The 61,444-nt window shown below is 49.6% G+C and overlaps 2 protein-coding genes across 2 annotated transcripts in view; both read left to right on the forward strand.

Annotated features, from left to right (window-relative positions):
* P2rx1 (purinergic receptor P2X 1) overlaps window positions 1–16,346 on the forward strand; it is a 17,253-nt gene extending 907 nt beyond the window's left edge. Inside the window, exons 2-12 of the mRNA XM_048365609.1 lie at window positions 8,676–8,823; window positions 9,047–9,118; window positions 9,478–9,547; window positions 9,827–9,923; window positions 10,185–10,265; window positions 10,507–10,648; window positions 14,068–14,195; window positions 14,562–14,652; window positions 14,981–15,046; window positions 15,409–15,510; window positions 15,621–16,346. Coding sequence (XP_048221566.1) covers window positions 8,676–8,823; window positions 9,047–9,118; window positions 9,478–9,547; window positions 9,827–9,923; window positions 10,185–10,265; window positions 10,507–10,648; window positions 14,068–14,195; window positions 14,562–14,652; window positions 14,981–15,046; window positions 15,409–15,510; window positions 15,621–15,686 — 1,063 coding nt within the window. The 3' untranslated portion in view covers window positions 15,687–16,346. The remainder of the gene's footprint in view (window positions 1–8,675; window positions 8,824–9,046; window positions 9,119–9,477; window positions 9,548–9,826; window positions 9,924–10,184; window positions 10,266–10,506; window positions 10,649–14,067; window positions 14,196–14,561; window positions 14,653–14,980; window positions 15,047–15,408; window positions 15,511–15,620) is intronic.
* A 4,006-nt stretch (window positions 16,347–20,352) lies between these two features.
* On the forward strand, window positions 20,353–57,276 carry Camkk1 (calcium/calmodulin dependent protein kinase kinase 1). Its single transcript, XM_048366285.1, has 16 exons — window positions 20,353–20,465; window positions 27,269–27,668; window positions 28,621–28,668; window positions 29,064–29,117; window positions 29,452–29,503; window positions 30,156–30,289; window positions 30,753–30,789; window positions 31,546–31,567; window positions 32,656–32,744; window positions 36,264–36,463; window positions 39,103–39,156; window positions 39,872–39,945; window positions 41,671–41,758; window positions 41,960–42,088; window positions 42,501–42,604; window positions 55,333–57,276. The coding sequence occupies exons 2-16, from the start codon at window positions 27,309–27,311 to the stop codon at window positions 55,403–55,405; spliced, it is 1,518 nt and encodes a 505-aa protein (XP_048222242.1). The 5' UTR covers window positions 20,353–20,465; window positions 27,269–27,308; the 3' UTR covers window positions 55,406–57,276.
* Window positions 57,277–61,444: the final 4,168 nt, after the last annotated feature.

Genomic DNA, 61,444 nt, shown 5'->3' on the forward strand with positions numbered 1-61,444 from the left:
TCACCAGGGTGCCTGTGTGTTCTTCCTAGAGCTCCAAGTCCAAGGCACACTATAACCAGTGATGTGGTTTCTGGGTGTGTCCCCGGGGCTGTCTGCATGTGTCCTCTGTCAGGAGTGTATGGGTAAGCTGGGTGCTGGTGGCTCACACCTGTAATCCTAACTACTCCAGAGGCTGATGTCTGAGGATCGTGGTTTTAAGGTAGCCTAAACTGAGAACAAGCAAAACACTAGAAGAGGGGGTGTGGCTCAAGTGGTAGAGCAGCCGCACTGAGTAGAGAAAAGCTAAGGGAGACTGCCTTGGCCTTGGCCTCAAGCCCCAACACCAGCACTGAAAAAGAATAGCAATCCAGTGTCTCGTGTGTGTCTCCTGCATGTGGTGCACCATGTAGCCCTGCGGAGGGCTCCTGGAGCCTTGGGGGACGGGGTGTGAGTGAGTCCCTACTGGGGACCACGGGGCACCTGACAATTCTGCCCCTCTGCTCTCCATGCTCCCATTTTTGCCATGATTCCAACTAGGGCTACTGAATGGAGCCCAAAGTGGACTGGCCAGGGGCCCAACAGTGAACACAGGCTCCTAGTTCCCCTCCTCAGAAGCCCGGTCTCTCAAGCAGCCTCCCCTCTTCCCAACCTGCCCAGCAAGTTGGCAAGCCAGGTAAGCTAAGGCCAGGACTCCTCGCCTGTCTTTTGGCCTTTGCTTTCCTGTGTTCATAAAGCAAGGAGAGCCTGGAATGAAGTATACCAAACACTAAATTCATAAACCAATTTGAAGGGTTGGGAGGTGGTGTGGCTCAAATGATAGAGTACCTGTCAAGTGAGCACAAAGCCTTCAGCTCAAACCCTGGTACTAATATTATGAGAGAGAGAGAGAGAGAGAGAGAGAGAGAGAGAGAGAGAGAGAGAGAGAGAGAGAGAGAGAAAAGAAGAAGAAGAAGAAGAAGAAGAAGAAGAAGAAGAAGAAGAAGAAGAAGAAGAAGAAGAAGAAGAAGGAAGGGTGGATGGATGGAAAGAAGGAAAGAAGGAAAGAAAGAGAAAAGGAAAGAAAAAAGGAAGAAAGGAAGGGAGAGAGAGGAAAAAGAGAGAGAAAAAAAAGGAAAGAAAGACAGACACCTGGGATGTTGTTTTAATTTGAAGGAAACTGAGTTCCGAAGAGGCGCAGTGTGACACAGATTGTATCACAAGTCAGTAGCAAAGCTTAACACTGACACCCCTCTGTTCTGCCTTTTCTTTTGGCAATGCTGGGGTTTGAACTTAGGCTCTTGTGCTTGCTAGGCTGGTAGTCTGCCACTTGAGTTACTCATCCAGTCCTGCTTTTATTATTTTCTGGTTTTTTTTCACGACACAATCTCTCAGATATTTCTGCCTAGACTGGCCTTGAATAATTCCACCCTCAGTCTCCTGAGTTGCTAGGATTACAGCCTAGGACACCAGCACCTGGCTGCTTTTGCCTTCTTTCTCACCATCATGGGATTCTGGGCACTTCCTAGTGGGCAGCAATGGCACAGGAGGGATCTAGATGTCCACCCTTGGCTTCCTTTCAGATGCCCCCAGGAGGAGAATTAATCCTTTACCCGCAGGCTGGCAGTCACTTGGAAAGCCAAGTAGGGTGCTGCCCGTGCCCTGGCAGGAGGGCTCCCTAGGCTGCTTCCAGCATCGTGGCTGAGAGCGGCACCAAGGCCCTCGTGTCGAGTTGTCAGAGCAGAAGGGGAAGCTTGGGGAAGCACGGAACCCATCCCTGCTAAGGGTGCGTCCCAGCTGCCCTTCAGCCTGAGCTGGACCTCAGGGACCTCAGGTCCTTTCCAGGGCCCGAGGCTCCCCACCCCCTCTTCCCTCTTTGTTCTCGACAGTCTGTCTCCCCGAGGCCCCGGGCTAAGGAGAGGCGAACCAAGATCTGAACCCGTTTCATAATTCCAAAGAAGTCTTTGAGATCCTGGAAAGGAAGTGAACTCAGAGAGGGTCACAGAAACAGCCAAGGCACACAGCCGAGTTGAAAAGGCGGAGTCTCTTGATGCTCCTGCCCAGGCTTCAGTGCCCATGATGATTGGAGCTAATGTTATCTCTGTCGCCCTCACCTGGCAAATCCTGGGTACTGCATTGGCAGGTAGAAGCCCCCAGCTGCAGATTGAGCCAGAAGAGACTGGTTTCCCAGGCCGGAGGGAAGGGGGTGGAAGGGGAATTTTGCTCTTTCCTGAGGACTGATGGGCTTTGCTCTGGAGCTTCCTTTTCCTCGATATCTATCTGAATGTCCAGTCCCATGAGTGTGGCAGAGCAGGCAGAGAGGACAGAGAGCTACAGTTTCCAGTCCCCAGATGGGGGATGCAGACAGAGTGGAATGGAGGGAAGGCTTCAGTTCAGATGAAGGAAGCCTTCTATCGGCTTAGGAAAGCAGAGAGAGAAAGACAGAGAGACAGAAAGGCTGAGGTGCCAAGAACTAGGATGGGTTCTGAGAAGGGAAACTGAGGCTGTGATCTCTATCAGCCACACTCCTCCTGTGGTAAGTGGAGGAAGTGAGAGGTGCTGGAGGCTGGTTTCTTTTGACTTCCTCTGGGAGGTGGCTGACTGTCACTGGAGATGTGTGAATAATGAACTATCACTGTGACCAAGTGAGCTTATGATATAGGTTTGTGCTGGGCCATGCTTCTGCCTTTGGGGCTCTGGTTAGGGGAAGAGATTGACAGCCTGGCTCCCCAAAGGTGTGGGTCAAGAACCTGATATGATGAGTGCTGTTTCTTAGGGACAGGGCTAGGGAAGTAACATTGTGGTAGAATCAGTCATGGCAAAAGCTGCCACTTGGGGAGGGGACTAGGGAGGTGACACTGTGGTAGAATCAGCCATGGCAAAAGCTGCCTCTTAGGGAGGGGACTAGGGAGGTGACACTGTGGTAAAGCCAGCCATGGCAAAAGCCTATGGCCCATAGCATGCTGAGGTCTCTGGACAATAGTCATCACTTGTCCTTGGCACTCATATGCAGAGCTCTGGAAATCATATTCAGAAATCGCTAGGGAATGTGGCTTAGGGGTAGAGTGTTTGCCTAAAATGCATGAAGCCCTGGGTTCCATTCCTCAGTACCATATGCACAGAAAAAGCCAGAAGTGGTGCTGTGGCTCAAGTTGGTAGGATGCTAGCCTTGAGCCCAGAGAGGCTCAAGGACAGTGCCGAGGCCTTGAGTTCAAGCCCCAGGACTGGCAATAAAGGAAAAAAATCGCTAAGTGGTCCTGGAATTCAATGATCGGGGTATCAGTTACTGCTGGAAGAAATACGTGCAGGGGCAGCTTCAGCAGATCTTCTTTATTCTGAGCATTGTGCCGCGGGAGCTGGTGGGACGCAGGTGAGCAGAGGGGCAGGGAAGAGCTGAGGATGCATTAGCCAGAGCTCCTTTGGCTTCCAGGACAAAGGACAAACCAAGCTGAATTTCAAAGGCCAACATTGGGTATGGACTCGGGCTTCAGGTCCGGCTGGGTCTCCAAGACTAAGGTACTGGGAGGCAAGCTCTGTAGAGATGTGAAGACTGAGTTTTGGCCCAGTTTGGGCTCCTAAGTGAAACAGCTCAGGATCCCTCTCCTCTTCTCAGCTCTGCTTTGCTTTTTAGAGGCAGTGTTCTCAGGCCTGTTTCCCATCCTTGTAGTGGCATTGTGGCCACCAACAGGCTGATGCCCTAGCTTTCCCAGCCCTGAGAACCAAGAGTACCTCCCTCCTCCGGAGTTCCAGCAAAAGCCTCAGGTCTAACTCATACTGGCTAGGGTTGGGCTGTGTATCCACCCCAGAACCAATCACTGTGGCCAAGGAAACGGAACACTCCACTTCGAGGAGTGTGGCTGAACACCCGGCTGGTCCAAACCTTCCTTTTGGAGAGCAAGGGGACAGGAAGAGCTAGTTCTGTAGGAGAAGGGTTCTGGTTGGCTCTGCTGAATTTTTGTTTGTCTAGTAGTTAGTACTTGCATAGAGCCTTATTTCTCATTCTATAATATCCACTTATTTATTTCTCTATTTTTTGGTCTTTTTTGTGTGTGGTACTGGGGATCAAACCCAAGACACTGAACTTGCTAGGCAGGCACTTTGCCACTGAGCTACATCTCAGCCTTCTCTATTGTTTTCTTTTTTAAAATATTGGTACTGGGGCTGGAGCTCAGGACCGTGCACATGCTAAGCACACTTCCTATCACTGAGCTATAATTCTAGCCTTCATTTATTTATTTATTTATTTGCCAGGGCTTCATGTATACGAGGCGAACACTCTTGCCACTAGGCCATATTCCCAGCCCCACAGCGCCACTTCTGGCCTTTTCTGTTTATGTGGTGCTGAGGAATCGAACCCAGGGCTTTGTGTATGCTAGGCAAGCACTCTACCACTAAGCCACATTCTCAGCCCCCTTTTTATTTTTGTTTTTACCATTAAAAAAAAAAACCCACAGGGCTGGGAATATGGCCTAGTGGCAAGAGTGTTCGCCTCGTATACATGAAGCCCTGGGTTCAATTCCCCAGCACCACATATACAGAAAATGGCCAGAAGTGGCACTGTGGCTCAAGTGGCAGAGTGCTAGCCTTGAGCAAAAAAAAAAAAAGAAGCCAGGGACAGTGCTCAGGCCCTGAGTTCAAGGCCCAGGACTGGCCAAAAAAAAAAAAAAACAAAACCCCACAATTCTGGCTTGTCATAGCAGTAGGTGTCTATAGTCCCAACATTCAAGAGACTGAAGCAGGAAAACTGCAAGTTCGACACCAACCTGGCCTATACAGTGAGACCTTGTTTCAAAAAAGAAGCAGAGCTACACACCTGTGATCCCAGCTTCGCAGGAGGCTGAGGTCTGAGGATCGCAGTTTGAAGCCAGCCCAGGCAGCAAAGTCCCTGAGATGCTTAGTTCCAATTAACCACCAGAAAACTGAAAGTGGTGCTATGGCTTAAAGTGGAGTTCTAACCTTGAGCAAAAGAGTTCAAAGACAGCACCTAGGACCCTAGTTCAAGCCGCACAACTGACAAAGATAAAAAAGGTAAGAAAAAGAAGAAGTAGAGCTGTTCCCTAAACCTAGCCACAACATACTGAGCTCCTCTTTCCCAGGGGACCATTGGAGAAGAGAGACCATGACAAGTAGAAAGATTAGGAAGAAATAGAAATGTGACACAGTGGTAGAGGTTCTATGTTCAATCCTCAATATCATCAAAAAAAAATGTTATCCAGGCACCAGTGGCTCACACCTATAATCCTAGCTACTCAGGAGGCAGAGATCTCAGGGTTTGAAACCAGTGCAGATAGGAAAGTCCATGAGACTCTTTTGTCAGTCGTGGGCCTATGAACTTTGGGCCTGGGTGCTGTCCCTGAGCTCTTCAGCTCAAGGTTAGTGCCCTACCACTTGAGCCAAAGCCCCACTTCCAGTTTTCTGGTGGTTAATTGGGAATAAGAATCTCACGAACATTCCTGCCCGGAGTGGCTTTGAACTGTGATCCTCAGCTCTCAGCCTCTTGAGTAGTTAGGAGGACAAGTGTGTGCCACCAGTGCCCAGCTAATCCATGAGACTCTTATCTCCAATTAATCACCAAAAACTATAAGTGAAGTAGAGCTGTGGCTCAAGTGGTAGAGTCCTAGCCTTTAGGAAGGAAAGAAAGGAAAACAAAACAAAAACCCAGGAACTGCGTTCAAGCCCTGAGTTCAAGCCCCAGAGCTGGCACACAAAAAATAAAAATGGCCTCTGCGCTGAACATGTACTAAGAAAAATGGAGGGGTGGGGAGGAAGAAGAAAAGGGGGAGGGGAGGAGGAAGGGAATAAGATTGTTTCTTTGTGGGGAGGAGCTCCCTAAGTCGCCCAAGTCCTTGACCTCTGAGCCCCTTCATGGCCCTCCTGGGGATGGCTGGCCAGGTCAAGGCAAGGCTTTGGAGTGACAGATTTGGTGCTGTAATTATACTATTATTACCAGACTGAGATTACTAATGCTAGATCTGACTTTTCCCTCTGACCTCCAAACTAGCAGCCTGAAGGCAGTCACAGCCCAGAAATATTGTTTTGGTCCCAGTGCACAGTCTGTGTGTGTTGGAGGTGGGGCAGTGCTGCTTGGTGTTGGGGGGCAGGGAACGTTCCCGGGAGACACACTGGTGCAGTGCTGCTTGGTGGACAAGGACTCACCCACTGCTTGACCTCTGAGATTGGGCAGGATGGGGGCAGTCTGTCATGCATCACATTTTCCATCTATGGTGTGATGTATTGGTATTGAGAAGAAAAAAAAATTGCCAGGGATGTCAGGAAGCTCAACTGGTTGTCCTGCAGCAGAGTTCTGAATATGGGCAGCTCTCCCTCCTATAAAGAAGTGGAGCAGGGGGCAGAAGCCTGCTTGCCAGTGGAAAGATGCCTGGGGCTGGGGGTGGGCATGCCCCTCTCTAACCAGGTTTCAACCCTGCAGCAGAATCAGAACTAACGTGTCTATATAGCCTATGTTCTGTGCCAGTCTCCACAGAGTGTTTTTTAGGCATTAACTTGTTTAACATAAGTGCGTGTGCACACACACGTGCGTGAGCCCATGCACCAATCCTGGCACTTAAACTCAGTGCCTGGGGACTGTCCCTGAGCTTTTTTGCTCAAGGCTAGCACTCTACCACTTGAGCCACAGCCCTATTTCTGGCTTCTTTTAGTGAATAAGAGTCTCAGGGACTTTCCTGCCTAGTCTGGCTTCAAACTCCGATCCTTAGATCTCAGCCTCCTGAGTAGCTAGGATTACAGGCTTGAGACACTGGTTCCTGGCTAAGAATTTTTAAATTCTTGTTTTATAGATGAGAAAGTAAGGGACAGAGGGACCAAATAACTCACCATAAATCACACAGCCAGGGAGAGATGGCACTAGGATTCAAAACCAGGTTATTAGATATTAGTGTTCAGAGTCAGAGCCTCATGCTCTGCTGCCTCAGGGGAAGGAGCAAAGAAAAGGAAGAAAAGTAGATGTGTGGCTCCAAAATATGTGGTACATATACACAATGGAATTTTACTCATCATTAGAAAGGATAAGCTCATGTTATTTGCAGGGAGATGGATGGACCTAGAACAAATCGCATTAAGTGAGGTAAGCATGTTTTGTTTTTGTTTTTTCCAAATGTGGAAGCTAGATCTATCATATAATGGGACATGATAGGTTATTTTTGTTTGTTTATTTGCCAGTGCTGGGGCTTGAATTCAGGGCCTGGGTACTATCCCTGAGGTGGTTTTTTGTTGTTGTTGTTGTTTTGTGGGTTTTTTGGGGCCAGTCCTGGGCCTTGGACTCAGGGCCTGAGCACTGTCCCTGGCTTCTTCCCGCTCAAGGCTAGCACTCTGCCACCTGAGCCACAGCGCCTCTTCTGGCCGTTTTCCATATATGTGGTGCTGGGGAATCCGAACCGAGAGCTTCATGTTAGGAGGCAAGCACTCTTGCCACTAGGCCATATTCCCAGCCCCTGAGGTGTTTTTTTGTTTTTTGTTTGTTTTTTTTTTGGTGTTTTTCTTTTTTGCTCAAGGCTAGCACTCTACCACTTGAGGCACAGCACCACTTCTGGCTTTTTCTGTTTACGTGGTGCTGGGGAATTGAACCCAGGGCTTCATGCCTGCTAGGCAAGCACTCTACCACTGAGCCACATTTCCAGCCTGACATGATAGGTTATACAGGACTCTGGCATTCACACAGTCATCCCAAAGGAGGCTACCAGTAGGGCAGGAACCTAAAGCCGTAACTGCCCTGAACATTTACAACAGTTTTATCAAAATGAATTCCAGGAAATGGAAACCTGGGTTATTTATGTTGTTGGTGGTGGTGGTAATGATGGTGGTGCTGTTTTCTTTTTCTTTGGGGGCATTTTTTGGGGGGAATCAAAGAGAAGTACAGAAGGGGTGGGAGGGAGAGTGAACAAATGCATTCATGGTATTCAGTATGCATTATGTGGAAAATGAACTCTGCAACTTGTGGGCAGGGATGGGAGGGGGAAACTAGGGGAAAGCAAAGGAACAAGTGGTGTTGTCCAAAACAGAAATGTAAGTATTGCCTGAATTATGAAGTTGTAACTGCTCTATGCACACCTTAATAACAACAATAAAATTATATTTTAAAAAGGAAGGAAGGGAGAGGGGCTGGGAATGTGACTTAGTGGTAGAGTGCTTGCCTGGCATGCATGAAGCCCTGGGTTTGATTCCCCAGTACCACATAAACAGAAAAAGCCAGAAGTGGCGCTGTGGCTCAAGTGGTAGAGTGCTAGCCTTGAGCAAAAAAAGAATCTCAGGGACAGTGCCCAGGCTCTGAGTTCATGCCTCAGGACTGGCAAGAAAATAAATAAAAAAAAATAAAAAAGGAAAGGAGGGAGGGAGGGAGGGAAGGAGGAAGGGAAGGAGACTTTGGCAAGAGGACTGGAGCCCAAGAGGCAGCACTGCAGGTCCCAGAAGCCCCTGCTGTTGGGACAGCATCTGGCAGGTAGGTGACTTTCAGTAGGGATGTCTCATCCCTGGAATTAGCGTCCACACAGGGCAAAGAAGGTGCAATTCTAGGCCTGGGCCAGCAGGGGGAAGGCCTGGTGTACTGTCTCCAATCAAACCTCTCACTCCTGGGCCTGGGAAGCAGAGAACACCCTTGAAGCTGGTGGTGATGATGGGGGAAGGCCATGACACATGCAGTGGGTCCCCGAAAGGGCAGAAGCCGTGGCCTGCCAGTTCCTGCCCAGACCCATAATTCTCCACAGGTGGGTGTTTGTCTTCGAGAAGGGCTACCAGACCTCAAGTGGCCTCATTAGCAGTGTGTCCGTGAAGCTTAAGGGCCTGGCAGTGACCCAGCTCCAGGGCCTGGGTCCCCAGGTCTGGGATGTGGCTGACTACGTCTTCCCAGCACAGGTGAGCTGACTGAGGGGTGGGCCTTCTCCCCACAGCCCTGGCTCCAGACTGGGAGGTCTCTGTTCTACCTCCTGTGGCTCTTTGGTCCTCGGTTTCCTTGGGAATCTGGTGCTATCATGCTATGTAACATAATGGGGCATGGAGCCTGCTGGGTGTCAGGAGGGCACCTGAAGCCTGTTGGGTAGTGTGCCGCCGTCCCAGCTTCCCCTGCCCCTCATTCCAGGGGGACAACTCCTTTGTGGTCATGACCAACTTCATTGTGACTCCCCAGCAGGCTCAAGGCTACTGCGCAGAGGTGAGGATGCTGGCCCTGCCTGGACCACTGGGGAAATAACAGGAAAGAGGGGGCCTGGGGGCATTGCAGGTGCAACAAGACAGCTTCTGCAGGGGTCCATGATAGAACGCTGAGCAGAGAACCACAAAATAACCATCAGCCATGGGTAGTGCTGAGACTTTTCCTGGCTCCGTGCTAGATAGGAGGCTGCATCTCAGTCCTCCTTCCCCCCACCTTCCTATGTGGGCATCATCGTGGTGCTGTGGGGACTAGGGACCAGCAGTCTGGGAGGGCACACTGGACAGACTTGAGACTGCCTCATGCCCTCCCTGGGGCCACATGGGTGGAAGGGCTTGGGGCCAGTACCTCTCCTCCCCCAGAATCCAGAAGGAGGCGTGTGCAAGGATGACAGCAACTGCACCCCTGGGAAGGCAGAAAGGAAGGCCCAAGGTAAGGTCAGCGTCCTCCTGGCACCAGTCTCCATGCCAGCAGGCCACACTCTGCCTCTCTCCATGCCAGGCTGTCTTTCACCAGGGCGTCTATCCCGTCTCTCCCTCCTACCATCCTGGATTTGCAAGCCAGCCCAGACCTTGATGTGTTTTCTTTCTCAGCTCTGTGTCCTTGTGGTCCCAGCATAGGACCTCCCATGTCCTGTAGGAGTACCTGGGAGGCCTGTGGTCTGGGTCCCCATCTTGGGGTGGGAACCCAGAGGCTACTCCTTTCCCACAGGCATCCGCACAGGCAAGTGTGTGGCCTTCAACGACACTGTGAGGACTTGTGAGATCTTTGGCTGGTGCCCTGTAGAGGTGGACGACAAGGTCCCACGGTAACTAACGCCTGTTCTTTCTGTGGGGATGGGGTCCCCAGATGGCACAGAGACATCTGGATATGGAAAGGTCCTGAGCTTGCTTCTCCCCACCCTACGCACACCCTACTGAGTGACCTAGGCCAGAGAGTCCCCTGGCTGAAGTCCTGTGAGGCCGCACAGCTTTGTGGTTGCAGAGCCCCAGGCCATTCCATGCCTGGCACTGTGGAGCACATGGGCACCCCTGGGGAGGGGTGGTGAGCAAGTGTGGTTCTCCCTCAGCCCTGCCCTTCTCCGAGAGGCCGAGAACTTCACCCTCTTCATCAAGAACAGCATCAGCTTTCCACGCTTCAAGGTCAACAGGTTTGTGGAGAAATGCTGGGAAGCATTTGGGCTGCTCTTGGACACTCCAGCTGCTCCCAACTCTTGCCATCTCCCTCATTCCTGCTGCTCTCGCTCTGTGGGCAGAAGCCTGGGTTGCACCCTGGGGATGGGCCGCTCACAGATCATTCTGGAGCTGGGGAGAGTCCTCAAGCACTGTGGGAGACAGCAGGTGCCGTTTAAGCTGACACGTGGCTGTAGTCAATACCCTCTGCCCCAACAGGCGCAACCTGGTGGAAGAGGTCAATGTCACCTACATGAAGCGCTGCCTGCACCACAAGACCCTGCACCCTCTGTGCCCTGTCTTCAGCCTCGGCTACCTGGTTCAGGAATCTGGCCAGAACTTCAGCATCCTGGCTGTGAAGGTATAAGGGCAGCAGTAGGCATGGAGAGCACTGGTCTAGGATCCCAGGAAGGCCTGTGAGGCCTGGTTCATCCTCCCTGGGTTCCCTGGTGCAAGCCTAGTGTGTGCATGCATCTAGCCCTGATGGCCTGCATCCTCACAGGGTGTGGCTGGATCTGGCACAGAGGAGGTGCCCAGAATGAATAGCTGTGAGCAGATACTGTCACCTGCATGTTTGTTGATGTCCTGCTCCTGTGACTGATTGATTGATTAATCAATTGATGAGTGAATGCTGCTAAGCAGGGAGCCCAGAGCCTGATACGTGGTAGGCAAATGCTCTACCACTGAGCCACACCCTCAGCTCAAGTACCATGCCATTTAAAGAAATATTAGAAAGGCCAGGTACTTGGCTTGCATCTGTAATCCTAGCTTCTTAGGAGGCTGAGATCTAAGGATTGTGGTTTGAAACCAACCTGGGCAGGACAGTCTATTAGACTCTTATCTCCAGTTAACCAACAGAAAACCAGAAATGGAGGTGTGGCTGAAGTGGTAGGGTACTAGCCTTCAGCAAAAAAGCTAAGGGACAGCACCCAAGCCCTGAATTGAAGCCCCAGTACCACATGCGCACACACACACACACACGCACACACACTCTCTATAAGATATAAGCAGCTTGAATTCCACAGCTTGGGAAACCCTGTGCCTCGAGGCTGCCATAGTCACCTATTTTTTAATTTATTTTTTTTCCAGTCCTGGGGCTTGAACTCAGAGCCTGAGCACTGAACACTTCTTTTTGCTCAAGGCTAGCTAACTCTGCCACTTGAGCCACAGCGCCACTTCCGGTCTTTTCTATATATGTGGTGCTGAGGAATTGAACCTAGGTTGTCATGTATACGAGGTGAGCACTTTACCTCTAGGCCATATTCCCAGGCCCCATAGTCGCCTACTCTCTGAGAGAAGCATGTCCTTACAGTTTGCACAGACCTAGTGGCCCAGGTTCAAATCCCAGCTCTGTCCCTCCACAAGTAAGGTGACCTCAGGTGAACTGTGATCTTCGGTGTGTCCTTACCTTCAGTGAGGACAATAACATGGCTGACCTCATGGTGTCCCCAGGATCACATGCCATGTCACCAGTGGGTGGGAGTCCTGTGCTCACACAGCTGTCCTTAGGTTTCTTCTACAATTGCCTGGTCAAGGATGGAAATCATTCTCTTTTCTATGTGTGACCAACAAACCCCATTTATGACATGCTTGCCAACACCAGAGGCTAGCAAACCTTTTCTTTCAAGAGCCAAATACAAGGGACTGGGAATGTGGCTTAGTGGTAGAGTGCTCACCTAGATTGCATGAAGCCCTAGGTTCGATTCCTCAATACCACATAAACAGAAAAAGCCAGAAGTGGTGCTATGGCTCAAGTGGTAGAGCACTAGGCCAAACAAGAGCCTATAAGGCCCTGAGTTCCAACTGGTACCACACACACACACACACACACACACACACACACACACACACACACACACAATTTCAACAGACAAATAGTAAATGCTGTCAGCTTTGCAGGCCTCAGTGTCCATACTAGGGGCCTAGGCTAGCTGGGAGAAGCAGCCTAGTGTGTTAGCCATGGGCGTAGCCAGCAAGGCTGTGCTGACCTCTGAAGGGAGTTTCCTTTCCTAACACACACAAACTGAAACCCAAGTTAGATCTTCCTGCTCCTAAAACTCCCCCTGCCATCTCCCACCTGGACTGTCTCCATTCTTGCCTCCCCACATTGCTCAGCTCCCCCACTCCTCTATCCACCTCCTGTTTGCCTCTTTGCTCAGCCCCCTCCACCCCAGCTATCCAGTTCCCTGCCTTGCCCAACAGAGCTCCATTTTCACGGATTCTTTCTAAAGGAGCTAAGGGTCAGTAGTCAATTCCCCAGACAGCCCCATCTGCCTGAACCTCAGAGTCTTGAAGCGAGATGAGTTAATAATCACATTAGCCAGGGGCTAGCGGTATACACATGGTCCTAGCCACTTAGGAGGGTTTGTTTGTTTTTGTTTTTTTAGCCAGTCCTGGGCCTTGGACTCAGGGCCTGAGCACTGTCCCTGGCTTCTTCCCGCTCAAGGCTAGCACTCTGCCACTTGAGCCACAGCGCCGCTTCTGGCCGTTTTCTGTATATGTGGTGCTGGGGAATCGAACCTAGGGCCTCGTGTATCCGAGGCAGGCACTCTTGCCACTAGGCTATATCCCCAGCCCTTAGGAGGGTGAGATCTGGAGACTGAGGCAGAAAAGTCAGTGACGCTCTATCTCCAAAAGAACCAGCAAAAAGGCTGGAGGCATGGCTCAAGTAGTAGAGCAACAGCCAGAACGAAAGTAGAGTGAAGGTGAGCACCAGAGTTCAAACCCAGTACTGCCAAAAACCCCAACAAATTATACAATTCAATACCCAATACTGAAAAAAAAGAAGATAAAATAAATAAACAATTCCACAAAATAAGTATGGTAAGCTAGGAGTGATGGTGCATTTCTGTAATCTCAACATTTTGGAAGCTGAGGCAGGATGAATGAGAGTTTGAGGCCAGTCTGGACTACATAGAGAGACCTTTGTTTCAAAAATCAAATTAAGGCTGGGAATTTGGCCTAGTGGCAAGAGTGCTTGTCTCAAAAATCAAATTAATTAATAATAAACAAATAAGCAAACATATGATTGCAAAGTGGCATGTTCCGTAAACAAAAACATAAGGCCCAACATAGAATAACAAGAGACAGATTTTATAGTGGATTGCTAGTCAGGGAAGCTCTTTCTGACAAAATCACAAAAGGATGAGAAGGTTTCCTCCAGCCTGTAGAGGAATAACACGTACAAAGATCCTGAGGTAGGAGGAAATTGCTGTATTCTAGCAATTGTCAGAAAGGTGCAGTATGGAATGTGATGAGCAGGGGATGAGGCCAGAGCAAGTGACAGCCCCCCCCTACCCCCCCGCCAAAAAAAAGCAGAACCTTGGTGTCTTCTCTGAAGAAAAGAAGAAAATCTCCCTGGAGAGTGTGGCACCACAATTATTTGCTTTGTTTTGTTTTTGCTGGATCCGGACTTAAATTCAGGACACGATGCTTGCTCAGCTGGTGCTTTACCACTTGTCTCACATCTCCAAATTGGATTTTTGTTGTTTATGTTGGTTATGGGGCATAAACTCAGGGCCTAGGCACTGTTCCTGAGCTTTATTTTCTCAAGGCTAGCACTCTACAACTTTGAGCCACACTGCAACTTGTGGCTTTTTCTGAGTAGTTTATTGGAGATGAGTCTCATGTACCTTTCTGTCCAGGTTGGCTTTGAACTGCAATCCTCCGATCTCAGCCTCCTGAGTAGCTAGGATTACAGGTGCGAGCCACAGGTACTCTGCTAGACAGGAGTTTCTCAATCCTGAGTTCCTAGGTCTTAGACACTCATGTCCCCGGCAGGGCGGGGTGGTTGGCATCACCATCGACTGGAACTGTGACCTGGACTGGCATGTGCGACACTGCAAACCTGTCTATGAGTTCCACGGGCTATACGGGGACAAAGACTTGTCTCCAGGCTTCAATTTCAGGTGCTTGCTAGCCCCGCCCCCCCCCACTACCATTCCTCTTTGGGGATCCTGCTGGCTTCTCTACCCCCAGAAACTTGTGGGACTGAGCAAGTATCTCTGGAAGGGACTAGAACACCCTGGATAGCTCCCATTCTGTGTGGGTGGCCAAGGGGGAGCCTGAATTGGAGGCCTGAGTTCTCCTACCCCTGGGTCTCTGTCTCCTCAAGGCCCACCTGGCCAGGACAGGCTGGGGACATCACTGGGAGCAGGAGCTGGGGCCGAGGCAGTGTGGAGGCCAGGGATCTACTCCCTGACTGAGAAGGGTTCATGAGCCCCTGCTGCTCACCTGAGGAGGTCTCCATCACCTTCTCCTCTACCTTCCCCAAGGTTTGCTAGGTACTTCATGCAGAACGGGACCACCCGCCGTCACCTCTTCAAGGTGTTTGGGATTCGCTTTGACATCTTGGTGGATGGCAAGGCAAGTGTTTGGTGGGAGGAGGGGCTGTACCATGTTCCTGTCTTTAGATGTCTGTAGTAGTGGATGACGGGAGGGTTGAGAGCCTGGAGTCTGTCCAACAGGTCTGGCTGCTAATGGCAGGCGGGCCTGGCAATGTGCAGGGCCAGGCTTTTCAGCCAGTGGTGACTGCCCTGCCCAGGTCTAAACTCAGATGCGCTCATAGGCATCTGGTTTCTGTGACAAGTCAGAGTCCTAGGCAACAGGGGGACAGTTCAGAGTCAACAGGGGGTGTTCTGGGGAAGGCCCCATCCTAGGTCTGTTAACTCCGCCTTCCCTTGGCTACCCCCAGGCTGGCAAATTTAACATCATCCCCACCATGACCACCATTGGCTCCGGGATAGGCATCTTTGGGGTGGTAAGTGGGGCCCATGGCTGTGGTGCTGCAGTCAGCCTCTCCTCATCCACACTCAGCAGCAGCAGCAAGCTCCTCACTCTAAAACACAACTGTACCAGTTCAGCTGCCCACCCCACCACCCCAAAGCCACAGTATATTTGGAACAGAAGCTCTGACCCAGGACGGGAGAGAGGGGGCTGGGGCTGGCTGGGTCCCCGGCAGGCCTTGCAGTCCGTCCTCCCCTCTCCAGAAAGCTGAAGTACAGAGTCAAGGATTCTACCAAAGACACCAAGTTGATAGGGACTGCAGGGAGATCTAGAAGATTCCTTCCCCCGCTTCCAGATTCCCATGCCCCGTGCCCCCCTCTCCCATCCCATCCCCAGGCCACGGTCCTCTGTGACCTGCTGCTGCTCCACATCCTGCCCAAGAGGCACTACTACAAGCAGAAGAAGTTCAAGTATGCGGAAGACATGGTGGCGGGAGAGGTGAGGGAATTTCCTGAGTGGGCCCTTCAGAACAGCAGGCCCCTGCGTCTGTGTTGGAAGCTTGGTGGGTACTTCCCCAGGGCTGACTACAGCCCCCACTGTGCACACAGGGTGAGCAGGACCCTGCAGCCACCAGCTCCACCCTGGGCCTGCAGGAGAACATGAGGACATCCTGACCTGCAACCCCTCATCCCAACTGCATGCAGCTCAAGGCTTCAGGCTGGGGCTGGTGTGTCCTGGCCAGGGTGCAGGGGTCTTCCCAGGGAGTCACCTGCCCCTCAGCAAAGAAGACACAAGTGTGCCCACAGCTCAGGGTAGACACCAGTTGAGACTGTGTAATTCAGGGCTCTGTCTCCAACTCCACTCCCCAAGGGAGCCCCATCCCAGTTTTGGCCACTGTGGGTACAGATCCAGCCGGGCAGGGTTACTCTCACACCTGCCCACCACCTTTGTGTATGTTTCCAGGGCTTTCATTATCATTATCTATCCCCTGCCTCAATTTCCTTCCATCTGGGCTCTCCAACACAGCAGCTACTAGCCACAGGTGGTGATTTAAAATCAGATTAAACTTCAGCTCAGTGACCTGCTATGGCTGGTGGCTGCCATATTGGGCAGCACAGGACATTTTTACCATTGCAGAAATCTCAGAGGGTCAGGTCTGCTTGAGCCCTGTTTCTGAGTGACTTCCTGGGGAGCATATCAGCAATGCCAGAGCCTGGGCCACCCCATACCTTCTCTACCAGAAGCTGAAGGAACAGCCATAGATAGACCTAGGTTTAAAAATGGCTGTCTTGAGCCAGGCTCTGGTGGTTCACAGCTGGCTAATCAGGAGGCTGAGATCTGAGAAGCATGGTTTGAAGCCAGCCTAGACAGGAAAATTCATGAAGCTCTTATCTCCAAAAAATTAGGTTTAGCTGTGGCTCAGGTGGTAGAGCACAATCCTTGAGCAAAACTAAAGTGCAGGGATAGCACCCAGGTCATGAGTTCCCTGGACTGACATACACAAAAACAAATCGTTCTTCTAAGGAAGTCTCAGCGGCTCATGCCTATCATTTTAGCTACTCCAAAGACTGAGACTTGAGGATGGCAGTGTGAAGCTAGCCCAGGCAGGAAAGTTCATGAGACTCTTATCTCCAATTAACCAACAAAGGCCACAGGAGAGCTGTGACTCAAGACGTAGAGCACCAAACTTGAGTGAAAAAGTGCTAGACCTTGGATTCAAACCCTAATATTGTAACAAAAAATAAAATATAAAATAAACTCACTGTTCTAGAAGTTTCTAACTCTAAGACCCAGATTGAGTATGTGAGACTTTGCTTGGAGCCAGCACCTCTTGGCAGGTGCTGGCACTGGGCAGGGTCTCAAGTGTTCTCAGCAAGTATGCGGTGTGCTTATGTGGCAGTGATTCGCTCACCCCTCATGTGTGCACCCCCTTGTTCCTCACGTGCCCACAGCCCTCCACCCACAGTGTGCCTCTGAATAGCCTGGGTCCTGCACACCGGCCCATATGAGCACACCTCCACCTCAAGCAGAGGCACGCAGTCTATGCTGTGTCACCACCACATGGAAATGCTTCTGTGTGTGCCAGCCAGAGCAGCCCTTTCAGTCATGAGTCCTTACTCAGCCACCTCGGATAGAGACAGAGGCCTTGACCAAATCCTGGGCTCCTTGCTCCAGCCACAGCTTCTGAGTTGGCTTGCTTTGCCAACAGAGAAGTCTGGGAATAGCAAGGGATAGAGTATAATAAAGAAAGTGAGGACACCTAGCTGCTTCCTTTGGTTTCTTTCCAAATCTCAGAAGTCAGTGTGCCTGTGTCTGTGAGATACAGGGCCAAGCTGAGCCACGGCTAAGGTCCCCTGGAGTGACCGGTGACAGCAGTGAGCCAACTGCCAAGGCCTGGCCACAGGTTGCTGAACTCTAACACTCTTCTCAATCCTGGATCTTGTGCACACTCTTCCATGGCTGTGAGGGCCTGGCAGTGGGCCACGCAGAGAACTCCGGAAGCCTCATGAACTCTGGGAGGTGGGGTTGGCTATCTTAGAAGTGGGATCTTGCCAGGCGCCTGTGGTTCATGTTTATAATCCTAGCTGCTCAGTAGGCAGGGAGCTGAGGATTGCAGGTTCCAGACATCCTGGGCAAACAAATCTGAAAGCTTTATCTCCAATTAACCAGCAAAAATCCAGAAGTGGAGCTGTGGCTCAAGTGGTAGAGCATCAGCCCTGAATAGAAAAGCTAAAAGACAGCACCTAGGCTCTGAGTTCAAGCCTCAGTACTGACACAGGGAAAAAAAAAATCTGAGGGAATCCAATAGGAAAGAAGGGCCTTGACTAGAGTCATCACAGAGGGCTCTCCCTGATGGACAACTGTCCTACAGGCCCAGACTTATCCCAGGTAGGGTCTCTCGGCACTTCTGCTGCTGCCTTGAGCAGTTTGTCCATGGGAACACCCACAATGATGGAAACATGTTCTGGTTAGCCACTATCACTTTCAGCAGCCAAAGAAACCTGGAGATGGAGCCATCTCTCCTTTACTTGCATTTAATTCATTGGACTAACCAGATGGGGCTAGCACTATAATGGCACAGGCTGCCCCTTCCACCCTTAGATCCTTAGCCTTCTGACTTCTTCCCCAGCCAAGATCCTGGGCTCTTCTACCTCTTGCAGGCCTAGCTGCTTCTGCACCCCTCTCACGTTCCCTCCTGAACAGCAGAAAGGACTCCTCCTCTGTAGCCAGCCTCCCTACCTGGCCCGGAAGCCTTCCTTCTGGCTTACCCTGTGCTTGTTTCCCTCTTCTCCCCCCTGCTTCTCCTCCTCACCCCCCTGGAGATCTACTCACCCTCCCTACACTGTCACCATTCCAGAAAGACCAGTTTGCCTTTCCTTCTGCAACTGGTCTCCACCTCTACCACTTATCAAGGTCACTAGCAGAGTCCCTGTTGCCAAATTCAAGAAGACATCTCAGCTGTGTTCTGCTTGTCCTGTCAATGTCTGATGCTGTTGCTCAAGACCCAAGTCCACTTGCTCAAGGAGTCCTTCCAATTGTGTGTTGGATATCAGCCCCAGACTATCTTCCTTGAGACTTGCATGTGGGCTTTTGCCCAGGTCAGAATTCTGATTCCACCTGGTACAAAATTCTTTCTCCCTTAAAAACAACAATGTTTTGTAGCTGGGTGCTGGTGGCTCACACCTGTAATCCCAGCTACTTGGGAGGCTGAGATCTGAGGATCATAGTTGGAAGCCAGAACTAGCCTGGGCAGGAATATCCATGAGACTCTAATCTCCAATTAACAACCCAAAAGCCTGGAGGAGAGCTGTAGCTCAGTGGAAGAGCTGGTTATGCTGAGTGAGTCAGGGACAATCCCTACCCTCAAGGAGCTCCTAGTCCAGATAGAGAACAGGCTGGCAAGGAGATGTTAGGCATAAGAAGTCCCTAGGAAGGGCTGCTAACCATGCTGGATAGTGAGGAGTTCATGGGGAAGTTTTCGTGGCAGCAGGAACATGCATTGAGCCTAGGTAGGTAAGTAGGAGCTAGGCTTGAATGTGTGTAGGTATGTAGGCTTGAATGGCCCAGGGTAGTGGGGAGCCAAGGAGGATTTTAAGCAGGAGCTGACTAATTGAGCTGTTTTTGTTTTTTCCTTTAGTGCTGGTACTGGGGAATGAACTCAGGACTTGTATGCTATCCTTTAGCTTCCTCACTCAAGGCCTGCTTGAGCCACAGCTTCATGTCTTACTTTTTGGTGGCTAACTGGAGATGAGTCTCACAGACTTTTCTGCCCTGACTGGCTTCAAACCACATCTCAGCCTCCTGAGTAGCACAGGCATGAGCCACCAGTGCCCAGAAAATGTGTGTTTCTAAAGGAGTGTTCTGGCTACCAGGTGGAGAAAGGCTAGTCAGGGAGGAGGCTGGTTCAGCATCTGGGAGGCCTGAGCTAAGGAGGGACAGAGGAATAGAGAGAAGTGGGTGCATCCTTGGGCTATTTAAAAGGCAATATTGTATGACCTGGTAATAAACAGGTTGGGGCAGGAAAGTTTGCAAGTGACTCCTGGGTTTCAGGCTCTACTTTGAGGGGAGGACACAAACAAGGTTTGGGTCAGTGATGTGGGGTTCTGCTGGGCACGTACTTGTATGAGGACTCACAAGTGAAGAACATAGAAAAACCGGACCAAGAGTTAGGGAGCTTGCCAAGACAGAGGCGGGGACCAAATCCTCACTAACAACTGGCAAAACTCATCTCATCTGTTGGGACCCCGGATGCCTCTGGCCCAGTTAGGGGTTTTCTTTCGGCCATCTGCTTACAGAGTCCTCCCCAGACATGAGTCCCATCTCACTCCAAGCACTCTGCTAACCTTCCTCCTAGTCCTCGTAACCACACTCAGCACAAGGCTAGACTCCGGGACCTGCCCTCCAAGGCTTCCTCCTTCAGCCTGGGCCTGGGCTTCCATGGCTGGCCACTCACCTTGCCCCTCCCCATCACGCACAGCACCTACACCCGAGGGAGGCGGCGCTCTTGCCCTGAAGGCTGGCCTGTGGAGGGTTTCCTGGGCTGTTTGGTAAGCACCTGCATCCTTCAGTCCCTGCTCAGGGCCCGAGATGTGGCCTGAAGGATTCTCCAGGACCCCACGCAGCTGGGGTGCAGGCGCCGGCGCCGGGGGCGTGACGTTGCCCAACCCCAGCCGCGAGGCCCCTCCGGAGCCACCACCCTCTGTGGCCACGCCCCCCGAAAGTGGGCGGGAGCCTCGGCCTCTGATTGGCTGGATCTGGGGGGGCTGCGCGGCGGGGCCAATGAGAACAGGCCGGGTGCGGCGGAGGGTGGGGGAGCGAGCGCTGCCTGGAGCTGCGGCGCCGGCCGTCTGAGCGCGGCGATCCAGGCCCGGGCCGGGAGGGCCGGGCGGAGTCAGCGCCGCAGAGGGAGCGGCGCACCCGGGGGATCGCGGGCACCGTCGCCCCGGGTCCAGGTAGGGGCCTGCGGGAGAGGGTCTGGAGCGGGAGCCCGAGTACGAACGCCCTCTCCAAGCTTGCGGGGGAGCCGGGCGGTCTGCGAGGCCGCGTTGGTGAGGACAGCGGGACTGGTCAGTGCGGGGATTGCCCCGATCTGCGGGGCCGAATCCAGAGGGTCCCCGGGAGCCTGCTTCTCGCCTGCACCCGGGAGCGCACCTGGGCGGACGTCCCGCCGTCTGTACCTCCTCCCCGATCTTGTCTGCGGGGCTGCGTCCGTACCCGGCCCCCCGTCCACCGCCCCCAGCTCCCGTCAGAGGCCGTGTCCGCGAGGAGCGGGCCGGATGGGTGCACCCCTGCGTGGCTCTCCTCGGATCGCGCCTCCTACGGTCCCCTGTATCCTCCTCCCGAGAGCCGGGGCGGGGGCGGTGAGCGGGACGGCCGCGGCGCGCGGGTCTGGCTGCGCAGTGCGCCCGGGCTGGGGCGGGAGGGGGCGGCGGGGGCGCGCGCCGCGGCTTCGGAGCCCGGTGGGCACCGCACTGGTGCTGGGATGGCACACACGTGCGCGGGGAGCTGTGCGTGGTGTTTGGGGGCGGGTGTGCGTGTGTCACGTGGACCCAGGAGTGTGGGGTGGGGGAGCATTTCGGATGGAGTGGTGTGTGAACTCGGGTCACGCGGACATGGGCTATGCTGGTCAGGGGAGAGGTGTGCGTGTGTGTGTGTGTGTGTGTGTGTGTGTGTGTGTGTGCTGAGGTTGTCTCAGGAGCCACATGTCCCGGGGCGGTGCTGGTGAATGGTCCTGCCCCACATTAGCCAGGTGGCTTCAGGATGTGGGAGAAAGCCCACAGCTTGTGTCCTTGAACATCCCAGGGCATGGCCTTCCCTCCAAGCCTGCCTCGTGCATCCAGCCCATACGGACCGAACACCTACTCGTTCCATGTTGTCCTAGGTCCAGACACTTTGGGGACCTTCTGCCTGCTCCTTGGTCTCCCACCCTTAGTCCCAACAACAGCCAGAATAATTTTAAACCTCATCTAAATAACTGAGTCACGCCCCTGTTCAAAACTCTCCTCTGCTTTCCAAGCCTCTGATCTGTCCACAGAGCTCTGCCCCACCCCCAAACCATGCCCTTTGTTGTGCCAGGGAAGGCACAGTGTGAACTCCCATCCTTTCTGCCTCCTGAGTCCTACTTGGTGGTTCCTTAAAAGAGCTACACTGTCACCTCCCCCAAGAAGCCACCCTTGGTCCAGCACTGTGCAAGGGCCTTTTCTCCAGATGCAGTTCCTCCTTCTGCTTCCTTTTCACTCCAGCCACCTCAGCCTCCTTGCTATCAGGCAAACACTGAGCACTGTCCCACCTTGTGGCACTTGCCCTTTGTCAGTCCCTCCTCCTGATACACTCCAGGACCCCTTTCTCAGCCACATGGAATCAGCACCATTCCTCATTCCTTATTCCTTTTTTTTTTTTTTTAAACAGGGTGGTGGTGGTAGTACTAGAGCTTGAACTAAGAGCCTGGGTGTTGTCAGTTAGCTTTTTTGCTCAAGGCTGGTGCTCTACATTTGAGCCACAGCTCCATGTGTGGCCTTTTGCTGGTTACTTAGAGATAAGAGTCTTTCAGATTTGTTTGTCTGGGCTGGCTTCAAATAGTGTTCTTCAGATCTCAGCCTCCTGAGTAGCTAGGGTTACAGGTGTGAGCCACAGGGCTTGGTCTCACACTCATCATTCCTAATCTTCCTTGCTGACATAGCTGTTCTATCTATTAGTTACTGGCTAGTTGTTTTGTGTTTGTTTGTGTGATTGGTGGTGGTGGTGGTAGGGGGTAAGGGGTAGTACTGGGGTTTGAACTCAGAACTTTATAGTTGTTTGATAGATGTTTTACTACTTGAGCCACACCTCCAGCCCTTTTTTATTTTAGTTATTTTTAGGGCCTTGAGTTTTTGCCCTAACTCAGACCATGACCCTCCTACCTATGTCTTCTTTCTAGCTGGGATCATAGTCACATACTTCCATGCTCACCTTATTGATTGAGATGAGGTCTTGCTACTCCTTTTGCACAGACTGTTGATCTTCAGCCAAGATCTCTGTCTTTGCCTCCAAGTAATAGGGATTACCACTGTTCCCAGTCTAATTCTGACTTTTTTATTTGTTGCTTCCTTCCTCTACTAGAAATTATATTGTGTGAAAGCAGGGACTTTGTCTTTTAGTTCCAGGACCTAGCACTGTGCCTGGCATATATCAGATGCTTGATAATTGTTGCATGATAAATAATTGATGCAAATAAATTTGCATCCAAGGAGCCAATGTCCCTGGCTGTATTCCACACTATAAGGCTCCTGTCTGAGGCCCCTGCCCCCTGGGTGCCAAGTTCCTAGAAGAACCATGGGGAATGCTGGTCATGTTTGCATGGTAGCAAACCTCCTACTAGAACTGGTGTGGAGGGAGGGGCTGGATGTGTGGGTTATAGGGAGCCCCCAGAAACAGTGCAAGGACAATGGAGGTTGGAATCTGGCCTTTTTCTTCTCTTTTGAGTCTGGATTTTTATTTTCTTGTGCTGTTCCTAGGGCTTGAACTCAGGGCCTGGATGCTATCCCTGAGCTTCTTTTGCTCAAGGCTAGTGCTGTACCACTTGAGCCATAGCTCTGCATCAAGTACCTTTTTTTTTTTTTTGGTAGTTTACTGGAGATAAGAGTCTCATGGACTATTATCCTCATATCTCAACCTTCTGAGTAGCTAGGATTACAGGTGTGAGCCATTGGCACCTGGCTGAGACTGGACTTTTTAAGGAGCCAAATTTGGTGAGCTCACCCAGCTTGCAGTAGGGAGATCAGAGAGGGTATTCAGAGGAGGCCATGTCTAAGCTGTCCTCCAGGCAGCAAAGCAGAGGGAGGTGTGTTCCTGGCAGCAGGGACAGCGTGTACAAAGGCCTGGCAGCAGAGCAGAATCTGCAGTGTGGGAAGTTCAAGTAGTGTGATGCAGTTGGAGTGGGGAGTGGGTGTGGGACATGAGAGCAAGGGTGGGAGAGAGCAGAGAATCCCTCTGGCTCCTGGGTTCAGTGAAAATGGGAGGATGCCATCCCCACCTCTCTAGTGGAGACAGGAGGAAGAACAATTTGGGAGAAGATGTTGAACTGGAGCTGAGCTGCTCAGGATCAAGGAGGGGAGGAGGTAGCTAGCTGGGAAGAATCGGGCTGGTGGCACAGACAGATGTAGAGGATGAAGAGAGGCAGAGGTAGATGATGCCTGGAGGTATCAGTCTCCATCTATGGGACAGAGGATGCCCTGAGAGCAGCTGCAGCCAGGCCAGCTTGGTGCTTGGGGCTCACCGGGAGGGATGGGATGGGTGTCCTCACAGCAGGCATCCTCAAGTATGACTTAGCACCAGTCCTGGGCCTCCCTCGAGGGGACTGAGTCATCCCAGGCGGGGGCAGGAGCTGCAGAGGACACCTCTGCCAAGGCACCAGATGCTGTCTAGAGTATAAACAGGCTATGGCGAAGTGGCCCAGAGACTTGGAGACCACTTTCTGGGTCTTTCCAGATGTCTCCACTCACCTGCAGCTTTCCCTTTTGGACAATCCTCTGCCAGTCACAGTTGTGAGTCCTCTTCCTGGCCTGCTAGCTGGTCCCTTATCTCTGCCTGGTGCTATAGATCCTTCCAGAACTCAGAACAAGACCTGAAGATACCTATGACTTCCATGCCTTCTGAAATCGGGAGCTTGTGTACTTGGGAGTGGCAGACACTGGGTGGAGTGGGGCACAGCTTGGGAGGAGAAGAAGCCTGTGCCAGGCCATTCCTGAGCCAGGCAGCCCTTGTGGGCTGTACTTTGCTTATCACGATTCGCTCGCTCTCTCTCAGTGACTCCCAGATGCACATATCCCAGCTGCACAAACTGCTCTGTGTCCACAACCTCATCCACTTCCTTACAGGGCCTAGAGAGAAGGCAGAATGGCGACCATCTGTTTTCCTCACTTCAGGGTAGCTGAGGTTCTCAGAAGCTTAGCATCCTGCCCAGGCAGCGTAGCCCCATCTGGGAAGACAGAATGAGAGCTTTACCTAGTTAGTGAGGACCTGTGTTGGGGACTGTGACCCAGCTAGTTCTCTGGGAGGTGACCACAAAATTCCTGCTGTGCTCCAAGTCTGGGACCAGCCTGTCTGTCCATCTTCTTGTTTGAGACCCATAAGATGCATGTCACCTTCTGAGTCAGTTTCTACAAAGCCATTTAGTGAAACCTCAACTGGGAAGGGCCTGGCGAAGCTCTTTGAGCGAGCTCCATGGAAAACTCAGGTCAGCTCAGTAGACAGGCAGCCTCCAGCTGTGGTGGCACAGGAGATCTATGGGAAGTTCTGTCTTGACCTATGGGACTGGGGGTGCATTCGCCCCTGGCATCTGGAGTACATGTCCCTCCTGAAGGCATACCAGTGCATACAAGCACACAGCAGAGAACACGTGCCAAGCTTCTTGTCTCCATGCAAATTTGCTCCTTGGTATAAGATCCACAACACAGACAGTGTGCCTGGCCCACAGCCCTGCTTCAACACACCTTCTCACACTCAGACACATGCCCTTTCATTCTGCCCTCTCATGCACAGCCTACAGTGCCAGGCCTTGTCGCCTGGACACCAGCAGGAACCCCCAGCCTCCCCTGCTGCCTCCCTCCCCGCCTGCTTAGTCACCTGAATCTGAGCCAGGCAGGCAGGAGGGAGGGAGGAATGGAGAGCCTGACTTCAGCTCTCACAGCCGGCCCCTGCCCAAGCATCTATCTGGGCCCCAGCTTGTCCCAGACTCACATCTTACTTCTAGGAGCTTCTTTACTGTCTCTCGAAGACACCCATTCCTTTCTGTCTTATAGCCACCTTGGGAGCAAGCAAGACTTGCTGTTTGCCCCATTTGCAGATGAGGAAAACTCAAGGTGCCAGGCCTGGGAAAATCCAAGCCTGTCCACAGGCTTACAGCTAGAAAGGGGAGCAGCCTGGGGCCTAAACTAGGTGACAGGTCTCAGACTGCCCCCACCTGCTGTATGATTCAAGGTGGTCCTTGCCCCTTGCCTAAGCTCCTTTACTCCCCTCTGAGAAAGATAGTGAAGGAAGTGGCCTCTCATGTGGGTGGTAACCTCAGGGAAATCAAATGCAAATTTAATGGGCCTGTGGCTTCTGCCTGTGGTGACTCTCATTCCTTTGGGCTCTGCTTGGGACTGACCCTGTGCTCCCTAAGCTCCTATGGCCTGGTCCTGGGCTTGTCACTGAGGCTGCCTTCCTATATGTTTAACGTGGAGAGAGCAGTAAAGATCACCATGCCATTCACTCATTTATTCAACAAATATACCAAGCTCTTACTGTGTGCCAGGTGCTGCTGAAGATGCTAGAAGTCTTAGGGAGACAAGGCAAAAAGAGCCCTAGCTTCCAGCCACTCTCCTGGTAGTGGGGAGCTGAGCTTGCAGGGGGCGGGGCAGAAGAAGGGCTGATCACCTAAGGGAGGGTTCCCTCTTGGTTGGGAGGCTCCTGTCAGTCTGAGTTTCCTCAGCAGCAGCTTCACTGCCCCTGGGCTCCTACTTGTTCAGGGCACTGGCTGCCAGGCAGAGGCTCTAACCCATGTCCTCACTTACAGCCCACCCACAAACCTGGCTGTGGCATGGGCAGTCGGGTAAAGTCTGGCATCCATGGTACAGAGAGGCAGGTCAAGGCTCAGAGTGGAGGAAGTGTGGTTAGGGCCCAAAGGAGACCTATGTTCTGTAAGTTACAGAGGAAGTCACCAGCAGACAGGAAGCGCAGAGGGTCAGGAGTCCACTCTTCCTCTTCCAGAGAAGAGGCTAAGTCCATCCCAAGAAGAAGGGATGGAGACATTGGGCTGGAGTGGCACTGGTCCACAGCCTGAGGCAGAGAGGGGGTCCCAGCCTAAGAGGGAGGATTCAGCCTAAGGCCAGGGTCATAGCGACAAGTTGAGGCTGATGCTAGGTGTTGTTTTGGGGTTCAAGCTCGGGCGACTGTTTGGCCTGGGACTTGGTTTGTTTTGCAGGAGGTTCTGGTGAGACCAGACTAGGGAACATCTCAGCCTGAGAAGATGTGGCACACAGTTCGGCACATGAGCAAACTGGAGGAAAAAACCAAAAGTACAGAATGACCTTTCGCACTGATGATGCCTCCTCCTCCGGCCCTGTGCCAAGCCTGAAGCTCTGCTGGGGAAGGGAGGGGTGTGGCCAGTTTTGTCTCAGGTCCTGGAAATGGGGAGCAATGGGGAGCTGGGGTGAGAGAGACCAAGTTCCCAGGAAGTCTTGGTGAAAGATGAAGGGTGGGAATATCCATCCAGGAGGCCTCCCTGTAGATGATGACGAAGCTTGCAATACCAGAGTGGCCTTTTCATCATCAAAAGGAAGCCATGCTGGAATACTTTGCTGTCAGGGGGTGGGAGTGGTGAGTCACCAGGCAGTGTCCTATCGGGCACCAAGCTAACCCTGGACTGTCTCAGTGCTACTTGGCTTCTAGTCTTCTGGCTATGTTTGCTTATTGTGACTCCAGAACACCAGATTCTCTTGCTTCTCTATGGGGCCAGCATAGCAGAAGTGGCTGTGCCTATTGTGCAGGTGGGGACACTATGTGCTAGAGGGCTGGCACATACACAGCCAAGAGCCCTAAGGTCCTGCAGTTCCTTGTTAGTAGGAACAGACCATGGGTTTGGGTGCTGGCAGCCTGGGCAGAGGGAATGTGCAGAACAGAGGCACAGGGGCAGGGCTCACAGTCCTGTGGCCACAGTGGATGCCCCGCCCCTGTCTGGTCTCCTGCTGGGACCAGCTTGGCACCCAGGAGTGATACCCTCTCTACTATCTTCGAGGTTCCCAACAAGGCTACCCAGAGAAGCCCCAACGAAGGTCATGGAGGGGGGCCCAGCTGTCTGCTGCCAGGACCCTCGAGCAGAGCTGGTGGAGCGGGTGGCAGCCATCAGTGTGACCCACTTGAAAGAGGAAGATGGAAGCCCAGAGCCTCCCAGGAATGGCGTGGATCCTCGGCCCCGGGCCAGAGCGGCCTCTGTGATCCCCGGCAGTGCTTCAAGGCTCCCCCCAGCACGACCCAGTCTCTCAGCTAGAAAGTTCTCCTTGCAGGAAAGGCCAGCAGGAAGCTGCCTGGAGACCAAGGCTGGGCCTTATGCCACAGGCCCTGCCAGCCACATCTCTCCTCGTGCCTGGCGGAGACCTACCATCGAATCCCATCATGTGGCCATCTCAGACACAGAGGTTGGTGAAGCGGTCCTCGTGAGCTAGGGAGCCTTCACCAGAGACCATTTTGTTCCTATTTGTGCCATAGTTATCAGAGCTGGGGAGCTCATCACCCAACAGTGTGGCTTCATCCCAGGGATGTTCCATCTCAACCAAAGGTTGCCTCTGTGAGGCCCATGTTACACACACACACACACACACACACACACACACACACACACACACACCATTCCACCCAAGGCCCGGGCCTGGGGAATAGGTCCCTTCTTTGTGAACCGCTGGCTTGCACCTGTACTCCTTGATATTCAGGAGACTTGATTATTTAGGTTCAAAGCTAGCCCAGGCAGGAAAGTCTATTATCTCTAGTTAACTATTAAAAAAACCAGCCAGAAGTAGAGGTGTGGCTCAAGTGGTAGAGCATCAGCCTTGAGCAAAAATGCTAAGGGAGATTGCCAAGGCCCTGAGTTCAAGCCTTAGTATCATCACACACAGAAAGGGCCTCAGATATCAGAGCTTGAGCCACTTTTCTCTCCATTATATCCTGCTTCCTAGAATCTACTCTGGACTGAGGCTTCTGGTCTCCTGTGGGTCCTAGCCTTGCTACTTGAATCTGAACATGAACTTGGGAACTGAACCATCCATAGATGTCAGGGACTCAATCTTTTTGTCCCTAGACCTCACAGATCTCTCTTGTCTTTGCAGCTAGACCTTCACATTCAGTTGCTTCTGGAAACGCTCGCTTGTTGGGTTTTCACAGAGTAAGGTGTTCTCTATCCCAAAGCTCAGGCAGGAATCAGTGCATTTTTTCTTTACCACTGAGGGAGGACCACATAGCTAAGGCACCCCAAACTGGGAAAGTTAGTGAGAACTGAGATTCTGGGAATTATAGTCTAGGGACAGGCTCCTGATGTGGAGGCAGTGTTGTCTCTGGATCAAGCTGTGCCTAATGCTTCTTCCTCTCCCCCCCCAGGACTGTGTGCAACTCAACCAGTACAAACTGCAGAGTGAGATTGGCAAGGTAGGACTGGGCCAGGACAGTGCAGTGAGGGCAGCAGGGTTCTTGTCTTAACGCCTTCCTTTTACTCTGTGGTGGGAATGGAAATCAGAGCCCAGAATGCCCTAGCCTGAATATGGGAAATACCTAGGGTGATATAGGAGATGACTCCTGGTTCCTGATTACCCAGGTTCTAGATAGAGATCAGGAGGGACTGGAGCCATGTTGAGCCAGGCAAGGGCAGTTCCCAGGGCATAAGTGTCCCCATTGGCTGGAAATGTGTGCTCATGGGTGATCTGGTAGGGTGGAATAGGGACAGGCTGCAGCCGCAGGGACCAAAGCTGTCAGGCTGGCCATCTCCTAGCTGGTCCTGGGGAAGGTGTCCTATCCACATGGGGCTAACCAATGCCTGTCTACAGGGTGCCTACGGTGTGGTGAGGCTGGCCTACAATGAAAGTGAAGACAGACACTACGTGAGTCTGCGGTAGGAGGGTGGTGTTGCCAGGCTGGGTCCCAGAGACCTGAGTAGTGGGCAATAATGAGTGCCTGTGACCTCTCAAAGGAGCTGGTTCCCTGTCCTTAAGCATATGAAAAGGGAATGTGCAAGCAGAGGCTGGCTTCCTCTGCAGACAAGAAGAGTGAGGGTGACCTACATTCAGGTATGACTTTCTCCTAACTGGTCTCAGGCATGCTCAGTGCCAGCAGCAGATGCCCATTGTGTCTGTCTAGACCTCAGTCACCATGGATTCAGCCTGTTCTAGCTCCTTGTGGCTCCACACAGTGACATTTCTGTCCCTCTCTCCTTAGGCAATGAAAGTTCTTTCCAAAAAGAAGCTACTGAAGCAGTATGGCTTTCCTCGTATGTATCTGTCTGCCGTATTCTTGGGAGATCCTGGCCTGCTAGGGGAAGAGTAGGAGTGCACCCATTGCTAATTAATCTCGTTAGAAACATGGGGCTGAGGGACTGGGAATATGGCCTAGTGGTAGAGTGCTTGCCTTGTATACATGAAACCCTGGGTTCAATTCCTCAGCACCACATATATAGGAAATGGCCAGAAGTGGGGCTGTGGCTCAAGTGGCAGAGTGCTAGCCTTGAGCAAAAAGAAGCCAAGGACAGTGCTTAGGCCCTGAGTTCAAGGCCCAGGATTGGCAAAAATAAAGAAACATGGGACTGGGAATGTGGCTTAGTGGTGAAGTGCTTGCCTAGCATGCATGAAGCCCTGGGTTCAATTCCTCAGTACCACATAAACAGAAAAATCCAGAAGTGGCACTGTGGCTCAAGTGATAGAGTACTATCCCTGAGCAAAAGAAGTTTAGGGACAGTGCCCAGACGGAGTTCAAGCCCCAGGACTGGCATAAAACAAAAAACCCACGAGTAGAGGGCAGCAAAGGCTTGGTGAAAATGGGACATGATCACGTCTTGCCTTTTGCAAGTCTTGCTTGAGACAGGTTACAGGCTGTGGCAAGGCATGGCTCCTGAAATAGGGGCCTGACTCACTTCCTGGTCACAGGTCGCCCTCCCCCAAGAGGTTCCCAGGCTGCACAGGGAGTACCAGCCAAGCAGCTGCTGCCCCTGGAGCGGGTGTACCAGGAGATTGCCATCCTGAAGAAGCTGGACCATGTGAATGTGGTCAAGCTGATTGAGGTAGGAGATGGTGGTGAGCAAGCGGAAGCTAGCAGGCCCTTGGTGGTGGTGAGCAAGCGGAAGCTAGCATGTGAGCAGTTCCTGAGCAGGAAGACTCTTGGCATAGATTTGGGATCCTGCTGAGAGAGCAAGTGTGGCTAAGCCTTCTTCCCCAAGGACAAGTCACACTTGGGAAGGACTATAGGGAGGCATGAGGGCCCTTCAGATTGGTCAGAGGTGCTCTCATGGAGGGTCAGGAGCTGCCCATCCTCCCCACAAGAGATAAGAAGAGCCAGGTGCCATGTTACACATGGGTTGGTGACTGTGGAAGCCCCCTCCATCTGGCACCAGTACAGTTACAGCCCATATCTGGGGTGGGTCTGAAGTATATTGGGCAGCCTGGGGCTGACAAGGACAGGAGGCCTAGGTCCAGAATCCATGTCTCCTCAAACCTCAACAGCAGTGTGTCTGCTCCTTTTACTAGGTCCTGGATGACCCAGCCGAGGACAATCTCTATTTGGGTGAGTGACCCAGCTCATTCCTACTGCAGAAGAAAAAAATAGTATTAACACAAGATAAAAATTGCATCTACAGGCTGGGAATATGGCCTAGTGGTAGAGTGTTTGCCTAGCATGCATGAAGCCCTGGGTTCAATTCCTCAACACCACATAAACAGAAAAATCTGGAAGTGGTGCTGTGGCTCAAGCGGTAGAGTGCTAGCCTTGAGCAAAAAGAAGCCAGGGACAGTGCTCAGGCCCTGAGTCCAAGCCCCAGGACTGGCAAAAAAAAAGAAGGAAGCTATTATATGCAGAGTATATTATTATCCTCATTTATTTACTTATTATCCTAGAACTGATGTTGTTTAAATTTCTTATGCCTGCTTTACAGCTGGCTTAGAAGAAGCCTCAAAAAGTAGGTCAAAAGGAGAACTGGCTTAGGAATTAGAGGACATGGCTTTAGTCATTACTCCCTGCTTTACCTGCCTGCCTGCTATGATGTTAGGAAATTTTCTGTCCCTTTTTTGAGCTTCTAAAAAGAGTCCATGCTGAGAGTCCATGGTGTCACCTAGCACCTGAGCATCAGGAGAATCAGGTCTATAGCAAACTCTCTCCTCCAGTTACTTCCTCTGATATGCTGGGACCCTGTCCTGTCCCACCCTGAGTATGCCTGCATGCCTGTCCCTTCTTCATCCTTCAGAACAGGAGGGGACCTTGACAGCGAATACTGTACCAACTGGGCTATGTCTTACTTTCTTTTCTTTTCTTTTTTTTTTCCAGTGTTTGACCTCCTGAGAAAGGGGTGAGTTTTCCATCTGATCAGGCAGGTTTCTTGTAAGCCATTTCTCCTTTTTCCCTCCCCATGGCCCCCAGCCCAAGGGCCAGCTACTATAAGAGAAATCAGTTTTAGAGCTTGCCTTTAGAAGCTCTGGTCCTCTTTGTAAGTAAGAGACTAAAAGGACTTCTCTTTGAAGGCTGGTGGGAGTTGTTCAGGCTGGAAGTCAGAGAGGCCTCTGGAAAGGGGTGTGTGTGTGTGTGTGTGTGTGTGTGTGTGTGTGTGCTCTCATGCCCTAGGCCTTGAAAAACTGCGAAGATTGGATGAAAGAAGGGGAAGAAAACAGTATTTTCAAGCAAAGTATAGAGGTGGAACCCATCTGTTACCTACACTCAAATTACAAAAGTGTTTTTCAAGTTTTAGTAAGAATCTATGAGTGGAGTGGGTGAGGCTCGGTTTGCTCCCATTTATGAGAGGGAGAGTTAAGGATCACTGGATTGCCCAGGGTCACATAACAAATTGCTAATGGAGTCTCCTGTTCTCACACATGTCTGCCCTGCAGACATGGAGCTGGTTGGACCAGGCCCTCCCTGGGAAGACTTGAATGTGAGCTCATGCGAGCTATAGCTTGTCTCTGTTTGGGGGTTTTCTTAAAGTTCAGCTTGGGGAGGGGGACAGGGAGTGGTTTCTCTTGAATAATCAGAGGTTTTTGCCTCTATTCAAAACCAAGAAATATATATGTTATCTATCTCTGTAGTGGAAGCACATCTATTTTTATTACTACAGTTGCCACCCAGTAAACTGATTTCATGACTGTTGGAGTCACAGTTTGAGAAACATTGCTTTAAATGGCATCTTTGCAATTGTTTGATTATAGATACTTTTTTTTTTACTTAGAAGACACATAAACCAAGGGAAATTAAGATAAAGAGGATGGATTTGCAGTTAGGACTGAAAAGTAATACTTTCACATGACATGGAAGCAGCCCTAATATCAGGTTAGCAGGGGGCCTTTGGAGGTCCTGTGGGGGCCTGTGTAGCCACGCCTCCCAGGCCACCAGCCCCAGCTCCTCCAACCCCCCTGACCACTGCCTCCACTCTGCCCCTCCCCCCAGGCCTGTCATGGAAGTGCCCTGCGACCAGCCCTTCCCTGAGGAGCAAGCTCGCCTCTACCTGCGGGACATCATCTTGGGCCTTGAGTACTGTGAGTGTGGGGCACCTGCCTTCTGGGATTGGAGCTGGCGAGATCAGGTATCCAGCAGTGTCTAGGTCCAGCAGCACTGCCTAGGTCCCCAGCACTGCCTAGGTCCAGAAGCACTGCCTTAAGTCCCCAGCAGTGCCTAGGTCCAGAAGCACTGCCTAGGTCCCCCAGCACTGCCTAGGTCCAGAAGCACTGCCTAGGTCCTGCAGGCCCGGCCACGCCTCTCCCACAGCGCTGACCTGCCAATCAGCTGTCACAAATGCTGGGCTGGCTGTGTGGGCGTGGCCACGGCTGACTTCACTTGGCATGCGCCCGGTCTTAGGCTAGCTGATAACGGTGTCTGGCATGTTCTTCCCTTATCTTTGCTCTGAGGAGTTCTTGGTCAAGTTTAGCCTCTCCCTAGGCCTCAAGAGATATGGGATGGGGGAGAGAGGAGGGGGGAATGAGGGATGAGGTAACAGTGCAAGAAATGTATCCAATGCCTAACATATGAAACTGTAACCTCTATGTACATCAATTTGATAATAAAAATTTAAAAATATATAAATATATAAAAATAAATAAAAATGGGCAAGATTTAAAAGAAAAGAGATATGGGATGAAAGAGATTTATGCCCAGCTCCCCGGGAAAGAGTGTGTCCTGGCACGGTGCCTGTTTGTGGGTGGTGGTAGGGTGGGTTTACCCTTCAGGTGAGAACTGGAAGGGGGGCGGGAAGGGCACTACCACAGACTCTATGTTGGAATTAGCTTAATCATTTGCTTATTTATTTTGCTCCTTTCATTCATTTATAAGTACCAATTGTATGCTGGCTGGAGATTCCCCCACCTGACCTCAGGATCCTCACAGCCCAGAACTTACAGGCAGATATTTTGGGGTGGTGACTGGCAAGGCTGGGAAGGCCCTGGGGGCAAGGGAGGATGGTGAGCAGTTCCATTTGGTTGACTCATCCAGTGGGCAGGAGATAGTGATTGATGAATGCTGCTGGAAATGCTGTTGGCCACACTGGAGGGCTGGGAATGCCTCTCTGGAGGATTTGTGTGACTGCAGCCTGTCAGCATCATGAGGCCCCTGCTCCATGTAGGGGAGGGGCACAGTAGGATTTGCGTCTTCATCCATCTGAATCTCTGTTTGGCAGCTGGGTGGAGGGTGAGAGACGGCCAGCTGGCCAGAGAGAAAGCTATTTCTATAGCCCAAGTGGCAGATGGTGGAGCTGGGATTAGGGTAGTGGCAGTGGGGAGGGATATGAAGGAGGCAGGGTGGCCACGTGGGGTGGCAGGTGTGGGTACAGGAGGTGCTCCCAGACATCTAGGATTCCAGCCTGGGTTGGGGACCATGAGTACTGTCTTTCTGTCTAAAATTTGGTTTTTGGGAACCAGATTCTCCCTAGAGGAGAAGGGTGGAGGCCTAGCTGAAGTGTGACCTATAATAACAGGAACAGGACCGGAGCCTCTTAATATCCTCAGCTTAATGAGGCACATGGAGGAGATAGTCCATAGCAGGGCCTAGAGTTCTTGGATGGGAGGGGACATTTTGCCTGGCCATAGTCAGCAACAGGCACAACTCTACCAAACTATGACTCCACTTTCTTCCTGTTTTGAACCTTTCTCACCTGCTTGTTGTCTGTCATCCTCTATCCCCTACAAAAGAAAGTGCCTCTTGTGTGGTTCTTGGCTAAAACCTCTTCAAGACCCAGCTGATCACAGAGAAGAAATTCCCTGGAGCTGGTGGTTAACACAGGAGTTTGATAGGTAGATGAACAGAGGTGCTGGGGTGCTGTGATTCTGGCCCCAAGAAGGGAAAATTGAGGCTGCACAAGACCTGATTCTCAGATGAGGACAGGTGCATCAGTGGAGGTGATGAGATGCGTTTGGATCTGGGAGTGTGGGAGAGGATATCTATATATCTCTGTAGATCTAGATCTATAGATAGATAGAGATATTCCCTTAGTGTCCCAATTCCTTCCCTTTCTTCCTTTCTTCTTGTCACACTATGTATCCCAAGATGGCCTCAATCCCTGATCCTCTTACCGTAACTACCTACAAGTAGCTGGGATTACACCTATATGTGATCATGCCCAGCTTAGAATATATTTTGAACTTGAGTTTGCAGGGCTACTTGATGTGAAGTCTGCAGGGAAGAGGAGGATCCTGAGGTTTCTGGCAACTGGTGACATGTTGTCTTTAAGGGAATGGGAAAGACTGGGGCGGGGGGAGCATGGGCTTTTTGTTTTGCTTGCATTTGTTAGTGGTGAGTGTTGCAGGCAGAGAAGTCAAAATCTGAATTAGAGATGCTATCGCAATATACTGAGAGATGCTTTGATCTAGCTGTCCATTGTGATGTCTGTCGTACATCCCATTTGGATAAAGAGTCTAGAGTTTAGGGGCAAGGCTAGCATTTGAGAAAATAATTTGAGAGTACTTTCTGTGGCTGAAAAATGCAGCTCTATGAGCATCAATGCTCTGATGGGTGTGTGTCACATCTCCTATGCCTGGACCATAGTAGGCAGTAAGTAAGGGATGTTTGTAGTGTGACTCTTGGAGGCACTCTCTCCCTCTTCCCCCAGCCTTCCTGTCCTCTGCTTCCTTTCCCTCTCTTCCCTCCCTTCCTGACTTGCTCTTCACGGCACCTCGGGGTGTGTTGATCTAGCAGTGGTTGGGGTCTTTTTTCTGTCAAGGGTCATAACATCATTTGTGGGCCATACAAAATTAACAATATGGCAGTCAGCCACAGGCATCTCACAAGAAGCATTCAAGAAGCATGTGTGTTTGTCACATCATTTACCAAATGATTTTTATGGGGACCTACAGGCTGGACATTCCTCACCCCTGGCTTGGGAAAGGTATTTGCTGAGCAGGTAGCCCACAGAGGATGGTTGGGGGATGGGGTCAGTGCCTGCTCTTTGCTGGAACACCTCTGGTCATCTCAAGTTGAGTGGCTTATACTTTCCTGGCAGTGTTGGACCCCGGAAGCAGAGGCTCTTGGCCTGCTAGGCTATTTCTGATCTAGCTTTATCTTCCTAGAAATGGCTGACCCTCACCCTAGCCCTATTTATCCTCATGGTGCCAAAGCCTGGGGTGCTCTCCTTTTCCAAAATCCCAAGTTCAGATTCCCAGGGTTGAGCAGTGCATCTGCAAGATACCACAGTCCCCACAGAGATGTCTGTGACCAGGCTGGGTGGTAATGAAACTGCAGAGTGGTGCTGCAGGCAGCATTCAAGTGGGAGAGGCCATGATGGCCTGTGGAGAATCCTCTCCCTCCCCAGTTTCCCCTCATCTCCTTCCTCAGGATCAGGTGCTGTGTTTGTCATAGAGAGCACTAGACTCCTAAGATCCCCATCCTGGCTCTGCCGCTAACTATCTGGGCTGAGCTTTACTATGTTGTTGGGTAGCTAGCTCTGCTGTCCTCTTCTAAGGTCTTCATGAGATGAGAGTTTGGGGACTGGGATGTGCCCTGACTTCCCTCGGCAGAGGAGGTCAGGAGGGGGTCCCAGGCCATGGTCCTCAGGCTGCTTCTCTCTGCAGTGCACTGCCAGAAGATTGTACACAGGGACATTAAACCATCCAACCTGCTCCTGGGAGATGATGGGCACGTGAAGATCGCTGACTTCGGTGTCAGCAACCAGTTTGAAGGGAATGATGCTCAGCTGTCCAGCACGGCAGGGACTCCAGCATTCATGGCCCCCGAAGCCATTTCTGATTCCGGCCAGAGCTTCAGTGGGAAGGTGATGCCCAGGGCTTGGGTCAGCTTGGGAGTTCTGATAGAGTTTCCAAAGGGAGGGTGGCAGGGTCCTTGTTCCTAGGAAATAACATCATTTACCTCTTCATGAAGCCCAACTCACTCTCCAACCTTGTCTTTCTCACATTTTCCAGCAAAATGATCCCAACCTCCTCTACAGATGTTAGTGCCAGTCCATCTGTGCTGAGTTGTGGAATAGGCAGCTGCCCACTCACCACCTTCATGGCACAAAGGACAGGAGAACTGTAGTCAGGAGAAGGTGGAGGTGCCCTTTGACCTTCAGAGAATGGAGAGGATTTGCAAGAGGACCTAGGGGTATGGGGCTGGGCAGGGTTTCCAGGGCTTCTTCCTTAGTGACAGATGAAGTAGGCAAAGCCTCCTGAGAGGGAGCTGCAGCCTCATGGTCCCTGGATCCAAGCCTGGCCTCACCTATGGGGTGCAGTGCCCAGCTGCAGTCCTGCCACAGAGGGGAGGGAAGAAAGGCTGTCGGGCATAGATGAGGTCTGGAGCTCAAACAGAAGTCAGGGATGTAACTTTTGAGGTTTTGTTCTTGTTGTTGTTTGATTGATTGATTGTGATAGTACTGATTTTGATAGAACTTGGGTTCTCACACTTCCTTAGGCAGGCACTCTTACTGCTGAGCCACGCCTCTAACCCTAATTTTTGCTCCTTATTTTTGAGATATGGTCTCACTTCCTGCCTGGACTTGCTCCTGGGAGAGATCCACCTATATTAGGCTTCCTGGTATCTAAGATAACAGGCCCCTACCACCATGCTCAGCTCTTGATTGAGAGGGCTCTTGTGGACATTTTTCTCTGCCTGGGTTGGTCTTGAGCCTAGATCTCAACTATTAGATCCTAGGTCCCTAACTACTTGAGAGTTGCTAGGATTATAGACATTATCCAACAGTGCCCAGCTGAAGATTATTTTTAAAACTTTTTATTTGGGGCTAGAATGTAGCTCAGGTAGAACAATTGCCTGGCATATGTGAAACTCCGGATTTGATCCCTAGCACTGCATAATAAAACAACAGCAACATTTTATCTTGATATAATTTCAAATTTACAGAAAAGTTATAAGAATACTATGAAGATATCCCATGGAACTTTGCCCAGATTCACCAGTTGTCAGTGTTTTGGCTCATTTTTCTTTTCATACATGTTTTTCAATTCCTTTTTTTTTTCTTCTTTTTCAGCCATTGGGCTTGAACTCAAAGCCTTGGGTGCTGTCTCTGAGCCTTTTTCCTCAAGGCTAGCACTCTACCACTTTGAGCCACCACTCCACTTCTGGTTTTCTGGTGATCAACTGGAGATAAAAGTCTCAGGCCTGGGCTGGCTTTGAACCACAGTCCTCAGATCTAAGCCAGGCTTTTTTTTCAGTTTCACTTTTCTTTCTTTCTTTTTTTTTTCTTTTTTTTTGCCAGTCCTGGGCTTGGACTCAGGGCCTGAGCACTGTCCCTGGCTTCTTTTTGCTCAAGGCTAGCACTCTACCACTTGAGCCACAGTGCCACTTCCAGCCTTTTCTTTTTCTTTTTCTTTTTTTTTGTTTGTTTGTTTTTTGCTTTTTTTTTGCCAGTCCTGGGCCTTGGACTCAGGGCCTGAGCACTCTCCCTGGCTTCTTTTTGCTCAAGGCTAGCACTCTGCCACTTGAGTCACAGCACCACTTCTGGCCATTTTCTGTATATGTGGTGCTGGGGAATCGAACCCAGGGCTTCAAGTATACGAGGCAAGCGCTCTTGCCACTAGGCCATATCCCCAGCCCTCTTCCAGCCTTTTCTGTTTATGTGGTGCTCAGGACTCGAACCCAAGGCTTCATGTATGAGAGGTAAGCACTCTACCATTAGGTCATATTCCCAGCTCCTTTCAGTTTCATTTTTCTGAGTCAGTTGAAACTTAAGTTGAAGACTATGTCTGTTAAGACTACATACTACAGTAGATGTTTCCTAAGAATAAGAGCATTGTCTTATATAATTTAGTACAATTGTCAAAATTGAGAAATTTATCACTCATAAGACTATTATATAGTGGGGGCACCAGTGGCTCCCACCTATAATCCTAGCTACTCAGGAGGTTGAGATCTGAGGATCATGGTTCAAAGCCAGTGTGGGCAGAAAAGTCCCCATGTAAAAAGAGCACCAGGCCCTGCGTTCAAATCCCAGTGGGGCAGGAAGGGCCTCACAATGGATAGGGGATGCTTTTTTGTGTCAGGAAGCAGGACATGGGGTTGGGATGGCTTCTCTAGTGGATTAGTAGGAGAAAGGATGATGCCTGGAAGCTAAAGCTGGTTTATTGAGTATAAGTTCAATAAACACAATAATTTCTGAGGTATTTCTATGTCATAGAAGCAGCAAATGTGACTGGCTTTCAAAGAGGCTTTCAATCCGTTGACTTAGGAAACCCATCTGTTTTCCCCAAGGAGGCTTCGAACTCCTGGGGACAGCAGCTCTCTTGTGGTCATGCCTGAATCCCCAGTACTCAATAGAGGACCCAGTATGGAGCCAGGCCCTGGGAGCATTGTTGAGTAAACACAAGATGGAAGGAGGGTCTCTGGGCCCACTGAGCTTTCTGTACTGGGGAAGGCAGTACTCATTGGGACTGACATGAGCTTGCTTTTCTTTTCTTCTAGGCCTTGGATGTGTGGGCAGCTGGAGTTACTCTGTACTGCTTTGTTTATGGGAAGGTGAGTACTGGAGCTTTGGAGAGGCAGCACCTGGGCCTAGAGGCCCTGTCCCAAGGCTGGGCCCAGCAAGCCAGGTATGCATGACAGATGCAGGCCCTTCCCTAAGTCCACCTGGGGCCCAGGACTGAGGAAGAGGAGTGTTTTTCTTCTTCTGATTTTCTCTTGTCTCCCTGGGGATGGGAGGGAGCACTGTGGGGTTCCAGCACCACAGGCATCGGAGGGGAGCAGTCAGTGGTGATGTTGCTTCCTGTCCAGCCAGAGAGGCCCTGCCCCCCTTGCCTTGATGCTGCCCATTTATCCGTACATTCATGCAACAGAGTTTCTTTTATACCTGCTCTGGGTCAGACTAAGCCTTGGGGATATCAATCTCTGGCTTGACCAAGATCTCTGCCAATATTTGGCTCAGCGGTAGTGACCTCTCTGGGGGACAGCAGGGGATCGTGGAGGACACATTCCAAATGCCAGGCCCTGGGTGTGAAGGCCTTGCTCAGGCAACTGCACCGCCAGCAGTGTGTGATCACAGTTTCCTCATCACATGTTGGGGCTTATTTGTTGAGCCTTGGCTTTGTGAACAAGTTTAGATGAAGCCCCTCTGAGTAGATGGAAGAGTAGCTAGGGACCCTGACAGCTGCCTGCTGTCCCCAGCACCCCACCCCCTCCCAAGCACCGGTCACGGCCCTGCACCTACAATCCTATCTGCCTTTTCTTTCCGCAGTGCCCATTCATCGATGAGTACATCCTGGCCCTACACAAGAAGATCAAGAATGAGCCTGTGGTTTTCCCAGAGGAGTGAGTTGCCCACCCAGGGAACCAGGGGGCTCTGCCCACTCCTGGGGAGGAGTATCTGATTTTTAGCAGAGCTTTTGCCCTATGAGGACCACACCCCAGCCTGCAGAGTTGCAGGTGGGGATGCTGATCCCTAGGAGGGCCCCTGGGCAGGTGGAAAGCAGAACTCTTGAGTGGAGGGTTGTATCTCATTGGTTAGCTGAGACTACTGAGCCTGGAGTTGGTTGGGATTGGCCTCAGGTCACACATTAATACCACAGCTTCACTGGAGGCCAGCCTGGGTCAGCAATACTAACTCCACACAGATTGTGACCCCAAGGGGAACTTCCACTTTCCTCACATAGGATGAGGGTTTTCAACATACTGGAGTGCTGTCCATTTTGCAGGTGGACAGCAGACGCCCTGGAGGAGAGCTGGGTTTGGGAGCTGGGGTTAGATTTGAAGTCCCTTCTCTGCCCCACTCCTCTCACTTCTTATTTTTAGAACCTTCTACCATCAGCTGGAGTGGCCAGGGTGGGACAACACCTGAAATTGAATCTGTCCTCGGATTCTTGCCCTTTTCCACTCACTTCCTCTCTGGTCCCCAAGCCCTGTCAAGTCTACCTCTTACCTACCTTCAAGCCCTGTTGTTTGTGCCCCTGCCTAGTTCAGGCCTCAGCCCCGTCCCCATACTTCTCCAGCCACCGCTTCTATGGTCCTCTCCTATCCATCCAACCCAGGCCTGGTGGGCTTTGCTAAAGCACAATGGATCTGGCCCAAGGCCACAGCATTCAAGAGCATTTAGGGGCTGGGAATATGGCCTAGTGGCAAGAGTGCTTGCCTCCTACACATGAAGCTCTCGGTTCCATTCCCCAGCACCACATATATGGAAAACGGCCAGAAGGGGCGCTGTGGCTCAGGTGGCAGAGTGTTAGCCTGGAGTGGGAAGAAGCCAGGGATAGTGCTCAGGCCCTGAGTCCAAGGCCAGGACTGGCAAAAAAAAAAAAAAAAAAAAGAACATTTAGGTTTTGTGGTTCTGACACTACCCAGCTGGATTCAGACCAGCTCCTACCATACTTTAGTTTCCTGGTTCCTAGTCTGTCTTCTCACTGTGTCTCTTGTTTGGGAGTCCCCTCCTGGAACCTAGGAGTTTTCAGATGCTAGGAGTTTTTAGGGACTAGGAGTACTCAGAGACTTGGCATCTAAGATAGCAGAGAGAAGCCCTCAAAGTGCATATTCCTCCCCAGTTTTGGACAGGTGGGTGCTCCAGGAACGGTAGCAAAACAGCTGTGTTTAGGCAAGGTGGTACTGGCTGCCTAGGCTGGCAGTGCTGTTCCCTGCTTCTGAGTCTTCTGTCCTTGCCCATGCTCTCCTGAGTGGCAGTGGCTAGCAACCTACTAGCCTCCTTGGGCCTAAGTGCCCCTGGGTTAGACAGAAGAACTTTTCTGGCTATGTGCAGGTGAAGGGAAGGGTAAAAGTGAAGGCCCCCATCTTCTCACATCATCCTCATCATCTTTGCCACGCCGGGATTGTCCACTCCCTTAGAACAAGTTGTTTGTGACCTCTGCCCCATAAGGGGATGGCTCTACTTTCAATGTACTGGTTCTGGAACTCCTTACTTCTTGCCTGATATCTTGGGGGCTTCTTGCTTGTCCATCTGGAGAGGAGTGCAGTCTGAGTATCAGACCCCAGGGTGGGGAGGAGGGGTTTTCATCAGTGTACCTGTGTCTTTATTCATTCCCTATCTAGACCTGAGGTCAGTGAGGAGCTCAAGGACTTGATCCTGAAGATGCTGGACAAGAATCCTGAAACAAGAATTGGAGTGTCTGATATCAAGGTCAGAGGACAGGAGACCTTGGGTTGAGCTGGGACACACAAAACAGGCCTGTCTCCCCTTCCTGAGATACTGCACTGAGACATGAAGTGTCTTGGGTTTGGGGTCTGTGAGCTTTGGACTTGCTCAAGGTCATTGCTGGTAAAATGTCTTAGATCCTTGCCGATTACAGCCCTAGCCTTTCTTTTCTTCGGGCCTCCACAGTTGCACCCCTGGGTAACCAAGCATGGGGAGGAGCCCCTTCCCTCAGAGGAAGAGCACTGCAGCGTGGTGGAGGTGACTGAGGAGGAAGTAAAGAACTCAGTCAAGCTCATCCCTAGCTGGACCACAGTGGTAAGATCCTTCTGCGAGGATCGGAGGTGGGCATGTGTACTCCTTGAACTTGCTCTGTGCTTGGACTTGTCGGGGGTATGGAGGGCACCTGCATTGCAGCCCTGGTGACCCCTGCTTGCCAAAGGCCTGTGGAAAGAGGGTGTGTTATGGAGTCTGAGCCTTGTGGCCTGCATACTGGAGGCTTGCTGAGGGGAGTGGATGACTTAGAACTTACAAGCCTTGCCAAGGCCAGGAAGCTGTGGAGGCTAAATTGCTTTTCCCTGGTCACCACATGGGTACTCAGGTTGTAAAAGGTTCTGAGGCCTTCTAAGAAGTGGCTCCAGACACTCCATCCACCCTCTCAGGAGCCAGAGCCACCAGTGTGCTCAGGTGTCCAGGGCCTTTGTTCCTCATGCTGTCATGTCTTCCCCAGATCCTGGTCAAGTCTATGCTGAGAAAGCGTTCCTTTGGGAATCCATTTGAGCCCCAGGCGCGCAGGGAAGAGCGTTCCATGTCTGCTCCGGGGAACTTAGTGACGTATGTACCATGGGCCTGGTCTGTGGGCTGCTTCCTGGGATGAGATGGGCTGCTCTCATGGGGCTGTCCCTAGAGCCAGGAGAAGTCTCAGAATAGGGCCCCAATGGCACCTCTGCCCTCAAGACAAGATGGAGCTAGAAGGGAGCTTCCTGGGCTACCCTGCCCCAGTCCAGGCCTAGTATCCCTCCTGCACACACTATCGGGGAGGAGGAGCTCACCCTGCCCTCTGTGGCACAGGAAGACAGACCTTCTTTCTCATGGACACTTGATGCTGTCACACTCTACCGTGGGATCCCATTTAGCCATCTGGCTCCAGGACTGTGACTCCCCCAGTCCATGGCAGCCTGGCAGAGGTTGCAGAAAGGCTATGTCCATGCCTTGTAGAAGGCTGGCTCATCCATGGAAAGCAGGCCCTGGGATGGGTGTTGGCTGTATCAAGCGTGGCCTGTGTGGGCTGGGAATATGGCCTAGTGGCAAGAGTGCTTGCCTCTTATACGTGAAGCCCTGGCTTCGATTCCCCAGCACCACATATATGGAAAACGGCCAGAAGTGGCGCTGTGGCTCAAGTGGTAGAGTGCTAGCCTTGAGCAAAAAGAAGCCAGGGACAGTGCTCAGGCCCCAAGTTGAAGGCCCAGGACTGGCAAAAAAAAAAGAAAAAAAAAAGAGCGGCCTGTGTTACCTTTGCAAATGCTGTTCCTGCACGTCCACATGGACCCGCTGGCTAGCTGAGCTACAGGAGAGGACCTGCTGTTCACTGAGGGCTTCCCTATGATCCACAAAGTAATCATCAAACCTGAGCCTCATTCTCAGACTTTCCACTATGATAAAAGCCAGCTTAGGATGCTAACAAGGCTGTTGTGCACAGATCTGCAGAGTGATCCCTGCTGCCTGAGCCACAGCGTGGTCTCTAGTGGTACGTACTTCCTCTGGCCTTTGAAGGGCAGTAGCAGGCGAAGGTTAGCTGAAGCCGATTCCAAGCCTGCTTTGTGATGAGCACATGTTCCCCAGAAAAGTGTCTACAGGCATCAGTCCCGCCTCTCAGAAAACGGTTCTTTCCCTTGTATCCATGTCCTCATAATAACAAGCAGTGGAACCTAGGAAAGGCCTGATGAGAGCTCTAGTTTTCCGTTTCTTCAGAAAGGGGGTTTGGGGATCAGGCACATTATCTTCTGAGCTCATTAGGTCTCAGGGCCTTGATGCTACAATTGCCCTTGGTGTGGGGGGAACCTATAAAATTTGACAAAGGGGCCGGTTCTGAGAATAAAAGAGGACACTATTAATAATCACAACAGGACAACAAGCAGTCAGGGCTATGCTGTCTGATCAATCCATGGGTGCCTGTGGCCCAGCGCCCCCTAATGGTAGGACAAGCCAGCCACAGGTTAAGAACAGTTGCACCTAGTTTGTATCCTGGTAACTGATCATTGACTAAGTCCCTTCCAGCCATAAAATTGTACAGTTGCATTTTTAACTCTTTTATTATTCTAACAGCCTATATTAATTGTACCTTTGGGTTTCATTGTGACGTTTCCATAAGAGTCTTCAATACACTTGATCGTGATCACTGTTACTCTCACAAATCCCCCTTGCACCTCCCTGTGTTTTTTTCAACTTTAATGAATTTTACTGCACTCTTTTCACATATACACACAATGTATTTAAGCATATTTATCTCCCCCATCACCTTGCCCTTCCTCCTCCTTACCTCTGTCCAATTTTTTTGCCCACTTATTCATTGAGTTGTTCAATATTTATTGTTTGAGTACTTTGTAATTCTGGATATTAATCCCTTGTTAGATGAATAGCTGACCAAGATTTTCTCCCTTTCTATGGAATGTCTTATTCTGGTAATTTCTCTTTTTGTTTTACAGAAGCTTTTTATTTTGGTGCAATTTCATTTATCAATTTCTGTTCTTATTTCCTGAGCTATTGAAGTCCTATTCAGAAAGTCATTGCTTATGCCTTCAAGTATTTTTCCTATATTAGTTTCTTTGATCTACTGTGAGTTGACTTTGCACATTGAGTGAAAAATCTAGTTTTGTCTTTTATGTGTAGATATCCAGTTTCCCCAACATCATTCGTTGAAAAGGATATCTTTTTCCAACATATATTTTTGGTACTTTTGTCTAAAGATTAGATGACTGTAGCTATGTGGGCTTCTAGTCGATATTCCATTGACCTTTGTTTATGTTTCTATGCCAGCACCATGCTAGTTTTTCTATTTATTGCTATTATATTTTATTTATCAGTCCTGGGACTTGAACTCAGGGCCTGAGCACTGTCCCGTCTTCATTTTGCTCAAGGATAGCACTCTACCTCTTGAGCCACAGCGCCCACTTACAGCTTTTTCTGTTTATGAGGAATTGAACTCAGGGCTTCATGCATGCCAGGCAAGCACTCTACCACTGAGCCACATTCCCAGCTCCCTTTATTGTTATTATAAAGGTGATGTATAGAGGGGTTACAGATACATAAGTCAGCTAGAGTACATTTCTTTTTGGACATCACTCCTTCCCTAACTCTCTCCCAGTTTCCCCTCCTATCCCCCCACAAGTTGTACAGTTTCTTTTCTTTTTTTTTATTTGTTTATTAATTGAACATAAATTTTTTTACAAGTTGTTGTGCAAAAAGGGTACAGTTACTTAGTAGGGCAGTGTGTACATTTCTTGTGATATCTTACAACCTGTTTTTCTATCCCTTGTCTAGGTCAGGTAGACATATATACAATATACAATGTATCAAGAACATATACAGTATTCACAGACATGGTCTCTACTATCTCTCCGTCTCCCTTTGTTAACAGTCATATATCAGGGAGATCATGCCCCTTTGTTTTCTGTGTTCTAGGCTTGTCTCACTCAACATTATTTGTTCGTGTTCTGACCATTTCCCTGCGAACAACAATATTTCACCATTCCTAATCGCTATGTAGTATTCCATTGTGTATAAGTACCATATTTTTTGGATCCATTCGTCTGTGGAGGGGCATCTGGGTTGTTTCCATATTTTGGCTATTGTGAATTGTGCCGCGATAAACATGGAAGTACAAATGTCTTTTTGATATCTTGGGTTTTGCTGTTTAGGGTAGATGCCTAGGAGTGGTATGGCTGGGTCATAGGGTAGGTCTATATTGAGCTTTTTTTTTTTTTTTTTTTTTTTTTGGCCAGTCCTGGGCCTTGGACTCAGGGCCTGAGCACTGTCCCTGGCTTCTTCCCGCTCAAGGCTAGCACTCTGCCACTTGAGCCACAGCGCCACTTCTGGCCATTTTCTGTATATGTGGTGCTGGGGAATCGAACCTAGGGCCTCGTGTATCCGAGGCAGGCACTCTTGCCACTAGGCTATATCCCCAGCCCTATATTGAGCTTTTTGAGAAACCTCCATACTGTTCTCCAAAGTGGTTGTACTAATTTGCACTCCCACCAACAATGGAGAAGGGTTCCTCTTTCCCCACAGCCCCTCCAGCATTTGTTGTTTCCTGAGTTCAGAGTATAGGCCATTCTAACTGGGGTGAGGTGGTATCTCAGGGTTGTTTTTATTTGCATTTCCTTTACTAGCAGGGATGTTGAGCATTTCCTCATGTGTTTCTTTGCCATTTTTATATCTTCTCTTGTGAAGTCTCTCTTTAGCTCTTTTGCCCATTTCCTAATAGGTTTATTGGGCTTGGAGGGGCTTAGTTTTTTGAGTTCTCTGTAGATGACAGATATCAGGCCTTTGTCTGTTGCTGTGCTTGTAAATATCCTTTCCCATATCGTTGGCTGTCTTTTTGGTGGCTGTGACCTTAGCTGTACAGAAACTTTTTAATTTGTAGTAGTCCCATTTGTCGAGTCTTTCCCCTATTTGTTGTGCCCCTGGGACTCTATTCAGGAAGTTCCTTCCTGTGCCTATAAGTTCTAGCGTCTTTCCTATTCTGTCCTTCAGTAGTTTCAAGGATTCAGGTCTGATATTGAGGTCCTTGATCCGTTTTGAATTGATCTTGGTGCATGGTGATAGGCTTGGGTCTACTTTGAGTTTTCTGCATATGGCTGCCCAGTTCTCCCAGCACCAGTAGTTGAAGAGGCTATGTTTATTCCATGGTATGTCTTTAGCTCCTTTGTAGAATATCAGTTGGCTGTAAGAGTGCGGTTTTATTTCTGGGTCTTCAATTCTAATCCATTGGTCTTCTGATCTGTTTTTATACCAATACCATGCTGTTTTTGTTATGATGGCCTTGTAGTAGAGCTTGAAGTCTGGTATTGTGATACCTCCTGCACTGCTTTTTTTGCCTAGAATTGCTTTGGCTATTCTAGGTTTTTTGCTGTTCCATATGAATTTATGGATTGGTTTCTCTATTTCAGTGAAGAATGTGGCTGGGATTTTGATAGGTATTGCATTGAATTTGTATAACAATTTGGGCAATATGGCCATTTTCACTATATTGATTCTGCCTACCCATGAGCATGGGAGGTCTTTCCATCTCCTTGTGTCTTCTTTGATTTCCCTTATTAGATTTTTGTAGTTTTCATTGAATAGGTCCGTCATGTCCTTGGTTAAGTTGATCCCTAGGTACTTTATTCTTTTTTTGGCTACTATAAATGGAATTGTTTCCATAATTTCCTTTTCTGTTTGTCTATTGCTGGTGTACAGAAAAGCTGCTAACTTTTGTGGATTGATTTTGTATCCTGCTACTTTGCCAAATTGGTTTATTAGGTGTAGGAGTTTGGGTACTGAGTTTTTTGGGTCCTTCAGATATAAGATCATGTCGTCTGCGAATAGGGCTAACTTGATTAGGTAGAACAATTGCCTGGCATATGTGAAACTCCGGATTTGATCCCTAGCACTGCATAATAAAACAACAGCAACATTTTATCTTGATATAATTTCAAATTTACAGAAAAGTTATAAGAATACTATGAAGATATCCCATGGAACTTTGCCCAGATTCACCAGTTGTCAGTGTTTTGGCTCATTTTTCTTTTCATACATGTTTTTCAATTCCTTTTTTTTTCTTCTTTTTCAGCCATTGGGCTTGAACTCAAAGCCTTGGGTGCTGTCTCTGAGCCTTTTTCCTCAAGGCTAGCACTCTACTACTTTGAGCCACCACTCCACTGGAGATAAAAGTCTCAGGCCTGGGCTGGCTTTGAACCACAGTCCTCAGATCTAAGCCAGGCTTTTTTTTCAGTTTCACTTTTCTTTCTTTTCTTTTCTTTTCTTTTTTTTTTTTTTTTTTGCCAGTCCTGGGCTTGGACTCAGGGCCTGAGCACTGTCCCTGGCTTCTTTTTGCTCAAGGCTAGCACTCTACCACTTGAGCCACAGTACCACTTCTGGCTTTTTCTTTCTGTTTTGGTACTGGGTATTGAACCCAGGATGTTGTTGCACTTGCTAGACAAGTGCTTTCCCACTGAGCTACACCCTAGCCAACTTCTGACTTTTTCTACATATGTGGTGCTGAGGAATCAAACCCAGGGTTTCATGTATGTTAGGCAAGCACTCTATCACTAGGCCTCATTCCCAGCCCCTGCTGCTGATTTTTAATATGGGAGATTTTATCTTTAGTGTCTTCTTCTTCAGTGTTACATGGTTTTTACTGAAGCAGGTTTCTATCACCTTTGGTTTTTCCTAAGTGTTTTTTTTTTTAAGCTATTGTGAATGGTATTATTTTCCTGATTTCTTTTTCTTTCCTACTCTGGCTGGCTTCAAACCACAATCCTCAGATCTCAGCCTCCTGAGTACCTAGGATTACAGGCATGAGTCACCAGTGCTCTACTGTCTTATTTCTTTCTCTTGCCTTATTGCTTTGGCAAAGTGTTCAGGCACTATATGGAAAAGAGTGGAGCGATCTGACACCCTTGTCTTGCTCCTGATTTTAGAGATTTCAATTTTTCCCACTTTAATGCAATGTTGGCTATAGGTTTGTCTTCTATAACCTTTATTATGTTGAAGTATGTTCCTTCTGTTTCTTCAAAGCTTTTATTATGAAGAAATGAGTTTGTCAAAGGCTTTTTCTTCATTTATTGATAATCATAATTTTTGTCCTTAATTTTATGTATGTGCCATATGATGTTTGTTGAGTCACATATGTTAAAATATTCTTGCATGCTTGGAATGAAACCAACTTGATTATGATATGTAATACCTGTAGTGTGTGTATGTGTGTGTGTGTGTGTGTGTGCAAGTGTATGTGTGCAGGTGTATGTGTGTATGTACATGTCTATGTGCCTGTGTGGCTTTTATTTTTGTTTTGTAATGGTACTGGAGCTTGAACACAGGCCTTTGAGCTCTTTTTTAGCCTTTTTTTACTCAAGAATGGCACGCTATCACTTGAGCCACTCCTCCACTTTCAGCTTTTTGCTGGTTAATTGGAGATAAAAGCCTCATGGCCAGGCACTGGTGGCTCACACCAGGAGGCTGAGATCTGAGGATTGTGTTTCAAAGCCAGCCTAGGCAAGGAAGTCTATAAGATTCTTATCTCCAGTTAAGCACCAGAAAACCAGAAGTGCCACTGTGGTTCATAGGGCTAGAGCACTTGCCTTGAGCAAAAAGAGCTCAGGCAGGGCCCAGGCCCCAGTTCAAGGCCCACGACAACACTCCCCCCACCCACCCCTCCCAAGGGAAGTGTCATTGATTTTTTTTGCCTGGGATGGTTTTAACTGCAATTCTCAGATATTAGCCTGCTGAGGAGTTAGGGTGATGGGCATGAGCTACTAACACCTGACCCCACTGAATTTGGTTTTCAAGAATTTTATTGAGAATTTTTTTTTTTTTTTGGCCAGTCCTGGGCCTTGGACTCAGGGCCTGAGCACTGTCCCTGGCTTCTTCCCGCTCAAGGCTAGCACTCTGCCACTTGAGCCACAGCGCCGCTTCTGGCCGTTTTCTGTATATGTGGTGCTGGGGAATCGAACCTAGGGCCTCGTGTATCCGAGGCAGGCACTCTTGCCACTAGGCTATATCCCCAGCCCCTTATTGAGAATTTTTTGCACCTATGTTCATTAAAGAAAAATCTGTGTGTGTGTGTGTGTGCGCGCGCGCGCGCGCACGCATATCAGTTTGGCATCAGAGTAATACTAGCCTCACAGAATGAGTTTGGTAACATTCCTTCCCTTTCATTTTATAGAAGAGCTTGAGGACCATTGGTATTAGTTTTTTAATGGTTTGATTGAATTCAACACTGAAACCATCTGGGCTTTTCTTTGTTGGGAGATTATACTGCTTCAATCTCATTATTCATTATAGATTAATTAAAAGTTGTTTGTATTCCCTTTATCCAATTTTGGTAGGCCATATTAGTACAAATTTATCCATTTCTTCTGGATTTTCCGGTTATTGGAATATGTTTTTATAATATTCCCTAGTGATTTTCTGAATTTATTGTAAATTCCCATTTTCATTTCTGATTTTATTCATTTGAGTCTGTCTTTCTTTGGGTTCTCTTGTTTGTCAATCTTGTTCATCTGTTCTTTGTTTCTTTGATCTTTGTATATTGTTCCTTTAGTTCCATTTCAGTAATTTATGCTCTGATCTTTATTCTGTCTATAATTTTGGGTTGTCTTGTTCTCGTGTTTTTTTTAAGATCTTTCTTTTTCTTCAGCACCAAGGTTATTGAACTCAGCTGCTCATGCATGCTTGCTAGGCAGGTACTCTACTACTTAAGCCCTGCCTCCAGCTCTTTCTATTTAGTTTTTGGGTGAGGGTCTCCATTTTTTGTCCAAGCTAACCTGGTACTGAAATCCTCAGAGTAGCTGGGATCACAGGCAAGTGTCACCCTATCTGGCTTGATGAGTGAGATAGGATCTCCTTATTTTTGTCTGAGCTGGCCTCAAACCAAGTTCTCTGCTCTCTGAGCAGGCTGGCATTTCAGATGGGAGCCACATGCTCTTCCAGATCACTTTAATTTTTTTCATGTAGGTACTCATAGCTATAAACTTTTATCTTGGTATTATTATGTCCCAAATGTTCTGACAAGTTGTTTTCATTTTCATTTGATTCTAGTTCATTTGCTCCTTCCTTCCTTCCTTCCTTCCTTCCTTCCTTCCTTCCTTCCTTCCTTCCTTCTTCCTCCCTTCCTTCCTTCCTTCCTTTTTGCCAGTCATGGGGCTTGCTTGGGACTCAGGGCCTGAGCACTGTCCCTGGCTTCTTTTCCTCAAGGCTAGCACTCTCTACCACTTGCTATAGTGCCACTTCCGGCCTTTTCTGTTTATGTGGTACTGAGGAATCCAACCCAGGGCTTCATACATGCTAGGCAAGCACTTTACCGCTAAGCCACATTCCCAGTCTCTAGAAGTTTTCTTAACTTCCTCACTGTTTTTGTTGTTGTTGTTCCAGTTATAGGGCTTGGCCTCAGAGCCTCTGGACTCTTCCTGCTTGACTCTTTTGCCTATTGTTGACGCTTTGCCACACGAGCTACATCTCTGCTTCCAGCTATTTGCTGGCTAGATTCATCTGCCCAGTTTGGCTCTAAGTCAAGATTCTAAAATCTCTAGAGAGCCCAAGATTCTAGGTGTGAGCCATGTTATCCAGGTCACACAGACTTCAATAACCTACTGTTGTTCAATCTCCTTGTGTTTGTGTAGTTTTTTTAGTTGCTCTTATCTTAATTTCTAATTTCTTCTGTTATGATGAGTTAAGATCAAAGAAATTACTTCATTTTTTTTAAACTCACTAAGACCTTTTTTTTTTGTCATCTTGGGGCTTCTCAGGGCCTGGACATGGTCCCTGGGCTGTTTTGCTCAAGGTTAGCACTACCACTTTGAGCCACAGTGCCACTTCTGGGTGGTGGTTAATTGGAGTTAAGACTCTCACAGAGCCAGATGTCTGTGGCTTGCGCCTGTAATCCTAGCTACTCAGGAGGCTGAGATCTGAGGATCACTTTGTTGTTTTTTGGGTTTTGTTTTTTTTTGCCAGTCGTGGAGCTTGAACTCAAGGCCTGAGCACTGTCCCTGGCTTCTTTTTGCTCAAGGCTAGCACTCTACCACTTGAGCCACAGCACTACTTCTGGCTTTTTCCATATATATGATGCTGAGGAATCGAACCTAGGGCTTCATGTATACGAGGCAAGCACTCTGCCACTAGGCCATATTCCCAGCCCTGAGGATTGCTTTGAAGCCAGCCTGGGCAGAAGAGTCTTTGTGAGACTCTTATCTCCAATTAACCACTCCGAAAAAAAAAAATTAAAGGAAGTGGCACTGTGGCTAAAGTGGTAGAATGCTAGCCTTGAGCACAAAGATGCTCAGGGACAGCACCCAGACCCTGAGTGCAAGCCGCACAACTGATGAAAAAAAAGTCTCGCTGACTTTGCTGCCTAGGCAGGCTTTGAACCAGAATCCTCAGAACTCAACCTCCTGAGTAGCTAGGATTACAGCTATGAGCCACCAGCACTTGCTATCAAAACATTTTATGGGGGCTGGGGATATGGCCTAGTGGCAAGAGTGCCTGCCTCGGATACACGAGGCCCTAGGTTCGATTCCCCAGCACCAAATATACAGAAAACGGCCAGAAGCGGCGCTGTGGCTCAAGTGGCAGAGTGCTAGCCTTGAGCGGGAAGAAGCCAGGGACAGTGCTCAGGCCCTGAGTCCAAGGCCCAGGACTGGCAAAAAAACAAAAAAAAAAAAAAAAACATTTTATGGCCTAAAATGTTGTCTATTTTAGAGAAAATTGTGTGGGCTCCTGCAAAGACTGCATATTCTGTAGCCACTCTGTAGAAGACTGTTAAGTCCAGTGTCATTTAACTATGAGGTTTGTTAATTTTTTTGGTCAGGATGATCTATTGGTGATAATGGAGTGTTGAAGGCATCTATTATTTTTTCATCTGGATCTCTGTCTCTTTATATCTAGTAGTGATTGTGTCATAAAATTGGGTGTACCATACAGGGCTGGGAATATGGCCTAGTGGCAAGAGTGCTTGCCTCCTATACATTAAGCCCTGGGTTCCAATCCTCAGCACCACATATAGAAAAGGCCAGAAGTGGTGCTGTGGCTCAAATGGCAGAGTAGCTAGCTTTGAGCAAAAAGAAGCCAGGGACAGTGCTCAGGCCCTGAGTCCAAGCTCCAGGACTGGCAAAAACAAACAAACAAACAAAAAACTGGGTGCATAAGTGATATAGATATAGATATAGATATAGATATAGACATAGATATAGATATAGATATATCTTCTTCAGAAAAATGTAATGATCTTAATCCCTCCTGATCTCAGATTGAAGTCCACTTTGATATGAATATACTTTTTTTCCCCAGTCTTGGGGCTTGAACTCAGGGCCTGGGCGCTGTCCCTGAGCCTGTTTGTGCTCAAGGCTAGTGCTCTACCACTGAGACAGAACCACTTCTAGCTTTTCTTAGTAGTTTATTGGAGATAAGAGTCTCCTGGACTTTCCTGCCCAGGCTGGCTTCTCCTGGACTTTCCTGCCCAGGCTGGCTTCAAACTGCGATCCTCAAATCTCAGCCTCCTGAATAGCTAGGATTAAAGGCATGAGCCTAGCCTCTTGCTTACTTTTTTCTTTTTTCTTTCTGTTGCTAGTACTGGGCCTTGAACTCAGGGTCTAGGCACTGTCCCTTAGCTTTTTGCTGAAGGGTAGTCTCTAACACTCGAGCTACAGCTTCACTTCTGTCTTTGTGTTAGTTAATTAGAGATAAGAGTTTCATAGAAGCTGGGCACCAGTGGCTCACACCTGTAACCCTAGCTAATCAGGAGGATGAGATCTGAGGATCATGGTTCAAAGCCAGCCTGGGCAGGAAAGCCCATGAGACTTTTTTTTTTTTTTGCCAGTCCTGGGCCTTGGACTCAGGACCTGAGCACTGTCCCTGGCTTCCTTTTGCTCAAGGCTAGCACTCTGCCACTTGAGCCACAGCGCCACTTCTGGCCATTTTCTATATATGTGGTGCTGGGGAATGGAACCCAGGGCTTCATGTATACGAGGCAAGGACTCTTGCCACTAGGCCATATCCCCAGTCCCAAGTCCATGAGTCTCTTATCTCCAATTAGCCACCAGAAAACCAGAAGTAGCACTGTGGTTAAAGTGGTAGAGTACTAGCCTTGAGCTGAAGAGCTCAGAGACAGTGCCCAGGCCCACAGTTCAAGTCCCATGACCAACAACAACAGAAACAACAACAAAAGAGTTTCACAGAGTTTCTTGTCTGATCTTTCTTTGAGCCACAACGCTAAGACCTCAGCCTCCTGAGTAGTTAGGATTATAAGCATCAGCCACCAGTACCTGGCCCTGCTTACTTTTGACTTCTGCTTGTTTGCTTAATATATCACTTTGTATCTTTTTACTTTCAGTCTCTTGTGTCTTTACCTGTGAGAGGTTTTTTTATTTGTTTTGGTGGACCAAAAAATGGGCCATATTTTTTAGTACAGTCATTCAGTCTGTGTTCTTATTGGGGAGTTATAGCCATTTACATTTAGGCTTAGTATTGTTCATTTGTGTGTGTGCCTTTCCTGGGCTTGAATTCAGGGTCTGGGAACTTCCACTGAGCTTTTACTCAATGCTATTGCTTTACTATTTGAGCCATAGCTACACTTCTGGATTTTTGTTTTTGTTTTTGTGTTGTTGTTGTTTTTTTTTGTTTTATTTTGTTTTGGTACTCTGGATCGAACCCAGGACATTGTACTTGCTAGGCAAGGGCTTTGCCACTGAGCTACATCCCAGCCCCTAAAAGTCTGTTTTTGTGTTTTGTTTTGTTTTGGTCGGATTTTTTTTCTTTTTTGTAGTTTATTGGAGATAAGAGTCTCATTGACTTTCCTTCCCAGGCTGGCTTTGAACTGTGATCCTCAGATCTCAGCCTCCTGTGTATCAGGATTATAGGTGTGAGCCACCAGTGCCCAACTTAGGCTTATTATTGAAAAGTATTTGTTTATTCTTGTGAATTTTTCCCCTAGTTTGAGTACTGGTTTTCTTTGCCCTGTTGATTTTAGGATTTTGTTGATTTGCTGAGTTGACATGTTTGACTCTTTCCTGATTCTCATGTGTTCCTTTACCAAGTATAATTTTCAAAAAAGACTTTTACCATATTGCAGTTTCAGCATCTGGTCTTGATTCATTGATTTTGTTCTATTGATCCTGAGGCATGAATGCAGGGCTTGGGTGCTGTCCCTGAGTTCTTTTGCTCAAGGCTGGCACTCTACCACCTGAGTCACAGTGCCAGTTCTGGCTTTTGGGTGGTTACTTGGAGATATGAGTTTCACATACTTTTCCACTCAGGCTGACTTTGAACGGTTGATCCTCAGATCTCAGCTTCCTGAGTAGCTAGAATTACAGGGGTGAGCCTGTAAGGAGATGTCTTGCGGGGAGGGAGGAGTGTCAACTATAGGAATCTAGTAGATATGTAACCAGATTCCAAGACAGATAGGTATTCTGCCCTTTGAGCAAGGGAAAAAAAGTGGGAGTGAAAGACTCTCAACCCCACACCTGCTGAGGGCTGACCGAGACCAATGACCTGGCTGATTCTCCAAGGACACCAGGGAGTCATCTGGGTCAGATCAAAAGAGGCTCCTGAGAAGTCTACCTCAGGAGAGCCAGAAGCCACAGAAGGGTTGTAAACTGAGTTGGGCAGGGGGCGGCGGGGGGGGGGGGGGCGCAGAAAAGAAGCAAGAAAAGACTGCCATGGTGTAGAGGACCCAATAGCGGCCAAGCTTAGAGAAGTCATGGGGGATTTGAAAGACTGTAGGATAAGCATGCATTTGTGAATGTGTGAGAGTGACCCCCTGTTACATGCTCTGACCCTTGGGATCCCCCTGCCCCAATCTCTCCTAATAGGAAAGAAGGGTGTGGTGAAGGGGGCAAAAGCCCAGAACTCCCTGGCGTCCAGGAAGACGAGGCTGCATCCTGAGCCCCTGCATGTGCCCAGGGCCGCCGGCAGCATGCTCATCCCACACCTCCAGAGGCCCACTGCCCTCATGCAACAGCTGCCTCTGCAGGCAGGGGGCTGGGGACCGTGGCCCCCTCCCTGGCCCCCTTCCTTGTTGTGCTGCATGACCTGTGCACAGGCATGTTCAGGGACAGAACTGGAATGTGTGCCATCGGCCATGTGGGGGACAGGGCTCCTAAGGGGCCTTCCTTCTGGTCCTGGCTCTCCCTGACCTAAGCCATCCTGTGGGGAACCCAGGCTCAGAGCAGGAGGTAGGAGACCAAGATGGCAGGTGGAGTCCTGGCTTAACTACACTCTGAGACCTCCATGGCTGGGTGGGTCTGGCTCAGCTTCCATACGGCACGGAGGAGTCTGCTCTGCCCTGCGCTCAGAGGTACGCGAGCTCCCTTCCACGCAGAATGCTGTTATGAAGGCTCTGACCTCTATAATGTATGCCTGGACCTCACCAGGGAGAAGGCCAGAATTGGAGATGAAATTCAGATTCCATTTTTCCTGCTGTCTTTTATTTTTGTTTTTAACATGGGGCCTGGAGGGAGAAGGCGTCTGTGGCGCTTCCCACCACTGGGCGTGATTTCCAGCATACCCATCATTTGGCAGCCAGGTGGTCTGGCTTGCCCTTCCTGGATGGTGTTTTGTATCCAGCACCATTCAGAAAATGGCCTGGACGGAATCAAGCTTGGAATCCTGGCCAGAACCAGGAGCAGCTCCCCTTCCTACCCACTGTACTCCCTCACAAGGCTCCCAGAGCAAAGGCTGCAGAAGTGGCATCAGGGTGACATGGACTGAGGGCTCCCAGAGCTGTGGCCTTGCAAATGTGGGATTAACTGGAATCCTCTAATGCTTCACTAGCCTGCCTGTCACCTTCCTCGGATGAAGTATAAACCATTTCAATGGGAGCCTCGCCAAACAAGGGACCCTGCCCAATGTGTCCTCTGTCAGGCCAGCCCATCACTTTGCCAGCCACCTCCTCTCTAGGACTGTGGACAGTAAGCCTGCCTGGTGTGGGAGAGAGGGCACCCATGTGGACATGTCCCTCCAGCAGGTTTTGTCTTCTCACTGAGCTGCTTGGCCTGCATGATGTTTACTGACTAAACACAGAGGTTGATCTCTAAAGGGAAAATGACCACAAGACTCAGGTTTCACCCCTGAAAATGTGGGCCACAAAAGGGATTTCCACTGCCTGGGTGGGTTTCATATTTATGGGAGGGCTTGCTAGGAAGTGGGGGAGGCTGAGAAGGTGCAAAGGGGCTGAGCCATGTCCTGCCATGTCTCTTTGCTCCTGTGGGAAAATGTCATACCTCCATGCACACATGCGTGTACATCCATCTGCTGCATACAACACAGCACACTCGCATGTCCTACATCGGCACCTGCATCTGTAACATAATTTCTATGTCTATGTAAGGCTGGGAGCAGAAGATGGCCCATTATCAACAGGCTCCCATTTCTCTCCAACTCCTCTGCACTAAGCCAGCCAGTGTGACCAGGGCTTAATACAAAATAACAATACAATACTATCTTTAGAAACACTGTTATAGAGTTAATGGGAGGCAAGTTAAAAGCCAATTACTGACAACAAAGTTTTCTTGAGCATCTCTGTGCTCATAGTGGGAGGGTCCAGGGTTTCGGGAAGCATCCGGGATTGGACGTGTTTGGAAGAAAGCGTGGAGGTGGGTGGCTTGCTGGCATTACTGTACCCGGAAGAGTCAGCATGCCATGGGGGTTCTTACCCATTGCTGGGTGTTTGCGTTGGCATCATCGTTGCTTAATGTAGCACAATTGAACAAACTCTATAAGAGTGTTTTAAAAATTAACTTCCCAGGAAGTGAGTTAAAAACAATAAAAACCTTTTTGAGTTAAAGACAAAAGTGGGGGGGCTTTGTGTATATACATTCTGCTTCTGTGTATGTGTTCTTCTCCTAGGCTGTTCAACTGACGCTGCTTACCCTTCTGAGAGGTTGGTTGTTTTTGTTTTTTGTCCATTTGTTCTATTGTGGGGCTTGAACTCAGGGCCTTGGTGCTGTGCCTGAGCTCTTTCACTCAAGGCTAGTGCTCTACCACTTTGATCCACAGCACCACTTCTGGGTTTCTAGTGGTTAATTGGAGATAAGAGTCTCAGGGACTTTGCTGCCGGGCTGCCTTCAGACCAGAATCCTCAGATCTCAGCCTCCTGAGTGGCTAGACTTACAGGTGTGAGCCACTGGTACCCGGCCTTCTCGGCGGTTTTGAGGCATTCCACCGCAATAGTGTGAGGGGCTGGGGGGGGGGGGGGCGTTGTGGAGAGAAGGGCAGAGGAGAGGGCTTGCCATCCTGGGTGACCTCAGGTTCCTTGAAAGGTCTCATGGGCCCTTTTTGAAACCTCTCTGGATGCTTGGCCGAGTCAGGAGCTATTCATCCACCTCTGTAGGTTCCCTCCTCACCTTTAGATGACCATCCCCCACCCCCCAGGGTCCTGCCTTCCCTCAGTTCCCACCTCTGACTGTCACGTCAGACTACCCTCAAGTCCTGGTTTGAAAAGGAGTACATGTGCTTGGTGTCATCTGCCTTTGAGGATGACCCCTCTAGAGAGCACATCAGTAGGAAAACAGAGTAGGAAGCTGGCCGCTGGTGGCTCACACCTGTAACTCTAGTTACTCAGGAGGCTGAGATCTCATGATTTTTGTTCAAAGGCAGCCTAGACAGGAAAGTTCATGAGATTCTTATCTCCAAATAACTAGCAAGAAGTTGAAAGTGGAGCTGTGGCTCAAATGGTAGAGGCCTGAGTGAAAAAAACTCAAGGACAGTGGCCAAGTCTTGAGTTTAAGTCCCAGTGTTGGCACACACAAAAGTCAAAGATAGAAACATGTTCTCTAGACCTCACCACACAAGGGAGCTGAGCCTGGTGACAGAGGGGTTCAATTAAAAGGTTGGGAGGCATTCTGTGGGAGACCCCAGTGCTTCTCAGAGACTATCTTTGCATTCTGGATGCCACAGGCCCTTTGCCTGACTTCCGGTCCCCCAGCCTATCTCAGTGTATGCAGAAGTGGAAGGAAGGGTGATCAGAGCCACTGTGAACAGCCAGCTGTTCCAGGAAGACACATTAAAAACGTTCGAGTTACGGGGTCACCCCACCATACACAGGTGAGCAGACTTGCACAGTCTTCCTTAAGCAGACAAGTAAACTATTCCCTGGGCAGCTCCTCTGGGGAGCAATGCAGGGGGTGGTGCTGGCCCTGAAACCCAAGAGGAAAATGGAGAAGAGGGGCAGGAGAGGGTTCTGTCCTTTACCTCATTTTGGAGCAGTGCCCTGGCCTACAAGGACTCTCAATAACACTTCAACTGGACTCAGGTCCTGAAAATATTTAGTGTTCCAAGCCACCCTGGCTGTCCTCTCCCTTATGCCCCCTACATACATGCCTGCACTCAACTTTTTCCTCTGGGGCTTAAACACATCCATATTGTCCAGCTGGATGACTAACGGACAGAGCCTGGGTCCTCTGGGTCTTCCAGGCATACTCCAGGCAGCAATACATCCACACACTGGTTGTACTGACCAACATTTCTGTCTGTCCTGGCTTTGGTAGTCTTCCTGCTCCCACCATTTCCAAACCACTTCCTCAGGAGGTCTGGCTGGATCTACAGCCCCAGAGGCATTCTTGGTGTGTGGACTCCTCCCTGACCCATCTCCCCCAAGACTAGGCCCAGTTTCTCAAAACCTCCATTCATCCATGAGATGATCTACCTTCACAACTTACATCATGAGTCTTAGAATTAGTTCTTTGTGTTTATATTTTGTGGGCTCTGAGAACTGTGTGAGGACATCTAGTCATTGTAATAATACCATATAGGATCATTTCACTACCGGAGACATCTCTGTGCCCCTCGTGTTTATCCATTCCTTCTTGCTTCCAGCAGCCACTGATCTGTCAACATGGATTTGCCACTTGCAGAAAGTCATAGGGTTGGAATCCTGCAGTAATTACCTTATAGTTTGCCAGATCATTTTAGTGAACAGCAAGAATTCACATGAATAGCTCTAATCTAGAATTTAGTAGAGGGGTGGTAGATGTTCCTAAATTTCGCATGGGAAAAGGTCTTCTTTTCTTTCAATATGTTCATCTGTCCATCCCTTTATCCACCCATCCTTTCAATATTAGTCCAACTTTCTTTGTAAAGAAACTGAACTCAGTCAACACAAGGTTGATGCTCTTAAGGCTCTACCACCAGTTGTAGAAGAGAGAAATTAGCTGAGTCCCTTAGATGATTTTGAACTGAGGCAAGCACTCTATTGGAAAGGCTTTTGGTATGCAAAGTATTTGACTTGGCTCCATTGAGGAGGCTTTTCAGAGGAAGAAAAGCTCCTGTTGGGATATGAAGTTGAGGAAGAACCAAGTAGGTCAAGATGGAATGAGGATGGGGAGCAGGGAAAGAAAGCTCTCAACAGAGAGACTATCTTGTGCCAGCACCCTGTAGGGGAAGGAGCACCATGCTTTCCTTTTTTTTTTTAATGTTTTTTTTTTTGGTCAGTCCTGGAGCTTGAACTCGGGGTCTGGGCACTGTCCCTAAGCTTCTTTTGCTCAGGGTTATCACTCTACCACTTGAGCCACAGTGCTACTTCTGGCCTTTTCTGTCTATGTAGTACCAAGGAATCGAACCCAGGACTTCATGCATGCTAGGCAAGCACTCTACCACTAAGCCACATTCCCATCCCAGCACCATGCTGTCTATGTATTGAAGTGGTGCTGGTGGGAAGGAGCAGTGTTACAGAGAAGCTAGAGGTAAGGAGGAGCTGGATAATGTGTGCTGGCTACAGTGCAGAGGAGGATGGGAGTGGGAGAACTAGAAAAAGAGAAGCCAGTGGAACACTGCAGGGTCCAGGTGAGACATAGCGGACAGAACAGAGGGAGTGGAAGGGAGTTGCTGAGCGCAAGGATAGAAGGCAGCAATGGCAGCTGGGCACCACACACCTGTAATCCTTGCTGCGTGTGATAGGCTGGGCTCTGAGAATCACAATTCAAAGCCAGCCCAGGAAGGAAAGTTTGTGAGATTCTTATCCCCAATTAATGAGCAAAAATCTGAAAGTGAGCTATGGTAGAGCTCCAACCTTAATGAAAAGGCAAAGGCACAGTGCCCAGGCCCTGAGTTCAAGCCCCAGAATGGACATTAAAAAAAAAAAAGCAGCAGGTGCATATGAGAGAGATACAGGAGGCAGTCAGACATGGCTCCTGGCCACCTGGATTAACTCTTGTACTGAGAGTGGTAGGAAACATAGAAGTGGACCCAGCAGGTTGAAACTGAGATACCTTGAGACATTCAAGGGGAGGGATCCTGTAGACAGCTAGACATGAGGCTCTGGAGCTCAGAGAAGAGGGAAGAACCGGAAATGGAGATCTAGAGGGTCTGGGGGGGGGGGTGGCAATGGCATTGAAGGTCATGGGTGGGATGAGATGGCTCAAGGAGTTTGGAATCAGAAGGAGAATCCAAGGACTGAGCCATGCTGGACTGTTATTGCTGGAGAAAGAGAAGAACCTACAAAGGCACTGAAGCTGGGGTCCGGAGACGTACCAGAGGACCAAGCACAGCACCAGAGGGGGCACTTAGAGAATGGCCCTCAGAAACCATGGTTCTGGTGGGCAAGGAACATGAAGAAAATAGAAAGAGTGAGGGAAGAAACCCCCTTAAGACTTTAGTAAGCTGTGTTAGGTTCAAAAATCAGGAAAAAAAAAAAAAGGCAAGAGAAAGAGTAGACCAAGAGATAGCTCAGCACATGTTTATTAGGAAAAAACCTGCAAGAGGGAGCCCAAGCCAGAGACTGTCTCCTTGCTTGCAATCTGAAGTGTTTATGGTGAGTCTGAAAGAATGCTAGAATGATCTAGTAGAGGTGGTTGGAAAGTAACTGATGGTGGGACAAATGGTGGGAAAGAAGGTCACAGTTGGAGGCAGGTGAGAGAGCTGAGCTGGGATATCAGTTTCAGATCCAAACTGGGAATAAATTTTAGGCTTGTGCCTGCTTCATGAGTT

This window comes from Perognathus longimembris, chromosome 17 (assembly GCF_023159225.1).
Source record: "Perognathus longimembris pacificus isolate PPM17 chromosome 17, ASM2315922v1, whole genome shotgun sequence".
NCBI lineage: Eukaryota > Metazoa > Chordata > Mammalia > Rodentia > Heteromyidae > Perognathus > Perognathus longimembris.

Bases quoted from the DNA above. Each gene is read 5' to 3' on its own strand.
- Camkk1 (XM_048366285.1), top strand. From the start codon at position 27,309: ATGGAGGGGGGCCCAGCTGTCTGCTGCCAGGACCCTCGAGCAGAGCTG. The intron at 30,290-30,752 runs GTAGGAGATGGT...TCCTTTTACTAG, and splicing joins ATGTGGTCAAGCTGATTGAG to GTCCTGGATGACCCAGCCGA. The intron at 36,464-39,102 runs GTGATGCCCAGG...CTTTTCTTCTAG, and splicing joins GCCAGAGCTTCAGTGGGAAG to GCCTTGGATGTGTGGGCAGC.